At 40.1% G+C, this 63267-nt stretch overlaps 2 protein-coding genes across 5 annotated transcripts in view; one reads left to right on the top strand and one right to left on the bottom strand.

The window, feature by feature from the left end:
- Positions 1–10430, top strand: part of LOC133544963 (uncharacterized) — a 29227-nt gene extending 18797 nt beyond the window's left edge. Inside the window, exons 6-10 of one of the 3 annotated variants that reach the window (XM_061890220.1) lie at positions 434–539; positions 2338–2382; positions 3977–4447; positions 8228–9498; positions 9570–10430. In XM_061890220.1, coding sequence (XP_061746204.1) covers positions 434–539; positions 2338–2382; positions 3977–4447; positions 8228–9498; positions 9570–9617 — 1941 coding nt within the window. In that variant the 3' untranslated portion in view covers positions 9618–10430. Of the gene's footprint in view, positions 1–433; positions 540–2337; positions 2383–3976; positions 4448–8224; positions 9499–9569 lie in introns of all 3 variants that reach the window. The other 2 variants (XM_061890219.1, XM_061890221.1) reach the window with 2 other exon arrangements.
- A 15735-nt stretch (positions 10431–26165) lies between these two features.
- LOC133544945 (tissue factor-like) lies at positions 26166–53119 on the bottom strand. 2 transcript variants are annotated; one of them, XM_061890192.1, is made up of 7 exons: positions 52932–53113; positions 45151–45262; positions 44816–44905; positions 42561–42661; positions 39182–39360; positions 34605–34770; positions 26166–28152 (listed from the first exon to the last, which is right to left on the bottom strand). In XM_061890192.1, exons 1-7 carry the CDS (start codon positions 52987–52989, stop codon positions 27998–28000), a joined length of 861 nt encoding a protein of 286 aa, XP_061746176.1. In that variant the 5' UTR covers positions 52990–53113; the 3' UTR covers positions 26166–27997. The 2 variants fall into 2 exon arrangements, with proteins under 2 accessions (XP_061746176.1, XP_061746177.1); XM_061890193.1 differs by lacking the exon at positions 44816–44905 and having other exon boundaries at positions 52932–53119.
- Positions 53120–63267: the final 10148 nt, after the last annotated feature.

Below are 63267 nucleotides of genomic sequence, written 5' to 3'. Positions count from 1 at the left end.
GGTATAAAATATTAAAAAATATTTTATATCAACAGACAGATCTGAAGTTAAACTACAGATTTAAGTGTTGAATTAAAAAAAAAATATGTATGAGTTATTTTTTACACTTTTCTAAGTGGGACCCTTTTGGGTCCGTAGGAATTTTAGTGTGATAATATTTTCTGTTTTTCGCCATAAAAAATCAACATAAAAACAAAAGATTAAACAAATACTTTACGTCGACAGATCCTCACTTTAACAGTTTTCTAATCTTAGTGTGATTTGAAAAATAACAAATGAAAATAATGTTGTTTTCAAGTCTTGCTCGTATTTTGCAATAAAATCAAACATATATTTTAATGTATCGTAAGAGCTTCTGTTGATTATATAGTCAGTTTTGAAAAATATCCAAATACTTCAAGAGCGGTATGGCCACGGTCTGGTGTGTCCACAGATGGACGAGTCCAACCCAGAGGACGTGAATCCTGGACAGGACGAGTCCGTGGTCAACCAACTGGACTTCTACCAAGCCGACCCCTTTGGCCACTGCCAGATAGAACGTGAGTTACACATTTTTTTACGCATGTTTGTACTTTTACCCCTTCAAGCGCAAATAAAATCTCCCAAAATTTAAAAAAAACGGCAAAAATTTGAAAATTTTTTTTCTAATTTTGACTCCAAAAACACAAAAAACTTCATGTTTTTATTGTTATTCAAAACTGTCATTACTCTATAAAGAAGTTAGCATGCCAAAGTTAGCACGTTAGCAGTTAGCATTTTTCGCATGCCACGTTTCATGACTCTGAGGCAGCAAACTTGGCAAAAAGAAGTTAGCATACCAATGTTAGCACGCTAGCAGTTAGCATAAGTAGCATACCATTTTACATGACTGTGGCGGGAAACTTGGCAAAAAGAAGTTAGCATGCCAACGTTTGCACGCTAGCAGTTAGCATATTTGGCATGCCACGTTACATGACTTTAAGAAGGCAAACTTGGTAAAAATAAATTAGCATGCCAATGTTAGCATGCTATCAGTTAGCATTTTTCACATGCCACGTTTCATGACTCTGAGACGGCAAACTTGGAAAAAAGAAGTTAGCATGCCAACCTTAGCACGCGAGCAGTTAGCATATTTAGCATGCAACGTTACATGACTCTAAGGAGGCAAACTCTGTAAAAATAAGTTAGCATGTCAATGTTAGCACACGAGCAGTTAGCATATTTAGCATGCAACGTTACATGACTCTAAGGAGGAAACTGTAAAAATTAGTTAGCATGTCAATGTTAGCACGCAAGCAGTTAGCATATTTAGCATGCCACATTACATGACTCTGAGGTGGCAAACTTGGAAAAAAGAAGTTAGCATCCTAACAGTTAGCATAAGTAGCATACCATTTTACATGACTGTGGCAGGAAACTTGGCACGAAAAATTTGGCATGCCAACAATAGCACGCTAGCAGTTAGCATATGAAGCATGCCACGTTACATGACTCTGAGGCGGCAAACTTGGCAAAAATAAGTTAGCATGACAACGTTTGCACGCTAACAGTTAGCATATTTAGCATGCCACGTTACATGACTTTAACAAGGCAAACTTGGTAAAAAGAAATTAGCATGCCAATGTTAGCACGCTAGCAGTTAGCATATTTAGCATGCAACGTTACATGACTCTAAGGAGGCAGACTCGGTAAAAATAAGTTAGCATGTCAATACTAGCACGCAATCTGTTAGCATATTTAGCATGCCACATTACATGACTCTGAGGTGGCAAACTTGGGAAAAAGAAGTTAGCATGCTCACAGTTAGCATAAGTAGCCTACCATTTTACATGACTGTGGCAGGAAACTTGGCAAGAAAAATTTGGCATGCCAAAAATAGCATGCTAGCAGTTAGCATATATAGCATGCCAGGTTACATGACTCGGAGGCTGTAAACTTGGTAAAAATAAGTTAGCATGCCAACGTTTTCACGCTAGCAGTTAGCATATTTAGCATGCCACGTTACATGACTTTACGAAGGCAAACTTGGTAAAAAGAAATTAGCATGCCAATGTTAGCACACTAGCAGTTAGCATTTTTTGCATGCCAAGTTTCATGACTCTGAGACGGCAAATTTGGCAAAAAGTTAGCATGCCAACGTTAGCACGCTAACAGTTTGCATATGTAGCATGCCACGTTACATGACTATGTGGCGGCAAACTTGGCAAAAAGCATGCTAACAGGAACTTTTCAGTCACTCCTGAATTTTCTGACATTTTATGCTTTGAATTTTTTCCAAAATTTTTTGGTTTAATTCGTTTTTGTCACAGATTTTTGCTGTCCTACTTCTTTTCTGACGTTCTGTTATTTTGTTTGCAGACGACATGTTCAACGAAGACCTGTTCCCAAAAACCGACTTGTCGGGTAAGTCATACAATACATTAGCATGTTTTTTCACCTTAGCATGCTAGCTTTTTTCAGCTAATTTTGTAGGTTTGCACCTCGGTCATATTTTGGTTCTTGATGCATGCTAATGTCAGCATGCTAACTTTTTAAGCAGGTATTTTGCTAGTACGAGCCTCAGAGTTATATATTTTGGTACTTTGCGCTTGTTGCAGTTAGCATTTTAGCAAGCTAACAATCATTTGCATTCCAATATTGGCATGCTGGCTTTTTAAAATAATTTAGTAGGTGTAGACCAATTTTAGTGTTTGGCGCATGTTGCAGTTAGAATTTTAGCATGCTAACAATTGTTATCATTCCAATATTATGCTGGCAGTTTTTTCTAATTAATATAATAATATATATGAATATTTATAGCGAAAACAAAATTTATATACATTTTAAATACAATATTTTGCTACCTGACAATAACATGTTCACGTTAGCATACTAACTTTTTTCCAGCTAATTTTGTAGGTCTTCATCTCAGTCATATTTTGGTTCTTGATGCATGCTAGCTATTTAAACTTGTTTTTTCTGGTACACGCCTCAGAGTAATATGTTTTGATACTTGGCGCATGTTGCAGTTAGCATGTTAGCATGCTGGCTTTTTTAGCTAATTTACACCGTGTACGCCTCAGTGTCATATATTTTGGTGTTTCACTAATGCAGACTCGAAAGTTTATTTTGTTAGCATAGTCGTGTTAGAATGCTAGCTGTTTTAGCTTATTTTGCAAACATGAGCATGCTAGCCTTTTAAACATGGTTTTTCTGGTACATGCCTCAGAGTAATATATTCTGGTACTTGGCGCATGTTGCAGTTAGCATTTTAGCATGCTAACAACTGTTAGCATTTCAATATTAGCATGCTGGCTTTTTTCTTGCTAACAAATGAAGTAATCTTTATGAATATATGCAATGGATACATTATTTGTGTACATTATAAATTCAATATTTCGGTATCTGACAACGCAGTTAGCATTTTAGCATGTTAGCATGCTGGCTTTTTTAGATAATTTAGTCAGTGTCGCCCTCAGTGTCATATATTTTGGTGTTTCACTAATGCAGACTCAAAAGTTTATTTTGTTAGAATAGTCGTGTTAGCATGCTAGCTGTTTTAGCTCATTTTCCAAACATCAGCATCCTAGCCTTTTAAACATGTTTTTTCTAGTACATTCCTCAGAGTAATATATTTTGGTACTTGGCGCATGTTGCAGTTAGCATTTTAGCATGCTAACAACTGTTAGCATTTCAATATTACCATGCTGGCTTTTTTCTTGCTAACAAATGAAGTAATCTTTATGAATATATGCAATGGATATATTATTTGTGTACATTATAAATACAATATTTCGGTATCTGACAACGCAGTTAGCATTTTAGCATGTTAGCATGCTGGCTTTTTTAGATAATTTAGTCAGTGTCGGCCTCAGTGTCATATATTTCGGTGTTTCACCAATGCGGACTCTAAAGTTTATTTTGTTAGCATAGTAGTGTTAGCATGCTAGCTCTTTTAGCATTTTACTTTGGCGTCGGATCAGTGACATTGAATTCATGGAGTTGTTCCCGGTTCCAGATGGATTTACGTCGGATCCTTTCAAAGGGAGCGATCCCTTTGCGGCGGACTTTTTGTTCCCGGAGGCGGACGGTGCCGGTGCCGGTGCCGGATCCGGCGAGGTCTGCGACGAGGCCGACGCCAGTCTGTCCTGCGCCGAGAACAAGGCGTCCACCGGGACGCAGTGCTTCGAGTCGGAGTTCCCCGACGAAGACAGCGACATCGAGGTCAGCTACAGTCAAGAAGACCCAGGCGAGGTCCCGGAGGAGGCGGACTGCGCCCTGGGATTCAAGCCCATCCAGAGTTCTTCGGAGGAGCTGGGCCCCGAGCCGGTCCGGGGCTGGCGCCAGCAGGGTCAGTTCTCCGTGGAGTCCGACCCCAACGGCTACGAACTGGACCTCAACATCTCCCCACCCTCCGATGTGGAGGAGCACAGTCCCGGGTCTCTGGGTGGAGACCCTGCCGAGGAGACCTCGGTCCACCTGAGACAAGGTGTGTTCAGGGACCCTGGTTTTGTTTGGCTCGTTTATATCTCCATGGAGAGGTGCCTTAATATTTACAATAAATCAAGAAAACCCTATAGGGCGGGGCCATGAAATGATATCAATATTATCGTAATAGACACGTAATCGACAACGTTAAAAATAATAGTTTAAATAAAGAAAACCCTATAAGGCAGGGTCATGAAATGATATCAATATATTGTGATAGACACGTAATCGACATCATTAAGAATAATAATTTAAAAAAGGAAAACCCTATAAGGCAGGGCCATGAAATGATATCATATATATCGGGATAGACACGTAATTGACATCATTAAAAATATTTTAATTTAAATAAAGAAAATCTTACAGGGCGGGGCCATGAAATGATATCAATATAGTGATAGACACGTAATCGACATAATTAAAAATAAAATATTTACAATTAAATAAAGAAAATCCTATAGAGTGGGGCCATGAAATGATATCAGTATATCGTGATAGACACGTAATCGACGTCATTAAAAATACTATAGAGTGGGGCCGTGAAATGATATCAGTATATATCGTGATAGACACGTAATCGACATTGATAAAAATATTTACAATTAAAAAAAAAGAAAACCCTATAGGGCAGGGCCATGAAATGATATCAGTATATATCGTGATAGACACGTAATCGACATTGATAAAAATATTTACAATTAAAAAAAAAAAAGAAAACCCTATAGGGCAGGACCATGAAATGATATCAGTATATATCATAATCAACACGTATTCGACATTGTTAAAAATATAGTAATTTAAATAAAGAAAACCCTATAGGGCCGGGTCATGAAAATGATATCAATATATATCGTAATAGACACGTAATCGACATCACTAAAACTAGTAATTTAAATAAAGAAAATCCTATAGGGCAGGGCCATGAAATGATATCAGTATATATCATAATCGACATGTAATCGACCTGATAACAATATTTACATTTAAATAAAGAAAATCCTTTTCAGCAGGGCCATGAAATGATATCAATATTATCGTAATAGACACGTAATCGACATCATTAAAACTAGTAATTTAAATAAAGAAAATCCTATAGGGCAGGGCCATGAAATGATATCAATATATATCGTGGTAGACACGTAATCGACATCATTACAAATATTTGAAATTAAATAAAGAAAACCCTATGGGGCAGGGCCATGAAATGATATCAGTATATATCATAATCGACATGTAATCAACCTGATAAAAATATTTACAATGAAATAAAGGAAATCCTTTTGGGCAGGTCCATATAATGATATCAGTATATATCGTGATAGACATGTAATCGACATCATTAAAAATATTTAAATTCAAATAAAGAAAACCCCATATGGCAGGGCCATGAAAAGATATAAATATTATCGTGATAGACACAAAATCAACATCATTACAAATATTTACAATAAAAAATAAAGAAAACCCTATTGGGCAGGGCCATGAAATGATATCAGTATATATCGTGATAGACACGTTATTGACATCGTTACAAATATTTACAAATAAATAAAGAAAACCCTACAGGGCAGGGCCATGAAATGATATCAGTATATACCGTGATAGACACGTAATCAACATCATTAAAAATATTTTAATTTACATAAAGAAAACCATATAGGGCAGGACAATGAAATGATATCAGTTTATAGCGTGGTAGACATGTAATCTACCTGATAAAAAATATTTAAGATTATTAAAAGTAAACCCTATAGGGCAGGGCCATGAAATGATATCGATGTATATCATGATCGATATCTAATCGACATCGTTAAAAATATTGTAATTAAAATAAAGAAAACCCTAAAGGGCAGGGCCATGAAATGATATCAGTATATATCATAATAGACACAAAATCAACATCATTACAAATATTTACAATAAAAAATAAAGAAAACCCTATTGGGCAGGGCCATCAAATTATATCAGTATATATCATAATCAACACGTAATCGACATCATTAAAATTTTTTTACTGTTAAATAGAAAAAAAACCTATAGGGCAGGGCCATGAAATGATATCAGTGATAAAATGATATCAATATATATCACGATAAACAAGTAATCGATATCAATATACATATATATCACAATAGACATGTAATTGATATCATTAAAAAAAATTATGTGAAAAAAGCACTACAGGTCTGGGTGATAAAGAGATATCATTATATATCGTGATAGACACGTAATCGATATCAATATACATATATCACAATAGGCAATCGATATTAATAAAAAAGTTTACATCTTTTAAAAAGCACTACAAGGTTGCCAATAAAAAATATCAATATATATCACAATAGACACATAATCGATATCAATATATATCTTGTGTATCATAATAGACAATTGATATCAATAAAAAATACGTAATCGATATATACAAATATATTACAATAGACAATCGATACCAATAGAAATATTAAAAAGGGTAAAAAGCACTACAGGGCTGGGTGATAAAACGATATCAATATATATATATATATACTGCGATCGATAGACATGTAGTCGATATCAATATATATATCACAATAGACAATAGCAATAAAAAATAACATTTGAAAAAAAGAACTATAGGGCTGGGTGATAAAACTATATCAATATATATATCGCAATAGACACGTAATCGATATCAATCTATATATGACAATATACAATCGATATCAATGATTTTTTTTTTTTTTTAAAGCACTATAGGGCTGGGCGATAAAATATCAATATATATCGCAATAGACACGTAATCGATATCAATCTATATATGACAATAGACAATCGATATCAATGAATTAAAAAAAAAGCACTATAGGGCTGGGCGATAAAATATCAATATATATCGCGATATACACATAATCGATATCAATCTATATATGACAGTAGACAATCGATATCAATGAATTAAAAAAAAAGCACTATAGGGCTGGCCGATAAAATATCAATATATATCGCAATAGACACGTAATCGATATCAATCTATATATGACAATAGACAATCGATATCAATGAATTTAAAAAAAAGCACTATAGGGCTGGGCGATAAAATATCAATATATATCGCGATATACACATAATCGATATCAATATATACATCACAATAGACATGTAATCGATATCAATAAAAAATAATGTGAAAAAAGCACTATAGTGCAGGGTGATAAAGTGATTAACACATCAATCGATATCAATATATACATGACAATGGACTATTGATATCAATAAAAAAAAAATATTAAAACAGCACTATAGGGCTGGGTGATAAAACGATATCAATATATATCACGATATACACGTTATCGATATCAATTTACATATATATCACAGTAGACATGCAATCGATATCAATAAAAAATGTAATGTGAAAAAAGCACTATAGGGCTGGGTGATAAAGCGATATCAATATATATCGCGATATACACATAATCGATATCAATATATATATCACAATAGACATGTAATTGATATCAATAAAAAATAATGTGAAAAAAACACTATAGGGCTGGGTGATAAAGCGATATCAATATATATCACAATAGACATGTAATCGATATCACAAAAAAATGTGTTTGCCGGAACAAAGGCAGGAAGTGATCAGTGGGCGGGACAGACTCTCAGCCAATCAGGTGACAGTATCAACCATCAAAGTGCACTTCTTTGCATGGAGTGTGGAGAGAAACTCCAAATGAAGAAATTGTGGATCACTCAATCCGGTTCCTAGACTGACCAAGTCTCTATTTTCCAGCAGCGAACCTGGACACCCAGCTGAGGGACCAGGCCACCTTAGACCTGGACAAAAACCAGTCCCCGAATGGCGATCCCGTAGACGCGACGGACTGGACGGACAGCATCAAAGACCCGCCGACGCCTCAAAACTCCAGTGACCTCCACTCCGAACCTGAGTCCGGGTTGGTCTTTGAAATGGACTATGGACTAACAAGTCAGTCTTCCTTTGATCCGTATGGATTCAAACTCAGTCCAGAGCATTCCAGTCACACCCTCGTAGACCCCAATGAAGCGGAGCTAAGCCCGGTAGCCAGTGATCAAGATCTGTCTTTTGATCCAGAGACCTACTCTCCTCAAGAAGACCCTCTGAACTTGTATTCCTACGAGATGGTCCAGGACTCCGACCCCTACGGCTTCAAGCTGAGCCCGGAGGAGGAGAATCAAGAGGTGCCGGAAGACCTGGACCTCAGAAGATTTGAGGACAAGGAAGAAGAACAAGAAACCTTTAACTATAGCAACCAAGAGGTACTGGACTGCGGACCCCTCGAGAACCAAGAAGTTCTTGACCACTGTAGCAACAATAACCAAGAACTGCTTCAGATTAGTAATCGAAGCCAAGAAGGGCGGGTCGCTGTTGAGTTTGCAAGCAAGGAAAATGAAGAGCTCCTGAGTCTCTGTAGTCCTGAAAACCAAGAAGTGGTTGAACACTTTCGGAGTGGCAAAGAACTGGAGCCAATTGGAAACGATAACCTGGGATCGCTGGAATCTTGTAGCCACGGTCAGGTGGAGCTTCTCGACCTCTCTTTCCCGGAGAACCAGGAAGTGTTGGATTTCGATGGCTGTATCAATCAGGAAGTACTAGGAAATCAGGAAGTCTTAGGTAGCCATGAAAACTGGGACACCTTGAACCCAGAGAACTGTGAAAACAGGGAAATGATCCATTTTCATAGCCACGACAACCGGGAGTTGCTGGACTCTGTAAAAGATGAGGTTCTGGCTGAAACCAACAACAATCAGCGTGTCCTGGAACCAGAGCCTGAAGTCAGTCCCGCCAATACCAGCTCAGACAGTGACGTAGCACCAGAAGACCTGCTCGGACTACAACTCAACAGCAACATGTCCACCAACAAGGCTGGGAGTTTGCTGGAAGGCGACCTCGGTTCTGTATTCCGGTCTGGGGGATACATAGGCTGCCCTGATGTAGCCGATGACCTAGAACCTCTGAACCGCAGACAGGTCAGCGCTGTTGCAGAGCCGGTTCGGCCGGTCAGACCTCCTCGGCCTTCACTCCGGGTGGGTTCCAGCACGACGGTTTGGTTTTTGGAAGTCCGGGTGTTGACCATTGCCCTGTTTCTGTGTTTCAGGCCAAGGGCAAGTGTGAGTCTCCAACTCAGGGAATCGACCTAAAGTGATCCATCCGTAGTCAACTGTGGGAATCCTTTCAAAATAATGGCACGGAGGAAGAAGAGGAGTAATATAAAAGAACGAACGGATGTTTATTGCAATAACTGTCGTCGAACTGGGACAGTTTCAGACTGATTCTGACCCCGGACACTACATACTTTGCTTTCTCATGTCCTAAACAGGACTCATCGGTCGGAATCGGCTTTTATTTTGACAGTCCAACCGGTTTCTTCCGCAAATATTCTAGAAGACTATCTCCAGATGTCAGTTGTGTCTTAACACTTAGTGGTTAGGGACTTGGTGGTTTTAGTATCAACCATTTTAGAACACAGGGATTAGAGGTGACCTCGCATCCAAGTAGACCTGATTACTTCATGCTCATAGATTTAGACTGGTCACATCTAGTGTTAGACTTAGATTGGTCAGATCTAGTCTTGGATTTAGATTGGTCACATCTGATCTTAGACTTAGATTGGTCACATCTAGTCTTGAAGTTACAGTAGATTGGTCAGCTCTAATCTTAGACTTAGATTGGTCACATCTAGTCTTTGACTTATATTGGTCACGTCTAGTCTTAGACTTAGATTGGTCACATATAGTCTTGGGCTTAGATTGGTCACATCTAGTCCCAGACTTTGACTGGTCATATCTAGTTTTAGACTTGGATTGGTCACATCTAGTCTTGGACTAAGAATGGTAACATCTAGTCTTGGACCTAGATTGGTTACATCTAGTCTTAGACTTAGATTGGTCAGATCTAGTCTTGGATTTAGATTGGTCACATCTGATCTTAGACTTAGATTGGTCACATCTAGTCTTGAAGTTACAGTAGATTGGTCAGCTCTAATCTTAGACTTAGATTGGTCACATCTAGTGTTAGACTTAGATTGGTCAGATCTAGTCTTGGATTTAGATTGGTCACATCTGATCTTAGACTTAGATTGGTCACATCTAGTCTTGAAGTTACAGTAGATTGGTCAGCTCTAATCTTAGACTTAGATTGGTCACATCTAGTCTTTGACTTATATTGGTCACGTCTAGTCTTAGACTTAGATTGGTCACGTATAGTCTTGGACTTAGATTGGTCACATCTAGTCTTTGACTTAGATTGGTCACATCTAGTCTTTGACTTATATTGGTCACGTCTAGTCTTAGACTTAGATTGGTCACGTATAGTCTTGGGCTTAGATTGGTCACATCTAGTCCCAGACTTTGACTGGTCATATCTAGTTTTAGACTTGGATTGGTCACATCTAGTCTTGGACTAAGAATGGTAACATCTAGTCTTGGACCTAGATTGGTTACATCTAGTCTTAGACTTAAATTGGTCAGATCTAGTCTTAGATTTAGATTGGTCACATCTGATCTTAGACTTTGATTGGTCACATCTAGTGTTAGACTTAGTAGAATGGTCAGATATAGTCTTAGATTGGTCACATCTGATCTTAGACTTAGATTGGTAAGATCTAGTCTTGAAGTTACAGTAGATTGGTCAGCTCTAATCTTAGACTTAGATTGGTCACATCTAGTCTTAGTCTTAGATTGGTCACATCTAGTCTTTGACTTAGATTGGTCTCGTCTAGTCTTGGACTTAGATTGGTCACGTCTAGTCTTAGACTTAGATTGGTCACATCTAGTCCCAGACTTCGACTGGTCACATCCAGTCTTAGACTTAGATTGGTCACATCCAGTCTTAGACTTAGATTGGTCACATCCAGTCTTAGACTTAAATTGGTCACATCCAGTCTTAGACTTAGATTCGTCACATCCAGTCTTGGACTTAGATTGGTCACATCTAGTCTTAGAATTAGATTTCTCAGATCTATTCTTCGATTTAGATTGGTAAAATCTAATCATATACTTATATTGGATAGATCTAGTCTTAGACTTAGATTGGTACTACCTAGTTTTAGTACTATCTATGACAAGATTTGGCTAGGTCGGACAAATCTAAGCCTAAAATTAGCTGTGACCAATCAAGTCCAAGACTAGATTTGACCAATCTAACACTAGATCTGACCAATCTAAGTCTAAGACTATATCTGGCTAATCTGAGTCAAAGACTAGATCTGACCAGTCTAAGCCTAAAATTATCTTTGACCAATCTAAATCCAAGACTACATTTGGCCAATCTAAGACTAGATCTGACCAATCTAGGTCTTCAACTAGTTTTGACCAATCTAAGGCGATATCAATCAATCAATCAATCAATGTTTACTTATATAGCCCTAAATCACTAGTGTCTCAAAGGGCTGCACAAACCACAACACAAACCACTACGACGTCCTCGGTAGGCCCACATAAGGGCAAGGAAAAACGCACACCCAGTGGGACGTCGGTGACAATGATGACTATGAGAACCTTGGAGAGGAGGAAAGCAATGGATGTCGAGCGGGTCTAACATGATACTGTGATATTTCAATCCATAATGGATCCAACACAGTCGCAAGAGTCCAGTCCAAAGCGGATCCAACAAAGCAGCGAGAGTCCCGTTCACAGCGGAGCCAGCAGGAAACCATCCCAAGCGGAGGCGGATCAGCAGCGCAGAGATGTCCCCAGCCGATACACGGGCAAGCAGTACATGGTCACCGGTTCGGACCGGACCCCCTCCACAAGGGAGAGTGGGACATAGGAGAAAAAGAAAAGAAACGGCAGATCAACTGAACTAAAAAGGGGGTCTATTTAAAGGGAGTCTATTTAAAGGTATCTGACCAATCCAAGTCTATGACTCGATCTGATCGATCTAAGACTAGAGCTGACCAATATACATCTGACCAGTCGAAGTCTTCAACTAGATCCGAGCAACTTAAGACGAGATCTGACCAATCTAAGTCTATGACTAGGTCTGACCAATTTAAGCCTAAAATTAGCTGTGACCAATCTAAGTCCAAGACTAGATCCGACCCATCTAAGAGGAAATCTGCCCAATCTAAATCTAAGATTAGATCTGACCAATCTAAGTCTAAAACTAAATATGACCAATCTAGGTCTTCAACTAGTTTTGACCATTCTAAGAAGATATCTGACCAATCCAAGTCTATGACTCGATCCGACCGATCTAAGACCAGAGCTGACCCGCATCATTTGATTTGTCAGTCTGTGACCCCTCAGTGGGAAAGGTTTGTGCGCCCCTGCGGTAGGTGGTTTACGTTCAAAGACTCTTTCTCCTTCGGACTTATCAGGTCGGTAGTGTGTTTTTCACTCACGCTGCAAGTGAGGGATGAGGAAAAACCGAACCCAGATCCATTGTAGGACATGTAAGAACTACAGTGTGTTGACAAGCCTAACCAAGAAGTACTCTTCAGTCTACTCAGCTTGTCAATGACTTAGAAATACTTTCAAAAATACTGCTCAACTTCAACTCTTTTTGTCTCAAGGTTTTGGTGGTTCCGCAGAAGACTGGGGTAAACTTTTGGCAGTTGCCATACCCTGTGAAAAAAAATGTGTGTAGATTTTGTGGAGGAGTTCAGGTACCTCGGAGTCTTGAGGGAAGAGTGGATCGCGAGATCGACAGGCGGATCCAGTGATTCGGCTGCGAATCACTGGAGTGTGAGGCGACATGGATGAGAATCAGCACCTCCAAGTCCGAGTCCATGGTTCTCGCCCAGAAAAGGGTGGAGTGACATCTCCGGGTTGGCGAGGAGACCCTGCCCCAAGTGGAGGAATTCAAGTACCTCAGAGTCTTGTTCACGAGTGAGGGAAGAGTGGCTGGTGAGACCGACAGGCGGATCGGTGCGGCGTCTTCAGTAATGCGGACGTCGTACCGATCTGTTGTGGGACTGGTAGGAGGCCACGGGGAATACCCAGGACACGTTGGGAAGACTATGTCTCCCGGCTGACCTGGAAACGCCTCGGGATCCCCCGTGAGGAGCTGGACGAAGTGGCTGGGGAGAGGGAAGTGTGGGTGGTGAGACCGACAGGCGGATCGGTGCGGCGTCTTCAGTAATGCGGACAGGAGCTGAGCCGGAAGGCAAAGATCTCAATTTACCGGTCGATCTATGTTCCAATCCTCACTTATGGTCACAAGCTTTCGGTTATGACCGAAAGGACAAGATCCCGGGTACAAATGAGTTTCCTCCGCCGGGGGGCGGGTCTCTCCCTTAGAGATAGGGTGAGAAGCTCTGTCATCCGGGAGGAACTCAGAGTAAAGCCGCTGCTCCTCCACATGGAGAGGAACCAGATGAGGTGGTTCGGGCATCTGGTCAGGAACGCCTCCGACCGGTAGGAGGCCACGGGGAAGACCCAGGACACGTTGGGAAGACTATCTCTCCCGGCTGGCCTGGAAACACCTCGTTGTCCCCCGGGAGGAGCTGGATGAAGTAGCTGGGAAGACGAAACTTTGGACTTCCCTGCTTAGGCTGAAGATGAATGGATTTTATGGCAAAAAACTGGCAGCTCAATTGCGAGAATTTGATCATAAAAATGGTGCTTTTTCCTCTAGTGACTGAAAGACCCAATATTGACTTTTAAGCTACGTTAAACCAGAGTGGGTGGCACTGGGAGAAAGGTGGTTAAAGCGTCCTGCCCGAGGACACAGGGGCAGGGAGTAGGATGGCGGAAACTGGATTCAAACCAGGAACCCTCAAATCCCTGGGGGAAAAAACTGTACATTTCTAGCCACTCAGCTACCGGTTTTTTCTACAGACTCTGTTTATAACAGTGTACTCAACTCCACGCTTCTATTAACCAGGTTCCGCGGTCTTTGCACCGTCCGTTACATCCGCGCGTAGTGTAGCAACCTAAACCAAACAATCCAAAAAATATACCGTTCATATAAAATATTAGCGGTTATGAAGCGATTTAATGTCGGTACTCTCTGATGTAGCTGCTCACCACCACGACATACTCAGTACGCAGACTCGCCAACAATCATTTAGCGACAACTTCATCCCAGTTACTCACCGTCACGACTGCATGATAACCACCCTTCGTAAACACGCATGAGATGCTAACTTTAACACCACTGCTGAGTAGTCGTCAAGTACCTCCTTCAGTTCTAACCTACATAACGCACTTCAGCCGACAGAGTTAAGAAGTGCTCAACCGATACGTAAAAAATGTTTGAGTCCGAGGGTCACAATTCCGAATGAATTAGTAGTTTTTATTCGTCGATTGATAGTAAAACTATCTCCATTATTACTAGTTACTAGAGTCTTGTAAGTTGTCATACCCAGATTGGCCTTGTCTCGTTTGGTATCCTTTAGCGAGGAAAAACTACATCCGGCGTTTACTGGGGCGGTAGGTCGCTGAGTCTGAAGCGTTTTGGATGAGACTCCGCTCCCCCAAAGCTGAGGTCGCGGTTCTCAGTTGGGAAAGAGTGGATTAGGTGTGAGGACTTCAAGTATCGCAGGTTCTTGGGTGAGGCCATGTCTGAGCTTGGATTACTTGGCTCCAAAGGATCTGGGGGCTATTCTCTTAGATGAGGAAAAGGTTGATGGCTTTACACTCTACCAAGTAGAACCTCAGTCGGCCCAGAATCCGCCCAAAGGTTCCGTCATCACCCGTCAAAGGTATCATGCTCCGCGTAATGGGGCTGGACCCTTAGGATTCCAGGTTCCTCCAAAAATGACTCATGTCTAAATGTATCAAAAGGTCCGACTTGAGCCCAAATAGGACTGGACGATGCAATTCTTTTGGTCAGTTTCTGACTTTTTGGGACTCCTTAATGCACGAATGAGACCTTCCTGTGGCCCCTCCAGGTTTTAAATGGGTGCAATTTAGACATTTTTCAGCAGGAAACCGATGGTTTGTACAGTCAAGGTAGAGAACGAGACTTCTGTCTCAGGTGGACGAGTTGAAGTATCTCGGGGTCTTGTTCACGAGTGAGGGAAAGATGGAGAAGGAAATCAGCGGGAGAATCGGAGCAGCTGGGGCAGTATTGCGGTCTCTCTGCCGCACGGTCTACCGAGCTATCTACATTTCTACCCTCACCTATGGTCACGAAATGTGGGTCATGGCCGAAAGAGTAAGACCGCGGATACAAGCGGCCGAAATGAGTTTCCTCAGAAGAGTGGCTGGCATCTCCCATAGAGATTGGGTGAGAAGTTCAGTCGCCCGAGAGAGACTCGGAGTAGAGCCGCTGCTCCTTCACTTGGAAAGGAGCCAGCTTAGGTGGTTCGAGCATCTCGTGCGGATGCCTCACGAGCGTCTCGCTAGGAAGGTCCTTGTTGCACGTCCCACTGGGAAGAGACCCCGCGGCAGGCCAAGGACCAGATGGGGGGGGGATAACATCTCTTATATGGCCTGGGAACCCTTCGGGATCCCCCAGGAGGAAGTTGTTAATGTTGCTCTGGAGAGGGAAGTCTTAAGGGCTCAGCTGGAGATGTTGTCCCCGTGACCCGATTCTGGATAAGCGGTTGAAGATGGACGGATGGAATTTAGACCTCGTAGAAAACCACATTCAGATTGGTCGCTTTACCTGACCATTGTAGTCAAGCGCGAGCTGAGCCAGGAAGGAAAGCTCCCAATTTACCAGTTGATAAACGATCCTACCCTCGCCTGGCCTTCAGGTAGTGACCGAAAGGACAAAATTTCGGACATGAACGACAGTTTCAGCCACAGGATGACTGGACTAAGACCAAAGGTGGTGACCTCGATCATCCGGGAGTGTCTCTGAGTAGAGTCAATGATTCTGCACGTCAAGAGGAGTCTGCTGATACCTCCCGGATGCCTCCTTGGTAAGATGTTCCAACTTTCCCAAATGCAGGTCCTGGTGTAGTGAGGGGAAGACAAGTTTCTCTGCATTTGGAACTTGGACTTCGAGGAGCACTTTTTCACCAAAAGTGGCTCCAAAGGGATTACGGCCTATCTACTAAAGTCCATTGACTCAGGAAAAGACTGAAAGACATGAAAGTATCCCAAAACCAACTTACCACTAAAAGTCCTGGGGCTCCAAAAGGTCCGAAATGTCCCAAAGAGTCCAGGACCTTTTGAATGCATTTCAGACATTTTGGGCAAACCCCGCAACTTGGGTTTTTTGGAACCTTTTATTATTTTAAATTGGACCTTGTAAATCTCTACAAAACCAAGTTAGGATGAGGGGAAGTTTAGGGCACTTATATAATACTTCTTGCAAATTGGGGCTGGGACTTTTAGGGCCACTTTTCCACCGCAAGTGGCTCCAAAGAGATCTATTTGTACGCAAGCTAGGCCATGGACTCAGGAAACGACCAACATACCCAAAGGTCCAAAATTACGTCAAAAAAGGACCGTCTTCCCCGAAATCTACCTAAAGAGTTTGAGGGCAGAACCGCTGGTCATTTTTGGGTGCATTTTAGACCTTTTGGTTTATCATTGGCACTAATTGGGTTCCTTCGGAGCCTTGCCGGACCCCATCATAGGTATTTAGAAATCTACTAGGGGTAAAACGACAGAGCACCTCCAACCCCTCCTGTGAGGAGTGGTTGGGTCTCGCAGCCGGAGGCGGTGGTAAGGGCTTCCCGACTTGAGACTGCTGTCTCCAGACCCGGGTAAGTTCTGAGGTGACCCGTCAATCATGTGGTGTGTTCAACTCAGAGAACTGAGACTTTTGTCACTTGACGGCATGTTTTGAAGGGACTTCGGAACGAGGGATCCTCGGACCCTGTTCATGCTAACCACTCAGTTCATGTAACGAATCACTTCAAATGCAACCCGGCCCGTCGAAGACAGACGTGGTTTAGCAGGGATCTTGTCCAGAAGCATGCGGTCCGGACGAAGTTTATCGTGGAACTGTTCACTGTGTTTTCTATCATTCACTTGTACGCACCGGAAGCCAAGGTTGAGAACTGTTAACAGAAACCACTTCTGTTCGTGTACAGTACGCATCCTTGGTTTTTTGTGGTCATGTGTCACATCCTAAACGTGGTGGTCTGTGTGGGAAACTTCCAGAAATATAATCCATTATCCAAAACCTTTTCCTCCGATTGTTTCTTAAAGTCCTGCTCAACTTCAGTTGTTCAACGAGAAACCGCTTGCCAAAAAAAGTTGATCCTTCGACGGTTGAGTGTCTGTCCGAAGTCGAAGTCACTAAGGACTTAGTAGTCACTCAATCAATCAATCTAGTTTTAAATCACAGGTGTCTCAAAGGACTGCACAAGCCACAACAAAATCCTCGGCTCAGATTCCACATCATGACAAGAAAAACTCAACCCAATGGGGACAACTGGAAACCTTGGAGATGTGGGGACCACCCCCCTTGGGCGACCGGTTCAAAGGACGTCGAGTGGATCTAGCATAATATTGTGAGAGTCCAGTCCATAATGGATCTAATATAATAGTGAGAGTCCAGTTCATAGTGGATCTAACATAATAGTGTGAGAGTCCAGTCCATAGTGGATCTAATATAATAGTGAGAGTCCAGTTCATAGTGGATCTAACATAATAGTGTGAGAGTCCAGTCAATAGTGGATCTAACATAATAGTGTGAGAGTCCAGTCCATAGTGGATCTAACATAATAGTGAGAGTCCAGTTCATAGTGGATCTAACATAATTGTGTGAGAGTCCAGTCCATAGTCGATCTAACATAATAGTGTGAGAGTCCAGTCCATAGTGGATCTAACATAATAGTGTGAGAGTCCAGTCCATAGTGGATCTAACATAATAGTGAGAGTCCAGTTCATAGTGGATCTAACATAATTGTGTGAGAGTCCAGTCCATAGTCGATCTAACATAATAGTGTGAGAGTCCAGTCCATAGTGGATCTAACATAATAGTGTGAGAGTCCAGTCCATAGTCGATCTAACATAATAGTGTGAGAGTCCAGTCCATAGTGGATCTAACATAATAGTGTGAGAGTCCAGTCCATAGTGGATCTAACATAATAGTGAGAGTCCAGTCCATAGTGGATCTAACATAATAGTGTGAGAGTCCAGTCCATAGTGGATCTAACATAATTGTGTGAGAATCCAGTCCATAGTGGATCTAACATAATTGTGTGAGAGTCCAGTCCATAGCGGATCTAACATAATAGTGAGAGTCCCGTTCATAGTGGATCTAACATAATTGTGTGAGAGTCCAGTCCATAGTGGATCTAACATAATAGTGAGAGTCCAGTTCATAGTGGAGCTAACATAATTGTGTGAGAGTCCAGTCCATAGTCGATCTAACATAATAGTGTGAGAGTCCAGTCCATAGTGGATCTAACATAATAGTGTGAGAGTCCAGTCCATAGTGGATCTAACATAATAGTGAGAGTCCAGTCCATAGTGGATCTAACATAATTGTGTGAGAGTCCAGTCCATAGTCGATCTAACATAATAGTGTGAGAGTCCAGTCCATAGTGGATCTAACATAATAGTGTGAGAGTCCAGTCCATAGTGGATCTAACATAATTGTGTGAGAGTCCAGTCCATAGTCGATCTAACATAATAGTGTGAGAGTCCAGTCCATAGTGGATCTAACATAATAGTGTGAGAGTCCAGTCCATAGTGGATCTAACATAATAGTGAGAGTCCAGTCCATAGTGGATCTAACATAATAGTGTGAGAGTCCAGTCCATAGTGGATCTAACATAATTGTGTGAGAATCCAGTCCATAGTGGATCTAACATAATAGTGTGAGAGTCCAGTCCATAGTGGATCTAACATAATAGTGTGAGAGTCCAGTCCATAGTGGATCTAACATAATAGTGTGAGAGTCCAGTCCATAGTGGATCTAACATAATAGTGTGAGAGTCCAGTCCATAGTGGATCTAACATAATAGTGAGAGTCCAGTCAATAGTGGATCTAACATAATAGTGAAAGTCCAGTCCATAGTGGATCCAACATAATAGTGTGAGAGTCCAGTCCATAGTGGATCTAACATAATTGTGTGAGAATCCAGTCCATAGTGGATCTAACATAATAGTGTGAGAGTCCAGTCCATAGTGGATCTAACATAATAGTGTGAGAGTCCAGTCCATAGTGGATCTAACATAATAGTGAAAGTCCAGTCCATAGTGGATCTAACATAATAGTGAAAGTCCAGTCCATAGTGGATCTAACATAATAGTGTGAGAGTCCAGTCGATATTGGATCTAACATAATAGTGAGAGTCCAGTCCATAGTGGATCTAACATAATAGTGAGAGTCCAGGCCATAGTGGATCTAACATAATAGTGTGAGAGTCCAGTCCATAGTGGATCTAACATAAGAGTGTGAGAGTCCAGTCCATAGTGGATCTAACATAATAGTGTGAGAGTCCAGTCCATAGTGGATCTAACATAATAGTGTGAGAGTCCAGTCCATAGTGGATCTAACATAATAGTGTGAGAGTCCAGTCCATAGTGGATCTAACATAATAGTGTGAGAGTCCAGTCCATAGTGGATCTAACATAATAGTGTGAGAGTCCAGTCCATAGTGGATCTAACATAATAGTGTGAGAGTCCAGTCGATATTGGATCTAACATAATAGTGAGAGTCCAGTCCATAGTGGATCTAACATAATAGTGTGAGAGTCCAGTCCATAGTGGATCTAACATAATAGTGTGAAAATCCAGTCCATAGTGGATCTAACATAATAGTGTGAGAGTCCAGTCCATAGTGGATCTAACATAATAGTGAAAGTCCAGTCCATAGTGGATATAACATAATAGTGTGAGAGTCCAGTCCATAGTGGATCTAACATAATAGTGTGAGAGTCCAGTCCATAGTGGATCTAACATAATATTGTGAGAGTCCAGTCCACAGTGGATCTAACATAATAGTGTGAGTGTCCAGTCCATAGTGGATCTAACATAATAGTGAAAGTCCAGTCCGTAGTGGATCTAACATAATAGTGAGAGTCCAGTCCATAGTGGATCTAACATAATAGTTGAGAGTCCAGTCCATAGTGGATCTAACATAATAGTTGAGGGTCCAGTCCATAGTGGATCTAACATAATAGTGAGAGTCCAGTCCATAGTGGATCTAACATAATAGTTGAGAGTCCAGTCCATAGTGGATCTAACATAATAGTGAGAGTCCAGTCCATAGTGGATCTAACATAATAGTGAGAGTCCAGTCCATAGTGGATCTAACATAAGAGTGTGAGAGTCCAGTCCATAGTGGATCTAACATAATAGTGTGAGAGTCCAGTCCATAGTGGATCTAACATAAGAGTGTGAGAGTCCAGTCCATAGTGGATCTAACATAATAGTGAGAGTCCAGTCCATAGTGGATCTAACATAAGAGTGTGAGAGTCCAGTCCATAGTGGATCTAACATAAGAGTGTGAGAGTCCAGTCCATAGTGGATCTAACATAATAGTGTGAGAGTCCAGTCCATAGTGGATCTAACATAATAGTGTGAGAGTCCAGTCCATAGTGGATCTAACATAATAGTGAGAGTCCAGTCCATAGTGGATCTAACATAAGAGTGTGAGAGTCCAGTCCATAGTGGATCTAACATAAGAGTGTGAGAGTCCAGTCCATAGTGGATCTAACATAATAGTGTGAGAGTCCAGTCCATAGTGGATCTAACATAATAGTGAGAGTCCAGTCCATAGTGGATCTAACATAATAGTGTGAGAGTCCAGTCCATATTGGATCTAACATAATAGTGTGAAAATCCAGTCCATAGTGGATCTAACATAATAGTGTGAGAGTCCAGTCGATATTGGATCTAACATAATAGTGTGAGAGTCCAGTCCATAGTGGATCTAACATTATAGTGTGAGAGTCCAGTCCATAGTGGATCTAACATAATAGTGTGAGAGTCCAGTCCATAGTGGGTCTAACATAATAGTGAAAGTCCAGTCCATAGTGGATCTAACATAATAGTGTGAGAGTCCAGTCGATATTGGATCTAACATAATAGTGAGAGTCCAGTCCATAGTGGATCTAACATAATAGTGAGAGTCCAGTCCATAGTGGATCTAACATAATAGTGAGAGTCCAGTCCATAGTGGATCTAACATAATAGTTGAGAGTCCAGTCCATAGTGGATCTAACATAATAGTGAGAGTCCAGTCCATAGTGGATCTAACATAATAGTTGAGAGTCCAGTCCATAGTGGATCTAACATAATAGTGAGAGTCCAGTCCATAGTGGATCTAACATAATAGTTGAGAGTCCAGTCCATAGTGGATCTAACATAATAGTTGAGAGTCCAGTCCATACTGGATCTAACATAATAGTGAGAGTCCAGTCCATAGTGGATCTAACATAATAGTGAGAGTCCAGTCCATAGTGGATCTAACATAAGAGTGTGAGAGTCCAGTCCATAGTGGATCTAACATAATAGTGTGAGAGTCCAGTCCATAGTGGATCTAACATAATAGTGTGAGAGTCCAGTCCATAGTGGGTCTAACATAATAGTGTGAAAATCCAGTCCATAGTGGATCTAACATAATAGTGTGAGAGTCCAGTCGATATTGGATCTAACATAATAGTGAGAGTCCAGTCCATAGTGGATCTAACATAATAGTGTGAGAGTCCAGTCCATAGTGGATCTAACATTATAGTGTGAGAGTCCAGTCCATAGTGGATCTAACATAATAGTGTGAGAGTCCAGTCCATAGTGGGTCTAACATAATAGTGAAAGTCCAGTCCATAGTGGATCTAACATAATAGTGTGAGAGTCCAGTCGATATTGGATCTAACATAATAGTGAGAGTCCAGTCCATAGTGGATCTAACATAATAGTGAGAGTCCAGTCCATAGTGGATCTAACATAATAGTTGAGAGTCCAGTCCATAGTGGATCTAACATAATAGTGAGAGTCCAGTCCATAGTGGATCTAACATAATAGTTGAGAGTCCAGTCCATACTGGATCTAACATAATAGTGAGAGTCCAGTCCATAGTGGATCTAACATAATAGTGAGAGTCCAGTCCATAGTGGATCTAACATAAGAGTGTGAGAGTCCAGTCCATAGTGGATCTAACATAATAGTGTGAGAGTCCAGTCCATAGTGGATCTAACATAATAGTGAGAGTCCAGTCCATAGTGGATCTAACATAAGAGTGTGAGAGTCCAGTCCATAGTGGATCTAACATAAGAGTGTGAGAGTCCAGTCCATAGTGGATCTAACATAATAGTGTGAGAGTCCAGTCCATAGTGGATCTAACATAATAGTGTGAGAGTCCAGTCCATAGTGGATCTAACATAATAGTGAGAGTCCAGTCCATAGTGGATCTAACATAAGAGTGTGAGAGTCCAGTCCATAGTGGATCTAACATAATAGTGTGAGAGTCCAGTCCATAGTGGATCTAACATAATAGTGTGAGAGTCCAGTCCATAGTGGATCTAACATAATAGTGTGAGAGTCCAGTCCATAGTGGATCTAACATAATAGTGTGAAAATCCAGTCCATAGTGGATCTAACATAATAGTGTGAGAGTCCAGTCGATATTGGATCTAACATAATAGTGAGAGTCCAGTCCATAGTGGATCTAACATAATAGTGTGAGAGTCCAGTCCATAGTGGATCTAACATTATAGTGTGAGAGTCCAGTCCATAGTGGATCTAACATAATAGTGTGAGAGTCCAGTCCATAGTGGGTCTAACATAATAGTGAAAGTCCAGTCCATAGTGGATCTAACATAATAGTGTGAGAGTCCAGTCGATATTGGATCTAACATAATAGTGAGAGTCCAGTCCATAGTGGATCTAACATAATAGTGAGAGTCCAGTCCATAGTGGATCTAACATAATAGTTGAGAGTCCAGTCCATAGTGGATCTAACATAATAGTGAGAGTCCAGTCCATAGTGGATCTAACATAATAGTTGAGAGTCCAGTCCATACTGGATCTAACATAATAGTGAGAGTCCAGTCCATAGTGGATCTAACATAATAGTGAGAGTCCAGTCCATAGTGGATCTAACATAAGAGTGTGAGAGTCCAGTCCATAGTGGATCTAACATAATAGTGTGAGAGTCCAGTCCATAGTGGATCTAACATAATAGTGAGAGTCCAGTCCATAGTGGATCTAACATAAGAGTGTGAGAGTCCAGTCCATAGTGGATCTAACATAAGAGTGTGAGAGTCCAGTCCATAGTGGATCTAACATAATAGTGTGAGAGTCCAGTCCATAGTGGATCTAACATAATAGTGTGAGAGTCCAGTCCATAGTGGATCTAACATAATAGTGAGAGTCCAGTCCATAGTGGATCTAACATAAGAGTGTGAGAGTCCAGTCCATAGTGGATCTAACATAATAGTGTGAGAGTCCAGTCCATAGTGGATCTAACATAATAGTGTGAGAGTCCAGTCCATAGTGGATCTAACATAATAGTGTGAGAGTCCAGTCCATAGTGGATCTAACATAATAGTGTGAAAATCCAGTCCATAGTGGATCTAACATAATAGTGTGAGAGTCCAGTCGATATTGGATCTAACATAATAGTGAGAGTCCAGTCCATAGTGGATCTAACATAATAGTGTGAGAGTCCAGTCCATAGTGGGTCTAACATAATAGTGAAAGTCCAGTCCATAGTGGATCTAACATAATAGTGTGAGAGTCCAGTCGATATTGGATCTAACATAATAGTGAGAGTCCAGTCCATAGTGGATCTAACATAATAGTGAGAGTCCAGTCCATAGTGGATCTAACATAATAGTTGAGAGTCCAGTCCATAGTGGATCCAACATAATAGTGAGAGTCCAGTCCATAGTGGGTCTAACATAATAGTGAAAGTCCAGTCCATAGTGGATCTAACATAATAGTGTGAGAGTCCAGTCCATAGTGGGTCTAACATAATAGTGAAAGTCCAGTCCATAGTGGATCTAACATAATAGTGTGAGAGTCCAGTCGATATTGGATCTAACATGATAGTGAGAGTCCAGTCCATAGTGGATCTAACATAATAGTGAGAGTCCAGTCCATAGTGGATCTAACATAATAGTTGAGAGTCCAGTCCATAGTGGATCCAACATAATAGTGAGAGTCCAGTCCATAGTGGATCTAACATAATAGTTGAGAGTCCAGTCCATAGTGGATCTAACATAATAGTGAGAGTCCAGTCCATAGTGGATCTAACATAATAGTTGAGAGTCCAGTCCATACTGGATCTAACATAATAGTGAGAGTCCAGTCCATAGTGGATCTAACATAATAGTTTGAGTCCAGTCCATAGTGGATCTAACATAAGAGGGTGAGAGTCCAGTCCATAGTGGATCTAACATAATAGTGTGAGAGTCCAGTCCATAGTGGATCTAACATAATAGTGTGAGAGTCCAGTCCATAGTGGATCTAACATAATAGTGAGAGTCCAGTCCATAGTGGATCTAACATAAGAGTGTGAGAGTCCAGTCCATAGTGGATCTAACATAATAGTGTGAGAGTCCAGTCCATAGTGGATCTAACATAATAGTGTGAGAGTCCAGTCCATAGTGGATCTAACATAATAGTGAGAGTCCAGTCCATAGTGGATCTAACATAAGAGTGTGAGAGTCCAGTCCATAGTGGATCTAACATAAGAGTGTGAGAGTCCAGTCCATAGTGGATCTAACATAATAGTGTGAGAGTCCAGTCCATAGTGGATCTAACATAATAGTGTGAGAGTCCAGTCCATAGTGGATCTAACATAATAGTGTGAGAGTCCAGTCCATAGTGGATCTAACATAATAGTGTGAAAATCCAGTCCATAGTGGATCTAACATAATAGTGTGAGAGTCCAGTCGATATTGGATCTAACATAATAGTGAGAGTCCAGTCCATAGTGGATCTAACATAATAGTGTGAGAGTCCAGTCCATAGTGGATCTAACATTATAGTGTGAGAGTCCAGTCCATAGTGGATCTAACATAATAGTGTGAGAGTCCAGTCCATAGTGGGTCTAACATAATAGTGAAAGTCCAGTCCATAGTGGATCTAACATAATAGTGTGAGAGTCCAGTCGATATTGGATCTAACATAATAGTGAGAGTCCAGTCCATAGTGGATCTAACATAATAGTGAGAGTCCAGTCCATAGTGGATCTAACATAATAGTCAGAGTCCAGTCCATAGTGGATCTAACATAATAGTTGAGAGTCCAGTCCATAGTGGATCTAACATAATAGTGAGAGTCCAGTCCATAGTGGATCTAACATAATAGTTGAGAGTCCAGTCCATAGTGGATCTAACATAATAGTGAGAGTCCAGTCCATAGTGGATCTAACATAATAGTGAGAGTCCAGTCCATAGTGGATCTAACATAATAGTTGAGAGTCCAGTCCATAGTGGATCTAACATAATAGTGAGAGTCCAGTCCATAGTGGATCTAACATAATAGTGAGAGTCCAGTCCATAGTGGATCTAACATAATAGTTGAGAGTCCAGTCCATAGTGGATCTAACATAATAGTGAGAGTCCAGTCCATAGTGGATCTAACATAATAGTTGAGAGTCCAGTCCATAGTGGATCTAACATAATAGTGAGAGTCCAGTCCATAGTGGATCTAACATAATAGTTGAGAGTCCAGTCCATACTGGATCTAAATATACTTCTTCTTTTTTAAAATATCTGTGTTACTTTTCATCACAACTATACTGAAACTGTACTTGAATAATAGTAAAATGTAGTGTTTACTCAGTCCTGTTACCTTCTTAACACAGAAGCCGGAGCTACAAAAGTAGAACTTCAGAGTAAAAGCACAACAAGATGAATAAAAAAGGGAAAAACAGAATCAAAGGCAAGTTTTAGGACAAAGTTTTATTGATTCTGATCTTCAGAGAAGAAATATTTACAATTTAGTTAGAAGACAAGAAAACTGGGCTGGGATTGAGATGAGTTCATGGCTGTATTTCCAGCAAACTACCACTGGAGGTCGCCAGTGCTCATGATACTTGATGTGGACTGTTATGCAAAACACCACCTTATGGAGTACAACATTGTTTAGTGCAGAGATATTCCAAGTACTTTTCAGGAAAACAATAGGGGGGAACAAAGTAGTACACAGACATGTACACACAAAGAAGACCAGCTCCTTTTTTTTAAACAACATAAAGAAAATAAAAATCCAAGTACAAGAATGATTAAAAATAAATGTGGGGTTGTAATTCCAAAAAACTGCCACTAGGTGTTACTAACTTTGAATGAATATATATATATATATATATATATATATATATATATATATATATATATATATACTCATTCAAAGTTAGTGTGTGTTGGGTCAGGAAAAAACATGCAGGCTATTTAATCCCTGCAAGCCTGTTTCACAGGTTTCCCTGCTCTTCGGGGGGTTTAGAAAAATAAAGATTTTTATAAAATCACAAACCTGTTTCGCAGGATTTTTTATAAAATCCCCTGAAGAACAGGAAAACATGCGAAACAGGTTAAATATATACATATATACATATACATTAAGTCAAGAGGTTATTTCATCCCTGCAAGCCTATATATATATATATATATATATATATACATACTTTAAGTCAGGAGGCTATTTCATCCCTACAAGCCTGTTTCACAGATTTCCCTGCTCTATGGGGGATGTTATACAAAAACCTGCGAAACAGGCTTGTAGGGATGAAATAGCCTCTGTGTTTTTCTCCTGACACCTAGGCTATTTCATCTCTGCAAGCCTGTTTTGCAGGTTTCCCTGCTCTTCGGGTGGGGGGGATTTTATATAAAATCACATGTCTGTTTTGCAGGTTTGTATACAAAATCCACTGAAGAGCAGGAAAACCGAAAAACAGGCTTGTAGGGATGAAATAGCCTCCTTGTTTTTTCCTGACACGGAGGCTATTTCATCCCCGCAAGACTGTTTCACAGGTTTCTCTGTTCTTTGGGGGATTTTATTAGAATCACAAGCCTGTTTTGCAGGGCTTTTTTAAATATAATCCCCCAAAGAGTAGGGAAACCCGCGAAACAGGCTTGTAGGGAAGAAATAGCCTCCATGTTTTTTCCTGACACGGAGGCTATTTAATCCCTGCAAGCCTGTTTCGCAGGTTTCCCTGCTCTTCCGGGGGGGATTTTGTACAAAAATCACCAGCCTGTTTCGCAGGTTTTTCCTGCTCTTCGGGGTATTTTATAGAAAACCTGCGATATAAACTTGTAGGGATGAAATAGCCTCCGTGTTTTTTCCTGACACGGAGGCTATTTCATCCCTGCAAGCCTGTTTTGCAGGTTTCCCTGCTCTTCCGGGGGGGATTTTATACAAAAATCACCAGCCTGTTTCGTAGGTTTTTCCTGTTCTTCGGGGGATTTTATAGAAAAACCTGCGAAACAGGCTTGTAGGGATGAAATAGCCCGCATGTTTTTTGCATACTACATTCAATATACATCTGTGAGTGTGGGGCCAGTACTTCGATACAAAGTGTTCTACTTTATAAACAGTTACTTCAGTGTTTGGTGTCATGAATGCAGATATTACTACTGCTAGTAGTTTTACTCCAAATATTGTAGCACAAAGCCCTTAGTCAGAGAAGTGAAGACCAGCTCCAAAATCAGAGTGACTCTGAGGCGAGGAGGGGGGGTGGTGGCCGTGATGCGACATGGGGCCGTGGCGGCGCATCAATCAGACCACGGTGGAGGTTTGGTAGTTTTGCTCGGGGGGCGTCCTCCTCCTCCTCCTCCTCCTCCGCCGGCAGCACAGCACGCTCACCGTGATGATGACCACCAGCACCAGCAGGATGACCAACAGGCCGCCCACCAGGGCACCCAGACTCAACTCTGCACACACACACACACACACACACACACACACACAGTCCCAGGTCAGCTGGAACTGTGACACAAAGACCACGGGACAGAACTTTGGTCGCCAACATGTTTTGAATAAAGCTCATCAAACAATATGTATTTGACATACGAGGGTCATTTGTTATGTTGCATGTTTCGCCGCATGTTGCATCACGTTTTGTTGTATGTTGCATCCGCATGTTGGGTTGCATGTTGCATCATGTTATGTTGTATGTTGCGCCGCGTGTTGCGCCACGTGTTGCATCACGTTATGTTGTATGTTGCGCCGCGTGTTGCGCCACGTGTTTCATCCGCATGTTACATCACGTTATGTTGTATGTTGCGCCACGTGTTGCATCACGTTATGATGTGTGTTGCGCCACGTTTTGCATCCGCATGTTGCATCATGTTATGTTGCATGTTGCGCCACGTGTTGCTTCTGCATGTTGCATCACGTTATGTTGTATTTTGTGCCGCATGTTGCATCACGTTATGTTGTATTTTGTGCCACGTGTTGCATCCGTATGTTGCATCACGTTATGTTGCATGTTGCGCCACGTGTTGCTTCTGCATGTTGCATCACGTTATGATGTGTGTTGCGCCACGTTTTGCATCCGTATGTTGCATCACGTTATGTTGCATGTTGTGCCGCGTGTTGCATCCGCATGCTGCATCACGTTATGTTGTATGTTGCACCGCGTGTTGCATCCGCATGTTGCATCACGTTATGTTGTATGTTGCGCCGCGTGTTGCGCCACGTGTTTCATCCGCATGTTACATCACGTTATGTTGTATGTTGCGCCACGTGTTGCATCACGTTATGATGTGTGTTGCGCCACGTTTTGCATCCGCATGTTGCATCATGTTATGTTGCATGTTGCGCCACGTGTTGCTTCTGCATGTTGCATCACGTTATGTTGTATTTTGTGCCACGTGTTGCATCCGTATGTTGCATCACGTTATGTTGCGCCACGTGTTGCTTCTGCATGTTGCATCACGTTATGATGTGTGTTGCGCCACGTTTTGCATCCGTATGTTGCATCACGTTATGTTGCATGTTGTGCCGCGTGTTGCATCCGCATGCTGCATCACGTTATGTTGTATGTTGCACCGCGTGTTGCATCCGCATGTTGCATCACGTTATGTTGTATGTTGCACCGCGTGTTGCGGCACTTTATGTTGTATGTTGCGTTGCGTGTTGCATCCGCATGTTGCATCACGTTATGTTGTATGTTGCACCGCGTGTTGCGCCACGTGTTGCATCCGAATGTTACATCACGTTATGTTGCGCCACGTGTTGCATCACATTATGATGTATGTTGCGCCGCGTGTTGCATCACGTTATGTTGCATGTTGCGCCGTGTGTTGCATCCGCATGGTGCATCACGTTATGTTGTATGTTGCATTGCGTGTTGCATCCGCATGTTGCATCGCGTTATGTTGTATGTTGCACCGCGTGTTGCGCCACGTGCTGCATCCGCATGTTGCATCATGTTATGTTGCATGTTGCGCCACGTGTTGCCTCCGCATGTTGCATCACGTTATGTTGTATTTTGTGCCACGTGTTGCAACCGCATGTTGCATCACGTTATGTTGCATGTTGCGCCGCGTGTTGCATCCGCATGCTGCGTCACGTTATGTTGTATGTTGCATTGCGTGTTGCATCCGCATGTTGCATCACGTTATGTTGCATGTTGCGACGCGTGTTGCATCACGTTATGATGTATGTTGCGCCGCGTGTTGCGCCATGTTTTGCATCCGCATGTTGCATCATGTTATGTTGCATGTTGCGCCACGTGTTGCCTCCGCATGTTGCATCACGTTATGTTGTATTTTGTGCCACGTGTTGCAACCGCATGTTGCATCACGTTATGTTGCATGTTGCGCCGCGTGTTGCATCCGCATGTTGCATCCGCATGTTGCATCACGTTATGTTGTATGTTGCGTTGCGTGTTGCATCCGCATGTTGCATCACGTTATGTTGCATGTTGTGCCGCGTGTTGCATCCGCATGCTGCATCACGTTATGTTGTATGTTGCGCCACGTTTTGCATCCGCATGTTGCATCATGTTATGTTGCATGTTGCGCCACGTGTTGCTTCCGCATGTTGCATCACGTTATGTTGTATTTTGTGCCACGTGTTGCATCCGTATGTTGCATCACGTCATGTTTCATGTTGTGCCGCGTGTTGCATCCGCATGCTGCATCACGTTATGTTGTATGTTGCACCGCGTGTTGCATCCGCATGTTGCATCACGTTATGTTGCATGTTGCACCGCGTGTTGCGGCACGTTATGTTGTATGTTGCACCGCGTGTTGCATCCGCATGTTGCATCACGTTATGTTGTATGTTGCACCGCGTGTTGCATCCGAATGTTACATCACGTTATGTTGCGCCACGTGTTGCATCACATTATGATGTATGTTGCGCCGCGTGTTGCATCACGTTATGTTGCATGTTGCGCCGTGTGTTGCATCCGCATGGTGCATCACGTTATGTTGTATGTTGCATTGCGTGTTGCATCCGCATGTTGCATCGCGTTATGTTGTATGTTGCACCACGTGTTGCGCCAGGTGTTGCATCCGCATGTTGCATCATGTTATGTTGCATGTTGCGCCACGTGTTGCCTCCGCATGTTGCATCACGTTATGTTGTATTTTGTGCCACGTGTTGCAACCGCATGTTGCATCACGTTATGTTGCATGTTGCGCCGCGTGTTGCATCCGCATGTTGCATCCGCATGTTGCATCACGTTATGTTGTATGTTGCGTTGCGTGTTGCATCCGCATGTTGCATCACGTTATGTTGCATGTTGTGCCGCGTGTTGCATCCGCATGCTGCATCACGTTATGTTGTATGTTGCGCCACGTTTTGCATCCGCATGTTGCATCATGTTATGTTGCATGTTGCGCCCAGGTTGCTTCCGCATGTTGCATCACGTTATGTTGTTTTTTGTGCCACGTGTTGCATCCGTATGTTGCATCACGTCATGTTGCATGTTGTGCCGCGTGTTGCATCCGCATGCTGCATCACGTTATGTTGTATGTTGCACCGCGTGTTGCATCCGCATGTTGCATCACGTTATGTTGCATGTTGCACCGCGTGTTGCGGCACGTTATGTTGTATGTTGCACCGCGTGTTGCATCCGCATGTTGCATCACGTTATGTTGTATGTTGCACCGCGTGTTGCATCCGAATGTTACATCACGTTATGTTGCGCCACGTGTTGCATCACATAATGATGTATGTTGCGCCGCGTGTTGCATCACGTTATGTTGCATGTTGCACCGCGTGTTGCATCCGCATGTTGCATCACATTATGATGTATGTTGCGCCGCGTGTTGCATCACGTTATGTTGCATGTTGCGCCGTGTGTTGCATCCGCATGGTGCATCACGTTATGTTGTATGTTGCATTGCGTGTTGCATCCGCATGTTGCATCGCGTTATGTTGTATGTTGCACCGCGTGTTGCGCCACGTGTTGCATCCGCATGTTGCATCATGTTATGTTGCATGTTGCGCCACGTGTTGCCTCCGCATGTTGCATCACGTTATGTTGTATTTTGTGCCACGTGTTGCAACCGCATGTTGCATCACGTTATGTTGCATGTTGCGCCGCGTGTTGCATCCGCATGTTGCATCCGCATGTTGCATCACGTTATGTTGTATGTTGCGTTGCGTGTTGCATCCGCATGTTGCATCACGTTATGTTGCATGTTGTGCCGCGTGTTGCATCCGCATGCTGCATCACGTTATGTTGTATGTTGCGCCACGTTTTGCATCCGCATGTTGCATCATGTTATGTTGCATGTTGCGCCACGTGTTGCTTCCGCATGTTGCATCACGTTATGTTGTATTTTGTGCCACGTGTTGCATCCGTATGTTGCATCACGTCATGTTGCATGTTGTGCCGCGTGTTGCATCCGCATGCTGCATCACGTTATGTTGTATGTTGCACCGCGTGTTGCATCCGCATGTTGCATCACGTTATGTTGCATGTTGCACCGCGTGTTGCGGCACGTTATGTTGTATGTTGCACCGCGTGTTGCATCCGCATGTTGCATCACGTTATGTTGTATGTTGCACCGCGTGTTGCATCCGAATGTTACATCACGTTATGTTGCGCCACGTGTTGCATCACATAATGATGTATGTTGCGCCGCGTGTTGCATCACGTTATGTTGCATGTTGCGCCGTGTGTTGCATCCGCATGGTGCATCACGTTATGTTGTATGTTGCATTGCGTGTTGCATCCGCATGTTGCATCGCGTTATGTTGTATGTTGCACCGCGTGTTGCGCCACGTGTTGCATCCGCATGTTGCATCATGTTATGTTGCATGTTGCGCCACGTGTTGCCTCCGCATGTTGCATCACGTTATGTTGTATTTTGTGCCACGTGTTGCAACCGCATGTTGCATCACGTTATGTTGCATGTTGCGCCGCGTGTTGCATCCGCATGCTGCGTCACGTTATGTTGTATGTTGCATTGCGTGTTGCATCCGCATGTTGCATCACGTTATGTTGCATGTTGCGACGCGTGTTGCATCACGTTATGATGTATGTTGCGCCGCGTGTTGCGCCACGTTTTGCATCCGCATGTTGCATCATGTTATGTTGCATGTTGCGCCACGTGTTGCCTCGCATGTTGCATCACGTTATGTTGTATTTTGTGCCACGTGTTGCAACCGCATGTTGCATCACGTTATGTTGCATGTTCCGCCGCGTGTTGCATCCGCATGTTGCATCCGCATGTTGCATCACGTTATGTTGTATGTTGCGTTGCGTGTTGCATCCGCATGTTGCATCACGTTATGTTGTATGTTGCGTTGCGTGTTGCATCCGCACGTTGCATCACATTATGTTGTATGTTGCGTTGCGTGTTGCATCACGTTATGTTGCATGTTGCATCCGCATGTTGCATCACGTTATGTTGTATGTTGCGTTGTGTGTTGCATCCGCATGTTGCATCACGTTATGTTGTATGTTGCCGAGTGTTGCATCCGCATGTTACATCACGTTATGTTGCATGTTGCGCCACGTGTTGCATCTCATTATGATCTATGTTGCGCCGCGTGTTGCGCCACGTTTTGCATCCGCATGTTGCGTTATGTTGCATGTTGCGCCACGTGTTGCCTCCGCATGTTGCATCACGTTATGTTGTATTTTGTGCCACGAGTTGCATCCACATTTTGCATCACGTTATGTTGCATGTTGCGCCGCGTGTTGCATCCGCATGCTGCATCACGTTATGTTGTATGTTGCACCGCGTGTTGCGCCACGTGTTGCATCCGCATGTTACATCACGTTATGTTGCATGCTGCGCCACGTGTTGCATCACGTTATGATGTATGTTGCGCCGCGTGTTGCGCCACGTGTTGCATCCGCATGTTACATCACGTTATGTTGTATGTTGCGTCACGTGTTTCATCACGTTATGTTGTATGTTGGGCCGCGTGTTGCGCCACATGTTGCATCCGCATGTTACATCACGTTATGTTGCGCCACGTGTTGCCTCCGCATGTTGCATCACGTTATGTTGTATTTTGTGCCACGTGTTGCATCCGCATGTTGCATCACGTTATGTTGCATGTTGCGCCGCATGTTGCATCCGCATCTTGCATCCGCATCTTGCATCACGTTTGGGCGCATGTTGCGCCACACGTTGCATTCGCATGTTACATCAAGTTATGTTGCATATTTCGGCGCATGTTGTGCCACATGTTGCATCTGCATGTTACATCACGTTACGTTGCATGTTTTGCCGCATGTTGCGCCACATGTTGCATCTGCATGTTGCATCTGCATGTTGCATCACGTTACGTTGCATGTTTTGGCACATGTTGCGCCACATGTTGCATCTGCATGTTACATCACGTTATGTTGCATGTTTCGCCGCATGTTGTGCATATGTTGCTCCACATGTTGCATCCGCATGTTACATCACGTTATGTATCATGTTTCGCCGCATGTTGCGCCACGTGTTGATCTGCATGTTACATCACGTTATGTTGCATGTTTCACCGCATGTTGCGCAAATGTTGCGCCACATGTTGCATCTGCATGTTGCATCACATTACGTTGCATGTTGGCCACACGTTGTTTGCCACTTAGTGCGCAACGTGATGCGTTTGCATGTTGCATCATATGTTATGTTGCATTTTGCGCCGCATGTTGTGCACATGTTGTGAATTGTGTTGTTTGCCACTTGTTGCACTGGAATGTTTAATCACAAGTTGCGCCACATGTTGCCTGCAAGGTTACGGCTGACTCTACATTTCATATTTGTTAACTTGACGTGGTTACTCACCTGTTACTGTTTTATGGGACTCGCCTAGTTTAGATTCGTCAATTATACCTCGCGGCGTGACAAAACGAGGTACGGGTGGGTGGTGAAGCCGCACCTTGGGGCGACAGGTAGCAGCTTGACTCAGGTGCGTGTACCTTGCAGGATGTTGGTCTGGCCAGGCGTGCACTGCTGCATGCTCCAAGCTCCCTGGCGGTAGGCGGGGGCTCTGGACGGGATGAAGGCCGCCACCATGAAGCAATAACTTTGTCCGGCATCTAACCCGGATACCTCAGCCCGGTTGGACTTGGATATGATGTCTCTCTGCGGGGACACGCCCGACGTCTCAGAAATGTTCTCAAGGTGTGGCAGCTTTGTAGGTTACATAGTGTTTTCTAGGGCATGGTATTGTTTTCACGCCCCCCCCCTCCCCTGAAGTTAATATTTGTTTGTTTTTTTCAGTATGTGTCAAATTAGTTCTTTACTAACACTAAAATTATTGTTGTGCTGTTTCCTCTCACGCCCTCCTTCCATCGGTATGTGTCAAAATATACGCTATTGCCTCTCACGCCCCCCTCCCCCCAGGGGACAGACATTGCCACTCCCCCTCCCAAAAAGTAATTGTTAAATGTTAATTTACTTATATGTATGTGTCAAGATATATGCTATTGCTACTATTGTTGGACGTTTGCCTCTCACGCCCCCCTTCCATCGGTATGTGTCGATATATACGCTATTGTCTCTCACGCCCCCCGTACTCCAGGGGACAGACATTTTTTCACCCCCCCCTAAAGTTAATGTTTATTTATCTGAATGTTTCAAGATAAACACTATCGTGCTATTGCCTCTCACGCCCCCCTTCCCCTTCCAGGTGAGTTTTTTCATGGCCTCCCTGAAGTTAATGACTGTTTTTTTTATCAGTATATGTCAAATTAGTTATTTACTAACACTAAATCTACTGTTGTGCTGTTGCCTCTCACACCCCCCTTCCATCGGTATGTGTCAAGTGTACGCTATTTCCTCTCACCCCCCCCCCCCCCCCACGGGACAGACATTTTTCACCCCCACCCCAAAGTTAATGTTAAATGTTAATTTATGTGTCAAAATATGTGCTATTGCTACTTCTGTTGGGCATTTGCCTCTCACGCCCCCTTCCATCAGTATGTGTCAAGATATAAGCTATTGTCCTATTGCTTCTCACGCCCCCCAGGGAACAGATATTTTTTTACACACCCTTAAATTTATTGTTTTTATTTATTGAACTGTATGTGTCAAGATTCATGCTTTTGTACTATTGCCTCTCACACCTTACCCCTCCCCCCCAGGGGACAGAATTTTTTTCACGCCCCCCCTCCCCTGAAGTTACTGTTTTATTTTCTATCAGTATGTGTCAAATTAGTTCTTTATTATTAGTTTTTTTGTTTCTTTAATTGTATGTGTCAAGACACACCCTTTTCTGCTATTGCCTCTCACGCCTCCCCCCAGGGGCCATCATTTTTTTTCACGCCCCTTAAAGTTGATGTTGTTGTTTTTTATCAGTATGTGTCAAAATTGGTTCTTTACTAACACTAAAGCTACTGTTGTGCTGTTGTCTCTCACGCCCCCCTTCCATCGGTGTGTGTCAATATATACGCTATTGTGCTGTTGCCTCTCACGCCCCCCAGGTGACAGACATTTTTCACCCCCACCCCAAAGTGAATGTTAATTTATTTATATGTATGTGGCAAGATATATGCTATTTGCTACAACTGTTGGGCTTTTGCCTCTCACGCACCCCCTTCCATCGGTATGTGTCTAGATATATGCTATTGTCCTATTGCTTCTCACGCCCCCCCCCCCCCCCCCCAGGGCACAGACATGTTTCACGCACCCTTAAGGTTATTTATTCATTTGTTCTTAAATTATTTAACTGGATGTGTCAAGATACACACTTTTGTGCTATTGTCTCTCACGCCTCCCCCCCAGGGGGCAGAATTTTTTTCACGCCCCCCTGAAGTTAATGTTTTTATTTGTATCAGTATGTGTCGAATTAGTTCTTTATTAACACTAAATCTACTAGTGTGCTGTTGCCTCTCACGCCCCCCCTAAAATGTATGTTTATTTGTCGGTATGTGTCAAGATAAACACTATTATGCTATTGCCTCTCACGCCCCCCCTCCAGTTGGCAGATTTTTTGTCACGCCCTACCTGAAGTTAATGGGTTTTTTTTATCAGTATGTGTCAAATTAGTTTGTTACTTACACTAAAGCTACTAGTGTAATGTTGCCTCTCACGCCCCCCCCCCTTCCTTCTGTATGTTTAATATATACGCTATTGTCTCTCACCCCCCCCCCCCCCCGCACTCCAGGGGACAGACATTTTTTCACACACCCCCTAAAGTTAATGTTTATTTATCTGTATGAGTCAAGATAAACAGTATTGTGCTTTTGCCTCTCACGCCCCCCTCCCCCTTCCAGGTGAGTATTTTTACTCCCACCCTTCCATCAGTACGTGTCAATATAAACGCTATTGCATTACTGCCTCTCACGCCCCCCCAGGGAACATACATTTTTCAACAGTATTGTGCCATTGCACACACACACACACACACCCTCCCCCCTTCCAGGTGAGTTTGTTCATGCCCTCCCTGAAGTTAATGTCTGTTTTTTTTATCAGTACGTGTCAAATGATTTCTTTACTAACACATTTATCTGTACATGTCACGATATACGCTATTGCACTATTGCTCTCACGCCCCCCCCCCCCATGAAGTTAGTTTTTTTTCATCTGCATATGTCAAAATAGTTCTAACACTGGTCAAAAATGGAACTACGCGACGCCCCCTTTCCTCGACACATTCATCTTTGCATGTCACGATATACACTATTACACTATTGCCTCTCACGTCCCCCCCCCCCCCCCCCAAAGTTAATGTTTTTTTTGTTTGTTTTTTAAATCTGTAAGTTTCAAAATAGTTCTAACACTGGTCAAAATGGGAATCATGCCACGCCCCCTTCCTCATCACGTTTATCTGCACGTGTCACGATGTACGCTATTACACTATTGCCTCTCACGCCCCCCCAAAGTTATTTTTTTTCATCTGCATCTTTCAAAATAGTCCTAACACGGGTTGAAAATGGAATTACGCCACACCCCCTTCCTCGACACATTCATCAGTATGTGTCACAATGTACAATATTGCCTCTCACGCCCCCCCTCCCCCTCAAAGTAATTTTTTTATCTGTAGGTTTCAAAATAGTGATAATACTGGTTAAAGATGGAATCACGCAACACCCCCTTTCCTCGACACTTTATTCTTTATGTGTCACGATATACTCTATTACACTATTGCCTCTCACGCCCCCCCAAAGTACATTTTTTTATCTGTACGTTTCAAAATATTGATAATACTGGTTAAAGACTGAATTATGTCAAACTTCGTGCCTCAACACATTCATCTTTGTGTGTCATGATGTATGCTGTTACACTATTGCCTCTCACGCCCCCCCAGAGTTATTTTATTTGAATCTGTATGCTTGTAAATAGTTCTAACACTGGTCAAAAATGTAATCATGCCACGCCCCCTTCCTCGACACATTCATCTGTGCGTGTCACAATATACTCTATTACACTATAACCTCTCACGCCCCCCACCCCAAGTTATTTTCTTTAATGTGTAGGTTTTAACGAATTGATAATACTGGTTAAAGATGGAATTTAGCAACGCCCCCTTCCTCAACACATTCATCAGTATGTGTCACGATATACACTATTGCCTCTCACGCCCCCCCTCCCCTCAAAGTTATTATTTTATCTGTACGTTTCAAAATATTGATAATACTGGTTAAAGACTGAATTATGTCAAACCCCGTACCTCAACACATTCATCTTTGTGTGTCACGATGTATGCTGTTACACTATTGCCTCTCACGCCCCCCACCCCAAGTTGTTTTCTGTAATGTGTAGGTTTTAACGATTTGATAATACTGGTTAAAGATGGAATTTAGCCACGCCCCCTTCCTCGACACATTCATTAGTATGTGTCACGATATACACTATTGCCTCTCACGCCCCCCCTCCCCCTCAAAGTTATTTTTTTTATCTGTAGGTTTCAACATAGTGATAATACTGGTTAAAGATGGAATCACGCAACACCCCCTTTCCTCGACACTTTATTCTTTATGTGTCACGATATACTCTATTACACTATTGTCTCTCACGCCCCCCAAAGTAAATTTTTTTATCCGTACGTTTCAAAATATTGATAATACTGGTTAAAGACTGAATTATGTCAAACCCCGTGCCTCAACACATTCATCAGTACGTGTCATGATATACGCTGTTACACTATTGCCTCTCACGCCCCCCACCCCAAGTTATTTTCTTTAATGTGTAGGTTTTGACGAATTGATAATACTGGTTAAAGATGGAATTTAGCCACGCCCCCTTCCTCGACACATTCATCAGTATGTGTCACGATATACACTATTGCCTCTCACGCCCCCCCAAAGTTATTTTTTTGTTTTGTTTAATCTGTAGGTTTCAAAATATTTGTCAAAAATGGAACACTGCCACGCCCTCTTCCTCAACACATTCATTTGTACATGTCACCATATACGCTATTACACTATTGCCTCTCACGACCCCCCCTACCGATACACTTAAAATTCATAAAATCGCAAGTTTATTCAATCCTATTGGGGGAATAAAACCCAAATAACGAAGTTGTATTTGCGTGTAGTACTGCTGCGAGTACCTTTCCAGTGTTCCCAGACTTGTAGTAGCTGATCTTGTAGTGCAGGTCGTCCTTCAGCACGTCTTTGACGCTCTGCTGTTTCCCGTGTGGGTGGAAACTGGTGAGAGGATCTTGGATGAGCACGCTCACCCGGCCTTCTTCCAACACCTCCACATGGAACTCCGCCGCGCTGATCTCGCCTAGGCAGGAAGGAACGCCAGAGAACCTTATATATGTATATAAAACAGTTGCTACTAGACTTACAGTACTAACACTTTGTAGGGCGCAACAAAAGTATGTGCACTGGCTTATAATATACTGGAGTGTAGTTTATATATATACATATATAAGACAGTTGGTACTAGACTTACAGTACAAACATTTTGTAGGGCGTAACGAAATAATTTGATATGTAAATAAAACAGTTGGTACTAGACTTACGGTACAAACACTTTGTAGGGCTCAACAAAATAACGTGATGTGTAAATAAAACAGTTAGTACTAGACTTACAGTATTGACACTTTGTAGGGCTCAACAAAAGTATGTACACAGGCTTATAATATACTGTAGCGTACTTTATAAATGTTAATAAAACAGCTGGTACTAGACTTACAGTACAAACACTTTGTAGGGCTCAACAAAATAATTTGATATGTAAATAAAACAGTTGGCACTAGACTCACAGTACTAACACTTTGTATGGCTCAACAAAATAATTTGATATGTAAATAAAACAGTTGGTACTAAACTTACAGTACTGACACTTTGTAGGGCTCAACAAAAGTATGTACACAGGCTTATAATGTACTGTAGCGTACTTTATAGATGTAAATAAAACAGTTGTTACTAGACTTACACTACAAACACTTTGCAGGGCTCAACAAAGTAATTTGATATGTAAATAAAACAGTTGGTACTAGACTTACAGTACTAACACTTTGTAGGGCTCAACAAAAGTATGTAAACTGGCTTATAATATACTGTAGTGTACTTTATATATGTAAATAAAACAGCTGGTACTAGACTTACAGTACAAACACTTTGTAGGGCTCAACAAAGTAATTTGATATGTAAATAAAACAGTTGGTACTAGACTTACAGTAATAACCCTTTGTAGGGCTCAACAAAAGTATATACACTGGTTTATAATATACTGTAGTGTACTTTATAGGTGTAAATAAAACAGTTGGTACTAGACTTACAGTACAAACACTTTGTAGGGCTCAACAAAATAATTTGATATTTAAATAAAACAGTTGGTACTACACTTACAGTAATAACCCTTTGTAGGGCTCAACAAAATAATTTGATATGTAAATAAAACAGTTGGCACTAGACTCACAGTACTAACACTTTGTAGGGCTCAACAACATAATTTGATATGTAAATAAAACAGTTGGTACTAGACTTACAGTACTGACACTTTGTAGGGCTCAACAAAAGTATGTACACAGGCTTATAATATACTGTAGCGTACTTTATATATGTAAATAAAACAGCTGGTACTACACTTACAGTACAAACACTTTGTAGGGATCAACAAAGTAATTTGATATGTAAATAAAACAGTTGGTACTAGACTTACAGTACTAACACTTTGTAGGGCTCAACAAAAGTATGTACACTGGCTTATAATATACTGTAGTGTACTTTATACATGTAAATAAAACAGCTGGTACTAGACTTACAGTACAAACACTTTGTAGCGTGCAATAAATAATTTGGAATTTAAATAAAACAGTTGGTACTAGACTTACAGTACAAACACTTTGTAGAGCTCAACAAAATAATTTGATATGTAAATAAAACAGTTGGTACTAGACTTACAGTACTGACACTTTGTAGGGCTCAACAAAAGTATGTACACCGGCTTATAATATACTGTAGTGTACTTTATTTATGTAAATAAAACAGTTGGTACTAGATTTACAGTACTAACACTTTGTAGGGCTCAACAAAAGTATGTACACCGGCTTATAATATACTGTAGCGTACTTTATATATGTAAATAAAACAGTTGGTACTAGACTTACAGTACTAACACTTTGTAGGGCTCAACAAAAGTATGTACACAGGCTTATAATATACTGTAGTGTACTTTATTTATGTAAATAAAACAGTTGGTACTAGACTTACAGTACTAACACTTTGTAGGGCTCAACAAAAGTATGTACACAGGCTTATAATATACTGTAGCGTACTTTATTTATGTAAATAAAACAGTTGGTACTAGACTTACAGTACTAACACTTTGTAGGGCTCAACAAAAGTATGTACACCGGCTTATAATATACTGTAGCGTACTTTATAAATGTAAATAAAACAGTTGGTACTAGACTTACAGTACTGACACTTTGTAGGGCTCAACAAAAGTATGTACACTGGCTTATAATATACTGTAGTGTACTTTATACATGTAAATAAAACAGCTGGTACTAGACTTACAGTACAAACACTTTGTAGCGTGCAATAAATAATTTGGAATTTAAATAAAACAGTTGGTACTAGACTTACAGTACAAACACTTTGTAGAGCTCAACAAAATAATTTGATATGTAAATAAAACAGTTGGTACTAGACTTACAGTACTGACACTTTGTAGGGCTCAACAAAAGTATGTACACCGGCTTATAATATACTGTAGTGTACTTTATTTATGTAAATAAAACAGTTGGTACTAGACTTACAGTACTAACACTTTGTAGGGCTCAACAAAAGAATGTACACCGGCTTATAATATACTGTAGTGTACTTTATTTATGTAAATAAAACAGTTGGTACTAGACTTACAGTACTAACACTTTGTAGGGCTCAACAAAAGTATGTACACCGGCTTATAATATACTGTAGCGTACTTTATAAATGTAAATAAAACAGTTGGTACTAGACTTACAGTACTAACACTTTGTAGGGCTCAACAAAAGTATGTACACTGGCTTATAATATACTGTAGTGTACTTTATAAATGTAAATAAAACAGCTGGTACTAGACTTACAGTACAAACACTTTGTAGGGCTCAACAAAGTAATTTGATATGTAAATAAAACAGTTGGTACTAGACTTACAGCACTAACGCTTTGTAGGGCTCAACAAAAGTATGTACACTGGCTGATAATATACTGAAGTGTACTTTATATATGTAAATCAAACAGTTGGTACGAGACTTACAGTACAAACACTTTGTAGGGCGCAACAAAATAATTTGATATGTAAATAAAACAGTAGGTACGAGACTTACAGTACAAACACTTTGTAGGGCTCAATAACAGTATAAAGTGTACTCTAGAGGTAGGCATGAAAGACACACAAGTGTGTGTGTGTGTGTGTGTGTGTGTGTGTGTGTGTGTGTGTGTGTGTGTGTGTGTGTGTGTGTGTGTGTGTGTGTGTTTGAGACCTACTTTGCGTGTAGGGGTTGAAGGGAGGCGAGTATGTGTGCGGCAGTTCATCCAGCAGGTGTTCATCACTCTCAGGTTCAGTCAGCACGTCAGCAGTGAAGATCCTGTCAAGGTGGGGTCACACACGCCGGGTCAAAGGTCACAGGATGTTTGCTCACCAACCCAAGCAAAAAAAAACGCCATTTGGAAAACGCCCCCGCCGCTCGGTCTTCTGAGCTCAAGTTGTGTGGCCAGAGAGGACTCTGTAGGCCAGTCAGGAGTCTGTAGGCCAGTCAGGACTCTGTAGGCCAGTCAGGACTCTGTAGGCCAGTCAGGACTATGTAGGCCTGTCAGGACTATGTAGGCCAGTCAGGACTATGTAGGCCAGTCAGGACTATGTAGGCCAGTCAGGACTATGTAGGCCTGTCATTAGCACACAATGTCTCACGCTACATTATCTTATTTACCTTTTATGTTTGTCTTATTAATTTTTTATGTGTTTATGTTATTAACCTTTTATGTTATTAACTATTTATGTTATTTACCCTTTATGTTTTTGTGTTATTAACCTTTTATGTTTTAATGTTATTAACCTTTTGTGTTTTTATGTTGTTAACCTTTTATGTTTTTATGCTATTAACGTTTTATGTTTTATGTTATTAACGTTTTATGTTTTTGTGTTATTAACCTTTTATGTTTTTATGTTATTAACCATTTATGTTTTTATGATATTAATGTTTTATGTTTTTATGCTATTAATGTTTTATGTTTTTATGCTTTTAACCTTTTAATGTTTTTATGTTATTAACCTTTTATGTTTTTATGTTATTAATATTTTATGTTTTTATGCTATTAACCTTTTATGTTTTAATGTTATTAACCTTTTGTGTTTTTATGTTATTATTGTTTAATGTTTTTATGCTGTTAACCTTTTATGTTTTTATGTTATTAACCTTTTCTGTTTTTATGTTATTAATGTTTTATGTTTTTATATTATCAACCTTTTGTGTTTTTAAAGTTATTACCTTTCATGTTTTTATGTTATTAATGTTTTATGTTTTTATACTATTAACCTTTTATGTTTTGTGTTATTAAACTTTTATGTATTAACCTTTTATGTTTGTATGTTATTAATAGGTTTATAATATTAAACTTTTATTAATGTTTTATGTTATTAAAGTTTTATATTTTTATGTTATTAACGTTTTATGTCTAACATTTAATATGTGTATGTTATTAACATTTTATATTTTCATGTTATTAACATTTTATGTTACTAATGTTTTATATTGATATGTTATCAACGTTTTATGCTATTAATGTTTTATTTTAGTAATGTTTAACATTTGTATGTTATTAACATTTTAAGTTGTTTATGTGTTATTATTCATAACCACCATTTAATTATTATTATCATTATTTATATGATTATTGTCATCATAACTATGATTGTTATTTTTACTATCATGATTATCATGATTATTACAATGATTATGATTACTATTACTATTATGATGAATATAATATTTTTCATGATTATTACGATTATTATTGTTATGGCTCAGACTCCCACCACCACTGCTCAACCAACTGTGCGCTCCAGTGAGAGCGCCGCAGGCCGCGCAGGAAATCTGCGATCAGTGCACTTGACTGGGATTGAATGAGCTGCCTTCATAAGCCCACACAACCTGCCATGCCGTGACGGAATACAATATTCTGTTGATATCCCATAAACTATCATCTGATGCTTGATGCAACCTTGCTATCCATCTGTTTTCCCCCTCTGTGTTTCCGTGTCGTCCCCGCATCACCCTCTGCCGTCTTGAAAGTGAGCTGCGCATCTCACTTTTCCCTGGTTCTCCCTTCTTGACTCTTCCCTGCCTCCCTCGCTGCTTCCTGATTCTCGACTCCTCGCCTGCCCCTGGGTTCCTTCGTTCTCATCAACATTTGGTAACACACACCTCAGCTAGCTACACACACAACCTCACGTCACGTTCACGTTTGGCTCTAGTTCACACTCCATTTCCTTAGTTTATATTGTTATTGTTTTATTATTATTATATATACGGTTTGTATATATATATATATATATATATATATATATATATAATACATGTTTGAACATTACAAAACCCTGGTGTCTGCTGCCGTCATCTCCCCTCTGCAAACCATAGCAATTATTATCATTATTACTATTATTATTGTACTTATGATGATTATTATTACTCCTTTTATTATTATGATGATGATGATGATGATGATGATGAAGAGTTCCATACCTATCAATCGGTTCCAGATCCAGAGACAAATCACATTCTCGCTCTGATATCGTGATGCAGTTTGGACTCTCCATCCAGTCTCCGTCATCCCTGTTAGTCATATTCATAATCATCGCGTGTGTGTGTGTGTGTGTGTGTGTGTGTGTGTGTGTGTGTGTGTGTGTGTGTGTGTGTGTGTGTGTGTCTGTGTGCGTGCGAGTGTGTGTGTATTTGTGTGTGTGTGTGTGTGTGTGTGTGTGTGTGTGTGTGTGTGTGTGTGTGTGTGTGTGTGTGTGTGTGTGTGTGTGTGTGTGTGTGTGTGTGTGGTGTGTGTGTGTGAGTGAGTGCGCACTCACCATGAGTACTTGACAGTGAAGGTGTAGTGTGAAGGTGGTGAGGTCCACAGGAGGATGGTTTTAAAGTCCAAGGACATCCAGCGAACATTCTCCGCTTTTGGTGCGGCATCGTCTGAAAAATTATTTAAAAATAACATATTTTGTTATACAACATCGTAACATGTAACATCTGCCATATAGTGAAAATAACATATTTTGTTACACAACATCGTAACATGTAACATGTGCCATATAGTGAAACCACACTTAACGCTGTCATAAACATGTGCTATATAGTGAAACCAAACAAAACGACACTGTCATAAACATGTGCCATATAGTGAAACCACACTAAACAACACTGTCATAAACATGTGCCATATAATGAAACCACACTAAACAACACTGTCATAAACATGTGCCATACAGTGAGACCACACTAAACAACACTGTCATAAACATGTGCCATATAGTGAAACCACACTAAACCATTTAGTTGATACTACAATTACATTGATATTTTTAGCATCACAAAATCTTCTTTTGTTTAAAAATAAACGATATTATGTTTATAAACTCAGTAAATACGTCACTGGACACATGAGGACTTTGAATATGACCAATGTATGATCCTGTAACTACTTGGTATCGCATTGATACCTAAATGTGTGGTATTATTCAAAACTAGTTTAATAGTCCCCTTTATTTAAAAGATAACCATAATATATTTTGGTACCGGTACCAAAATATTGGTGTCGGAACAACACTAATACATAGATATCACAGGTAGATATCATAGATAGATATCACAGACAGATATCACAGGTAGATATCATAGATAGATATCATAGGTAGATATCACAGACAGATATCATAGATAGATATCATAGATAGATATCATAGGTAGATATCATAGATAAATATCATAGAGAGATATCATAGGTAGATATCATGGGTAGATATCACAGACAGATATCATAGATAGATATCATAGGTAGATATCATAGATAGATATCACATATGGATATTACGGGTAGATATCACAGGTAAATATCATAGATAGATATCATAGATAGATATCATAGGTAGATATCATAGATAGATATCACAGATAGATATCACAGGTAGATATCACAGACAGATATCATAGATAGATATCATAGGTAGATATCATAGATAGATATCACATATGGATATCACAGGTAGATATCATAGATAGATATCACAGGTAGATATCATAGATAGATATAGGTAGATATAACAGACCGATTTCATGGATAAATATCACAGATAGATATCACAGGTAGATATCACAGGTAGATATCATAGGTAGATATCATAGATAGATATCTTAGGTAGATATCACAGACAGATATCATAGATAGATATCATAGGTAGATATCATAGATAGATATCACATATGGATATTACAGGTAGATATCACAGGTAGATATCATAGATAGATATCATAGATAGATATCATAGGTAGATATCATAGATAGATATCACAGATAGATATCACAGGTAGATATCACAGACAGATATCATAGATAGATATCATAGGTAGATATCATATATAGATATCACATATGGATATCACAGGTAGATATCACAGGTAGATATCATAGATAGATATCACAGGTAGATATCATAGATAGATATAGGTAGATATCACAGACCGATTTCATGGATAAATATCACAGATAGATATCACAGGTAGATATCACAGGTAGATATCATAGGTAGATATCATAGATAGATATCATAGATAGATATCTTAGGTAGATATCACAGACAGATATCATAGATAGATATCACAGATAGATATCACAGGTAGATATCATAGATAGATATCACAGGTAGATATCATAGGTAGATATCATAGATAGATATCATAGATAGATATCATAGGTAGATATCACAGACAGATATCATAGATAGATATCACAGATAGATATCACAGGTAGATATCACAGGTAGATATCATAGATAGGTATCATAGATAGATATCATAGGTAGATATCACAGACAGATATCATAGATAGATATCACAGATAGATATCACAGGTAGATATCATAGGTAGATATCATAGGTAGATATCATAGATAGATATCATAGATAGATATCATAGATAGATATCATAGATAGATATCACATATGGATATCACAGGTAGATATCACAGGTAGATATCATAGATAGATATCATAGGTAGATATCACAGACAGATATCATGGATAAATATCACAGATAGATATCACAGGTAGATATCACAGGTAGATATCATAGGTAGATATCATAGGTAGATATCACAGACAGATATCATAGATAGATATCATAGATAGATATCACAGATAGATATCACAGGTAGATGTCATAGGTAGATATCATAGATAGATATCACAGATAGATATCACAGGTAGATATCACAGGTAGATATCATAGATAGATATCATAGATGGATATCACAGATAGATATCATAGATAGATATCACAGATAGATATCACAGGTAGATATCACAGGTAGATATCACAGGTAGATATCATAGATGGATATCACAGATAGATATCATAGATCGATATCCCAGATAGATATCATATAAAGATGAGCTTGTAGAAACCTGACTAACTTCTAGTAATCTAAATTATAATCATCATCTTTTTAATACTAAATACAGAACAAGATAGTTGTGTTATGTTTCATGTCTACCTTCTTTATGTCTCGACTTGTTTATGTCTCTACTTGTTTATGTCTCTACTTGTTTATGTCTCAACTTGTTTATGTCTCGACTTGTTTATGTCTCTACTTCTTTATGTCTCTACTTGTTTATCTCTTTACTTGTTTATGTCGTGTTCATTTTTCTGCTTTTTTAGGTCTTTAGGCGTTCATGTCTCTCCTTGTTTTTGTCTCTACTAGCGCCCTTCTTGACTTGACTCCCACAGAAATGCAAACACACGAGGCTTTTATTGCCCTTGTTGGACCTTCTTTGATGTCCTTCTCAGAAGACATCTGCTGGGAAAGGTCAGCAGTTGAAGGGAAGGAAGACCTTTTTCTTTCCGACTGGAGGAGAAAGTCTCTCGACCCCACCTTCCACCAGGGACTCCAAACTACTACAACTCACATTTAACTTCCTACGTTCAGAGGTGGGTAGTAATGCGCTACATTTACTCCGTTACATCTACTTTGGGATTAATTGTACTTCTACGAGTAGTTTTTATGCAACATACTTTACTTGGGTGACTACTCCTTACTTTTACTTGAGTAATAAATCTCTAAAGTAACAGTACTCTTACTTGAGTACAATTTCTGGCTACTCGACCCACCTCTGCACACAAGTCAAAGTTGGACAAACATTTGAGTCACCTCAGCGTGTTTGAGTGACACAAGAAGACGTTATTATCACCTTCTGGGAACAAAACACTGAGAGACAAAACCTGCCCTCAAGTTCTGGTCTTTACTCGCCGTCAGCAGGATGACTAAGTATGTGGACCGAGGTCACGAAGTGTCAAACTCATTTGGTAAAAATTACATTCAGGTAACAGGAAAGGTGAAAAAATAAAAATAAATAAATAGCTAAAAAGAAGGTCAAAATTTAAAAAGAAGTAAAAAATTATTTAAATATAAGGTCAAATAGAATAAAATTCAGTTCTAAAAAATGAAAAAGTAAAAAGAGGTCAAATGAAGCAAATAAAAAGTTTAAAAAAGATGGTAAAAGTTGGTAAATATAAAGTTCACCCACTTTTTGCCATCTTTTTTACCTACTTTTTACCTGAGGGTAAGAAGAAGGATGAGAGGCAAAAAGAAGGTAGTAAGTTGGTTAAAAAAATAAATAAAAAGGTCAATAGAAGTAAAACCAAAAGTCGAAAAGTTGGTAAAAGATGATCCAAAAGTGTACAAATAAAATAAAGTGAAGAAAAAAGATGATAAAATAACATACAAGAAGTTAAAAAAATATTTGAAAAGAAGGTTAACAAATGTCAAATAGGGTTTAAAGTATGTAGGAGGGAAAACACAAAGTTTAAGATACTTAGGTTAAGTTAAAAGGAGGTAGATGAAGGTTAAATAAGGTAAAAATTGTTTAAAAAGATCTTAATGAAAATGTTAGTAAAATAAAGGTAAGAATAAAGTGAAAAATTGGTTAAGAAGGTAATAAAAATGTAAAACATAGATAAGCTAAAAAGTAGATAAAGGAAAAATTGTAATAAAAAGAGTAGAAGGAAATTGAAAAAAGTAGTAGCTTGAATAAGAAAATATGCTACGAAATATGCCATAAAAATAAATATGCTAAGAAGGTCAAATTAGCTAAAGAAAAAAAAGTAAAGTAAAAAAAGGTAAAAAGGATTAAAAAAATTAAAAAGAAGGTAAGAAAAAGGTAGAATGTAAGTAAAAGAAGGTGAAAATGTTTCAAAAGATAAGATGTAAATAAAAGAAGGTCAAAGAAAAAGAAGGTAAACAAGGGTAAAATAAAGTTGGTCAAAGAAGATAAAAAAAGAATTTAAGATTTGAGTAAAAGAAGGTCAAAAGTGTTTAAAAAGATGTAAAAAGAAGGTATTAAAAAAGTTAGTAAAATAAAAATAAGAGTAAAGTGAAAAGTTGGTCAAGTGTGCAATAAGAAGGTAAAACATAACAAAGATAAAAATTAGATGAAGGAAAACATTTGGCAAAAAGAGTAGAAGGAAAGTAAAATAAGAAGTAGTTTAAATAAGAAAATATGCAATAAAAAGACAATATGCTAAGAAGGTAAAATTAGCTAAAAAAAATAATACAACAATTAAAGTAAAACAAAGGTAAAAAGTAGATCAAATGTTTAAAAAGAAGGTAAGAAGAAGGTAGAATGTAAGTAAAAGAAGGTGAAAAGATTAAAAAGGGTTAAAAAAAAGGTAAGATGTAAGTAAAATTAGGTGAAAAGGTTTCAAAAGGTAAAATGTAAATAATAGAAGGTCAAAGAAAAAAAAGTAAATGAGGGTAAAAAAAAACGTCGGTCAAAGAAGATAAAAAAGAAAGTGAGATGTAAGTAAAATAAGGTAAAAGTGTTTAAAAAGATGTAAAAAGGAGGTATGAAAAAAGTTAGTAAAATAAAGGTAAGAATAAAGGGAAAAGTTGGTAAAGTGGGGAATAAGAAGGTAACTCATAAAAAAGGTAAAAAGTAGATCAAGGAAAACATTTAATAAAAAGAGTAAAATGAAAGTAAAATAAGAAGTAGTTTAAATAAGAATAAAAAAAATAAAAGAAAAATACATGTAAAATAAGATAAAAGAAGGTTAGAAAATTAAAAAGAAGGTTAACAAATGTAAAATAGGGTTTAAAGTAGGTAGCAGAGAAAATACAAAGATTATGATAAAAGGTAGGTCAAAGAAGGGAAAAAATAAGATAAAATTAGTTTTAAAATGTTAAAAGGAGGTAGATGAAGGTTAAAGAAGGTAAAAAGTGTTTAAAAAGATGTAAAAAGAAGGTATGAAAAGTTAACTAAATAAAGGTAGGAATAAAGTTAAAGAGTAAAGAAAGTAATAAGAACGTGAAACAAGATAAGCTAAAAGAAGGTAAAGGAAAACATTTGGTAAAAAAGAGTAGAAGGAAAGTAAAATAAGAAGAAGCTTGAATAAGAAAATATGCTACAAAAGGAAAATATGCTAAGAAGATAAAATTAGCTAAAGAAAAAAAAGTTAAATAAAACAAAGGTAAACGGTAGATCAAATGTTTAGAAAGAATGTAAGAAGAAGGTAGGATGTAAATAAAAGGTCAAAAAAAAAAGGTAAAGAAAAATGAAGTCAAAGAAAGTAAGAAGAAGGTAGAATGTAAGTAAAATAAGGTAAAAGGATTAAAAAAGGGAAAAAAGGTCAAATGTAAGTAAAATTAGGTGAAAAGTTTTCAAAAGGTAAGATATAAATAAAAGAAGGTAAATAAAAGTTAGTCAAAGAAGATAAAAAAAGAAGGTAAGATGTAAGTAAAAGAAGGTGAAAAGAATAAAAAGGGTCAAAAAAAGGTAAGTCCATTTAGGTGAAAATAAGGTAAAATCCAGGTAAAAGGAAGTTTGAACAGTTAAGTAAAATGAAGGTAAGAATAAGGTAGAAGGTAAAAGAATGTAAAATAAGGTAAAAAGTAGTTTGAACAGTTGAGTAAAATGAGGGTAAGAATAAGGTAAGAGAAGGTAATAGGAGGGTAAAAGAATACAAACGGAGGTAAAAAGAAAAAAAAGAAGCCAAATAAAAAAGGTGCAAAGAAAGTTAAGAAGGTAAAATAAGGTAAGTAAAAAGTAAGTTTAAAAAAAGTTAGGAAACAGTAAGAGAAGGTAAACAGAAAGTGAAATAAAAGTAAATAAAAGGGCAAAATAAATTTTAAAAAATAAGATACAAGGTAAAAAGAAAGTAAACAAGGTAAGTACAATGTGGGCAAGAGAAAGGTAAGGGAGGGTAATTAAAGTTAAAAGAAGGTAAAATCCAGGTAAAAAGAAGTTTGAACAGTTAAGTAAGACGAGGGTAAGAATAAGGTAAGAGAAGGTAATAGAATGGTAAAAGAATATAAACTCAGGTAAAAGAAAAAGAAAAGATGGTGCAAAGAAAGTAAAAAAGGTAAAAAAGGTAAGTAAAAAAGGTTAGGAAACAGTAAGAGAAGGTAAAAAGAAAGTTAAATAAAAGTAAATAAAAAGGTAAAATAACTTTTATAAAAATATGGTACTAGGTAAAAAAGGTAAAAAGAAGGTTAAAAAAAGGTAAGTACAATGTGGGCAAGAGAAAAGGTAAAGTAGGGTAAGAAAAGGTCAAATAATATAAAAGATAATAATCAATTTTAAACTTTTTTTTTTACTCTGGGTGCAAACTTAACTCCATAAAAGTACAGAAAAGATAAAAATCAGTTTGTAAGGATCCAGACTCCCAGATAAGGTAAGATAGAAGTATTGGGTAAGAACTGTACTTGCTCGAGTAAGGATCCAGACTCCCAGATAAGGTAAGATAGAACTATTGGGTAAGAACTGTACCTGCCTGAGTAAGGATCCAGACTCCCAGTTAAGGTAAGATAGAAGTATTGTGCAAAAATACCTGTCCGAGTAAGGATCCAGACCCCCAGATAAGGTAAGATAGAAGTATTGGGTAAGAACTGTACCTGTTTGAGTCAGGATCCAGACTCCCAGATAAGGTAAGATAGAAGTATTGGGTAAGAACTGTACCTGCCCGAGTCAGGATCCAGACTCCCAGATAAGGTAAGATAGAAGTATTGGGTAAGAACTGTACCTGCCCGAGTAAGGATCCAGACTCCCAGATAAGGTAAGATAGAGGTATTGGGTAAGAACTGTACCTGCCCGAGTCAGAATCCAGACTCCAAGATAGGGTAAGATAGAACTATTGGGTAAGAACTGTACCTGCCTGAGTAAGGATCCAGACTCCCAGTTAAGGTAAGATAGAAGTATTGTGCAAAAATACCTGTCCGAGTAAGGATCCAGACCCCCAGATAAGGTAAGATAGAAGTATTGGGTAAGAACTGTACCTGTTTGAGTCAGGATCCAGACTCCCAGATAAGGTAAGATAGAAGTATTGTGTAAGAACTGTACCTGCCCGAGTAAGGTTCCAGACTCCCAGATAAGGTAAGATAGAGGTATTGGGTAAGAACTGTACCTGCCCGAGTCAGGATCCAGACTCCCAGATAAGGTGAGATAGGAGTATTGTGTAAGAACTGTACCTGCCCGAGTCAGGATCCAGACTCCCAGATAAGGTAAGATAGAAGTATTGGGTAAGAACTGTACCTGCCCGAGTAAGGATCCAGACTCCCAGATAAGGTAAGATAGAAGTATTGGGTAAGAACTGTACCTGCCCGAGTCAGGGTCCAGGCGGCCATGCAGACTCCCAGGTAAAGTGCTATCTTCATGGTGAAAAAGTTCCACTGGTGTTCCAGCTCCCTTCGTCTCAAAGTGAGGGTTCCGTCTCGGGTTGGACCGAGGATCTGATCTGGCGCACATCTGACCCCTCCCACAGGGACTCTGAATGGCGGCCTGATTCCAGGGTCTCCAAGAATCTGCTTGTGAAATCCAGCAAAAAAAAAAAAAAAAGGCATTCATTCCTCGTCGCCGTGGCAACGGCCAGGCAGGGTTCCAAGTGGAGCCGCGTCACAGTGTGTGGAGGAGCAGGACTCACTCACTCGGCCCTAACTGGGAACACATGTCATCCTTGCTCACCACCACACCACCGCACCACCCAGCTGAGGGTGAATCACACCTTCATGTGCGAGCTTCCATAGAAAGTCAACATTTCTCATCTTTTACTGAGAAGGTATGCATATTTACCGCTGGGTGAAAAGTCAATTGGTAAAGCAGACCACATAGAAACCACTCAACGTAACAGACTACACCATACCACACAGTGCCATACCATACCATAACAAACTATACTGTAGCATACCTTATTCTAACAGACTACACCATACCACACAGTGCCATACCATACCATAACAAACTATACTGTAGCATACCTTATTCTAACAGACTACACCATACCACACAGTACCATACCATACCAGACCATACCATAACAAACTACGCCATATCACATAGTGCCATACCATACCAGACCATACCATAACAAACTGTACCATTGCATACCTTATTGTAACAAACTACACCATACCACACAGTACCATACCATACCTTAACAATACCTTATTGTAGTAAACTGCACCATACCAGTATCATACCATACCATAACAAACTATACCATTGCACACCTTATTGTAACAGACTACACCATACCACACAGTGCCATACCATACTACAACAAATGATACAGTACCATACCATACCGTAACAAACTGTACTGTAGCATATCTTATTCTACAAATGACAACTTACCACACGGTACATACCTTAAATTATGCCATAGCAGACCATGTTAAAACAAACTACACTTTACCACACAGTACATACCTTAGCAAACTATACCGTAGCATACCTTATTGTAACAGACTACACCATACCACACAGTACCATACCTTACCATAACAAACTGTACCGTAGCATACTTTATTGTAACAAACTACACCTTACCACACAGTGCCATACCATACCATAACAAACTGTACTGTAGTATACCTTATTGTAACAAACTACACCTTACCACACAGTGCCATACCATACCATAACAAACGATACAGTACCTTACCATAACAAACTGTACCGTAGCATACTTTATTGTAACAAACTACACCTTACCACACAGTGCCATACCATACCATAACAAACTGTACTGTAGTATACCTTATTGTAACAAACTACTGTATACTGTAGCATACCTTATTGCAACAAACTCCACCATACTACACAGTGACATACCATAACAAACTATACTGTAGCATACCTTATTGAAACAAACTACACCATACCACACAGTGCCATACCATACCATAACAAACTACAGTGTAGCACACCTTATTGTAACAAACTACACCATACCACACAGTACCATACCATACTATAACAAATGATACAGTATCATACCATACCGTAACAAACTGTACTGTAGCATACCTTATTCTAACAAATGACACCTTACCACACGGTACATACCTTAACAAACTATTTCATAGCATACCGTATTGAAACAAACTACACTTTACCACACAGTACATACCTTAGCAAACTATACCGTAGCATACTTTATTGTAACAGACTACACCTTACCACACAGTACCATACCATACCATAACAAACTATACCATAGCATACCTTATTGCAACAAACTACACCATACCACACAGTACCATACCGTACCATAACAAACTGTACCGTTGCATACCTTATTGTGATAAACTACACCTTACCACACAGTGCCATACCATACCATAACAAACTGTACCCATACCATACCATAACAAACTGTACCGTAGCATACCTTATTGCAACAAACTCCACCATATCACACAGTGCCATACCATACCATAACAAATGGTACAGTACAATGCCATACCATCACAAACTGTACTGTAGCATACCTTATTGTAACACACTCCACCATACCACACAGTGCCATACCATACTATAACAAACGATACAGGACCATACCATAACAAACTGTCCTGTAGAATACCTTACTCTAAGAAACTACACCTTACAACACGGTACATGACTTAACAAACTATACCGTAGCATACCGTAACTACACCATACCACAAAGTGCCATACCATACTATAAGAAACGATACAGTACAATACCATACCATAACAAAGTGTACCGTAGTATACCTTATTCCAACAAACTACAAAATATAATACAGTACCATACCAAAACAAACTATACCATAGCATACCTTAGTGTAACAAACCACACCTTACCACACAGTACCATACCTGACCATAACAAACTATAGTGTAGCATACCTTATTGTAAATGACTACTGTATCAGATTCTTGTAACAAAATACCCCACAGTGCCATACCATACTATAACAAACAATACAGTACAATACCATACCAAACTGTACTGTAGAATAAGTTATTGTAACAAACTATACCATACCATACCATAACAAACTATAGTGTAGCATACCTTTTTGTAACAAATTACAAAATACCACACAGTACCATACCATGCTATAACAAACGATATGGTACCATACCATACCATACCATAAGAAACTGTACTGTAGCATACCTTATTGTAACAGACTACACCATACCACACAGTGCCATACCATACCATAACAAACTACAGTGTAGCACACCTTATTGTAACAGACTACACCATACCTCACAGTACCATACCATACTATAACAAACTATAGTGTAGCATACCATTTCATACCAAACTATACCAAATGATACAGTACCATACCATACCATAACAAAGTACAGTGTAGCATACCTTATTGTACCAAACTCCTGAGAAACCACGTTGGGTAAGAGATCCAAACAAGCGCCAGACTTTTTCCAGCGTCTTGAAGTATTTCCTCTGCACTCTTGGAGGTAATTACATTTCTGTCTGCAAACATCTGTGACCCGTTAGTGCTGACAGGAGTGTGGGAACAACACAAACTCATCTTGCCATACTAAACTACCATCTTAGTCACTACCCATCTTCTTCCACTTATGCGAGGTCGGGTCACGGGGGCAGCAGCCTAAGCAGGGAACCCCAGACTACCCTCTCCCCAGCCACTTCCGGGGGATCCCGTGGCGTTCCCAGGCCAGCCGGGAGACAGTCCTCCCAACGTGTCCTGGGTCTTCCCCGTGGCCTCCTACCGGTCGGCGTTCGGGTGGCATCCTGACCAGATGCCCGAACTACCTCATCTGGCTCCTCTCCATGTGGAGGCGCAGCGGCTTTACCTTAAGCTCATCCCCGGTGGCAGAGATTCTCATCCTATCTCAAAGGGAGAGACCCACCACCCGGCGGAGGAAACTTGTGACCTTGTTCTTTTGGTCATAACCCAAAACTCATGACCATAGGTGATCGGGCGATCAATTGAGAGCTTTGCCTTCCGGCTCAGCTCCTTCTTCACCACAACGTCTGCATTACCGAAGACCCCACACCGGTCCGCCTGCCGACCTCACCATCCACTCTTCCCTCACTCGTGAACAAGACTCAGAGGTACTTGAACTCCTCCACTTGGGGCAGGGTCTCCTCCCCAACCCGGAAATGGCACTCCACCCTTTTCCGGGTAAGAACCATGGACTCGGACTTGGAGGTGCTGATTCCCATCCCAGTCGCTTGACGCTCGGCTGCGAATCGATCCAGTGAGAGCTGAAGATCCTGGCCAGATGAAGCCATCAGGACCACATCATCTGCAAAAAGCAGAGACCTAATCCTCTAGCCACCAAACCAGATCCAGTCCACGCCTTGACTGCGCCTAGAATCTGTGAAAAAGGGCAGCCTTGGCGGAGTCCAAACCTCACTGGAAACGGGTCCGACTTACTGCCGGCAATGCGGACCAAGCCCTACACTAATCGTACAGGGAGCGGACCGCCACAATAAGACAGTCCGATACCCCATACTCTCTGAGCACTCCCCACAGGACTTCCCGAGGGAGACGGTTCAATGTCTTCTCCAAGTCCACAAAGCACATGTAGACTGTTTGGGCAAACCCTCAAGGACCCTGCTGAGAGTATAGAGCTGTTCCACAGTTCCACGACTGTTCCTCCTAAATCCGAGGTTGGACTATGCGGCATAGCCTCCTCTCCGGTACACCTGAATAGACCTTACCGGGAAAGCTGAGGACTGTGATCCCTGGATAGTTGGAACACACCCTCCGGTTCCAAGCTCTGACACTGATCGTACTGGGAGCGGACTGCCTACAATCAGAGAGTCCGTTACCCCATACTCTCTGAGCACTCCCCACAGGACTTCCAGGGGTACACGGTCCAATGCCTTCTCCAAGTCCACAAAGCACATGTAGACTGGTTGGGCAAACTCCCATGCACCCTCAAGAACCCTGCCCAGAGTATAGAGCTGGTCCACAGTTCCACAACCAGGACAAAAACCACACTGTTCCTCCTGAATCCAAGGGTTGACTATCCACCATAGCCTCCTCTCCAGTACACCTGAATAGACCATGATCAGGACTACCCTCAAACTTGATGAGTACTACCTTTCCACTTAATGAGTACTACCTTCCAACTTAATGAGTACTACCTTTCTACTTGATGAGTACTACCTTTCTACTTGATGAGTACTACCTTTCCACTTAATGAGTACTACCTTCCAACTTAATGAGTACTACCTCCCCACTCGATGAGTACTACCTTCCCACTCGATGAGTACTACCCTCCCACTTGATGAGTACTACCTACCCAGAGTTCACAAGAAGTTCTGTCTCTCCGGCTGGAATTTCAAGTTTACATCATCACATCTGTTTCACATCAGCCAGGAATTTTCTGGACCGAGGAACACTTGAGGATACAAAATGTTCCCAGTGGTGGAACATGAAGGGCAGATGACTATTGTAGTAAAGATGTAAAAAGGGAGAAGTCATCCAAATACTTCAGTATTAACTATTTAGTGACAAAACTACCCGAATACTTGGATACTTGATTTTTTTCGTGTTTTACTGTGTTTTACTGTCAATTATAACTTGTGATGCTAAAACAGGGCTAATGTTAGCATGTGCTAGCTGAAACATTTACACAAAACATCTGCAAACTGGTTGGAAGCAGGCTGAAAAGTCAACATTTCTACAGATACAAATGTTATTTTTCATACTTTGCGAGTAAATGCCGAAAAGTTGCGACGAGTTGTCACTTTTTCATGTTTTTTTTTTGTGGTTTGATTGGTGAAATCGAGTCATGACAGGGTCTTGTGACAAAGGTCTCACCGAAGAGCCAAAATAAACAGTTGAGAAAATAGCCCAAAAAAAGTTAGCATGCTAATGTTAGCAGAGGCTAACTCACAAAACACTAAACTAACAAATTAGCTGTATAAGTGTAAAATTAGCTTAAAAATAATGTTAGCATGCCAATGTTAGCATGCTAATGTTAGCCTAGTAACAGTTAGCATGTGTTACGTACCAAGTTATATGACTCTAAGATGTACGGAAAAGCGTATAGTTAGCTAGAAAAGCTAACATATGTCAAGTACCAAGTCTTACGACAAAAAAGTTAATAAGCTAATATTAGCATGCTAGCATGGGACTGTTGGCATGCTAACAGTTAGCATGTGTCACGTACCAAGTTATGTGACCCAAAGCTGTACGGCTGCGAAAAAAAATAAATAAATAGAAAAATAAAAACAAATTTAAAACAATTAAAAATTAAAAAAGTTAGGTGGCTAATGTTAAAATACTAGCACTATAATGTTAGCAAGCTATTGTTAGCAGAGGCCAAGGTTTACAACGCAAAAGTGGACGGCCGGGAAATGAGCTGAGTGTAAAATTAGCTTAAAAATAATGTTAGCATGCTATAGTTAGCCTAGCAACAGTTAGCATGTGTTACATACCAAGTTATATGACTCTAAGATGTACGGAAAAGCGTATAGTTAGCCAGAAAAGTTAACATACGTCAAGTGCCAAGTTATATAAAAAAAAAGTTCACAAGCTAATATTAGCATGCTAGCATGGTAACGTTAGCATGCTAAAAGTTAGCATATGTCACATACGAAGTTATGGCTGATAAAAAAGTTAGCAGGCTAATGTCAAAATACTAGCAATTTAATGTTAGCATGCTAACAGTTAGCATATATTAAGTATCAAAGTATATGACTCTTGGGTAAATGGTTTCGAACTGAGCAAAAACGACAATAAGCTAATGCTAGCATGGTAACGTTAGCATGCTAACAGTTAACATGTGTCACATACCAATTTATATGACGGCTGCGAAATTAGCTAAAAAAACTTAGCATGCTAAAAGTAATAAGATTCTGAGGTATTCGGTTGTACAATTGGCAAAAAAAATTGTATGCTAACAGTTAGCGTATAGTGAGCACCAAAGTATATGATTCTGAGGTGTTTGCCTGTTAAATTAAAAAAAAAAAAGTTAGCATGGCAATGTTAGCATGTCAACAGTTAACTTGCGTCAAGTACCAAATTATATGACTCTTATGTGTACGCCTGGGAAATAAGCTAAGTGCTAAATTTTCAAAAAAAAAAAATTATAATAAAAACATTAGCATGTTAATGTTAGTATTTTAACAGTTAGCATGTGTCACTGCCAAGTTATACGACTTTAAGGTGCGCGTCTGTGAAATTAGCTTAACAAATCTAAAAATTAGTTGAAAAAAGCTAGCGTGCGAGCATATCAACGTTAACATGCTAACAGTAAGTGTATGTCACGACCAAGTTATTTGATTCTGAGGTGTAGGGTTGTGCGATTGGCACACAAAAAAAAGTTAGCATGCTAATGTTAGCATTATGCCTTGCTAGCATGCTAACAGATGAAAATGAACAACTATGCCATAATCAGGTTCATTACCAGTCTGCTTTACAGACTGGGAATGAATCAAAGTTTTCACAAAATACTCGAACGCTAAAGTAAAATTTTAAAGTATTCATAATCCAAAACAAACCTTGGGAACCGACCCTGAAAAACGGCGTTTACCACCACTGAAATGTAAAAACTGTCAACACAATGTGTCACTTAAAAAGTCAGCATGCTAACATTAAAAGACTAGTAAAATAATGTTAGCATGCTAACAGTTAGCATAGGTTATGTATCAAGGTATAAAGTATAGCCTCCAAGTTGCCGTAATGAAGAAACAGGATTATTGTCATCGTCCCGCTAATCTGTTAGCGCACACGTCCTGTGGAAGACAACTCCCATAATCCTCGGGGGTCGCTAACAGTAACCCGATCCAAATGTTATGAAAGCTGTTCCACATTGCAGCTGGAGCGCCAAACATCTGTTGTGTCATGATGATGCTAACTCGATATGTTTTTGTTACGTCAGCGGGCTTCTCGCGGCGTGGGAACTTCCTCCCCTTCACCTCCAGTCCACTGTTAGCATTTTTGCTAAAGTGCTATATTATCCTAGTGATAACTGGTGGTCGGAGAAGGTCAACCAATGTCGATTCCACCGACGCAGGCCGACCACCTCAGAACCATTTACTCTGGAATGCTCTACCGGAGATGCTACCTGAGTATGTACACTAGCCTTGAGATCAGGGGTCTCAAACACGCGGCCCGCGAGACGTTATTTTGCGGCCCTCACCTGGACATGACGAGTTTATTAAGAATGGATGAACGGTGCTAGACAGTCAATTTTCTCCCAACCAACGATATGTTGTATCTGGCCATATGAGACGCACGTGTGCTATTGCAAGGCATATTTGATTCACAGCCATACAGGTCACACTGAGGGTGACTGTAAAGAAAAAAACTTTAACACTGTTACCAATATGCGCCAGACTGTGAACCCACACCAAACAAGAATGACAAACACAATTTGGCAGAACATCCACACCGTAACACAACATAAACACAATGGAACAAATACCCAGAATCCCATGCAGCCCTAACTCTGCCGGGCCACCACCCTACTTGCGTCGGTTGAGGTGGTGTATATTGTATAGCCTGGGAGAGTTAGGGCTGCAAGGTGTTCTGCAAGGCATATTTGATTCACAGCCATACAGGTCACACTGAGGGTGACTGTAAAGAAAAAAACTTTAACACTGTTACTAATATGCGCCAGACTGTGAACCCACACCAAACAAGAATGACAAACACAATTTGGCAAAACATCCACACCGTAACACAACATAAACACAATGGAACAAATACCCAGAATCCCATGCAGCCCTAACTCTCCCGGACCACCACCCTACTTGCGTCGGTTGAGGTGGTGTATATTGTATAGCCTGGGAGAGTTAGGGCTGCAAGGTGTTCTGGGTATTTGTTCTGTTGTGTTTAATGCATATGTTCCTTCTTGACTGCACTTAAATGTGGAATATATGTAGAATATATTTATATTATTTATATTTGTATATGGGGCGGCATAGCTCGGTTGCCGTGCCAGCAACTTGAGAGTTGCAGGTTCGATTCCCGCTTGTGCCATCCTAGTCACTGCCGTTGTGTCGTTGGGCAAGACACTTTACCCACCTGCTCCCAGCGCCACCCACACTGGTTTAAATGTAACTTAGATATTGGGTGTCACTATGTAAAGTGCTTTGAGTCACTTGAGAAAAGCGCTATATAAATATAATTCACTAATTCACTAATATATTATATGTATAATATATGTCGTATATTATTCATTATTATTATTGTTTATTGTGAGCGAACTGTGGTGCTGAATTTCCCCCATGGATCAATAAAATACTTTCTATTCTATTTCTATTGTAAAGTTGTGTTAGGGTGCCTACGTCCTCCCGAAATGTGTTTTTCATTCTTGTTTGGTGTGGGTTCACAGTCTGGCGCATATTTGTTCCAGTATTAAAGTTGTTTATACGGCCACCCTCAGTGTGACCTGTATGGCTGTTGAGTAAGTATGTCTTGCAGCCTCACAACATGTTACCGAGTTGTGCGACGTACAAGCGGACGCAAACTTTTTGAAAGCATGAGCTACTTCTTGGCTACCAGTTTGATACACACTTCAATAAATTGGCAGAAATAGCCAATTTGCTCAATTTACCTTTAATAAATAAATCTATATATATACATATACAAAAAAATTGGTATATCTGTCCATCATTCCCTTGTACATTTTTTTTCCTTTTACGGAAGGTTATTTTTGTAGAGATTAAATGATGAAAAAAACACTTAATTGAACGGTTTAAAAGAGGAGAAAACAGAAAAAAAAATGACATTTTGAAACATACTGTAATAATTCAAAACCTCTTCTCACTCCTGCGCTTACCAAAGGCATGCGGTAAAAGTAAGCATGCGCTAATTATTTTAAAACCTCTTCTCACTCCGGCACTTACCAAAGGCATGCAGTAAAAATTTTAGTGTGATGTAAGCTTGGACCTTAAATCCTACTGAATAGCTCCTAATCTTCGTCCCTTTATGCGATTTCATATGACTGGTACTGAAATCAGCCTCCTCCATTTTGAAAATAATACTAAGCATGCTTTAATCATTTTGCAAAGTGAGTTTGACCCGGCAGTAATTCAGGGAAATATGGTAATTTATCTTCGATTTCGACTCTTTAAAACTAGCTAATTCGAATCTTTTTGAAAAAAATGTAATAAAAATAATATATGGAACATCATTTGTCATTTTTCCTGATAAAGATTAATTTTAAAATTTTGCTGACATGTTTTAAATAGGTTAAAATCCAATCTGCACGTTGTTAGAATATATAACAAATTGGACCAAGCTATATTTCTAACAAAGACAAATCATTATTTCTTCTAGATTTTCCAGGACAAAAATTTTAAAAGAAATTCCCCAAAAATTGAAATAAGATTTAAATTTGATTCTAAAGATCTCACACTATTATGTTAGATCCACTATGGACTGGACTCTCACACTATTATGTTAGATCCACTATGGACTGGATTCCCACACTAGTATGTTAGATCCACTATGGACTGGACTCTCACACTATTATGTTAGATCCACTATGGACTGGACTCCCACTATTATGTTAGATCCACTATGGACTGGACTCTCACACTATTATGTTAGATCCACTATGGTCCCCTCCAAGGTTTCTCGTTGTCATCCCATTGGGTTGAGTTTTTCCTTGCCCTGATGTGGCATCTGAGCCGAGGATGTGGTTGTGGCTTTAGCAGCCCT

Source organism: Nerophis ophidion, linkage group LG28, assembly GCF_033978795.1.
Source record: "Nerophis ophidion isolate RoL-2023_Sa linkage group LG28, RoL_Noph_v1.0, whole genome shotgun sequence".
NCBI lineage: Eukaryota > Metazoa > Chordata > Actinopteri > Syngnathiformes > Syngnathidae > Nerophis > Nerophis ophidion.
This window is presented reverse-complemented; position numbering and strand designations above follow the sequence as displayed.

What these genes read in the sequence shown, in the direction of transcription:
- LOC133544945 (XM_061890192.1), bottom strand. Translation starts at nt 52,989, where the DNA reads ATGAAGATAGCACTTTACCTGGGAGTCTGCATGGCCGCCTGGACCCTG. An exon ending in TTCACTGTCAAGTACTCATG is followed by an intron (nt 44,906 to 45,150) that starts GTGAGTGCGCAC and finishes TATGACTAACAG; the next exon opens with GGATGACGGAGACTGGATGG. An exon ending in GATCTGGAACCGATTGATAG is followed by an intron (nt 42,662 to 44,815) that starts GTATGGAACTCT and finishes CCACCTTGACAG; the next exon opens with GATCTTCACTGCTGACGTGC.